We start from the raw sequence: 72,089 nt of genomic DNA on the forward strand, positions 1-72,089 counted from the left end.
TATGAAAGTTGGGCAAGACAAGCCAACAGAAAAATAAATGAGTTCCAAGAGAAGGCATGAGAATCAGAGACCTACGTGTTTACACATTCAGGAGTCCCAAGAAAGTACTAAAGATAAGGCTATACAGCTAGGTTCATACTAGAGAACTTCTGCAGTAAGCTGAGTTTGACACAGAAACTTCTTTCAGCAGAGATGATACAGCAATCAAATTTGTGTGAATTACTAAGACTAGACATCCTCTACCTATACAGAGAGCTTAAAAAAGAAATGAAACACTAAGGGTGGAAGAAACTACATTCATTCCAGCTAGATGTCATTTTTCTTATTTCACTTCATAATTTTATTATTTCTCTCTCTCTCTCTCTCTCTCTCTCTCTCTCTCTCTCTCTCTCTCTGTGTGTGTGTGTGTGTGTTGGTGTCTTTGTATATGCACATGACAAGTGCAGTGCTCAACACAGTATCTTGGTTCAGGGTCTCTCACTTGAAGTCAGAACTCGCTGACTTCAGCTAATTTCATTAGCCAGCTTGCTCTGGTGATCCCCTGTCTCTGCCTGCCAAGAGCTGGGATTAAAGGGATTCCACTATACCTGCCTGATGTTCCCATTGGGGCTGGGATACAAACTCTGATGTCAAACATTTTACCCACTGACCCATATCTAAGGCCCTAGTTTTTCAGATTTTTTTATTTATAATTTTTATTTCAACTGTTTGTCATGTTTAACTTTATCTTGCCTGAATAGCATTTGTATCATTAGGCTTCCTTTTTCTGCACTTGCAATATGTTTTCTCTGTTGTTTCTCATAACTTTACCTCATATGCTTCCACTCTCGTTCATATTTTACTCTATCTTTTCACCTTTCCTTATTCTCTCTTCTTTTTAGTTCTTCAATATTCATGTCATTAGTTTTCAAAACACACACACACACACACACACACACACACATACACACACACACACACACACCTATAAACTACGTTTCCTCCACCCCAAAGTACCTTTTTGCCTCTGTCTGTGTATGTGTGTGTATGTATGTTCGTGTGTGTGTGTGTGTGTGTGTGTGTGTGTGTGTGTGTGTGTATCAGTGTCTTTGTGTATGCATATGGCAAGTGGAGAGCTCAACATTGAGTGTCCTGGTTCAAGGTCTCTCACTGGAAACCATAGCTCTCTGATATCATCTAATTTCATTAGCCGGCTTTTACTGGTGAAATAAGGACACAAGTATCATTTTCTGTATGTTAATGCCAAGACTGCCATCAAACTGATCATTCTGTCAATGGAGTCACAGTCCCTCCTAAATAGTAGTCAGGACCATAAACTCAAGCAATGATAATGCAATAGGAAGACACATAAAACAAACAAAAAGAAGAGGAAGTAGACAAATAAGAACTGGAGGACATATCCATCCCAGCAGATGTGCAAGACACAAGAAAGAAACACACACATAAAATGAGAAAAGAAGGGGCTGTGAGGACCCCATAAGCTCACAGTGCCTCAGTACCAGAAACTAAAGAGATAGTTAAATATAAGAAGAAATTTCAGGATCCTATTTCTATTAATTTTTAAAAGTCATTTATTTTGTATTATATGTATGAGTGTTTTGTGTGCATGTGTATATGTGAATCACATGCATGCCTGCTGTCCATGAAGATCAGAAGAAGGAACCAGATCCCCTGTAGCTGGAATTACAGATGGTTGTATGCCACCATGGGGGTACTGGGAATTAAACCTGGGTCCTCTGTAAGAACAAGTGCTCTTATATATTTTTAGTCCTGTGGGACCTTGCTTTTAAAAAGGAGCACAGAATCCACAATAAAAATATATCAATCAAGTAAAGAAATTAATTCAGCACCTAGAAAATAAGCAACATATATGAAAAGTTTAGCAAAGTGGGAGAGCAAATTTAAAACATGGAAGATAAATTCAGCAAGGAAATTGAGACTCTGAAAAAGACCCAAACAGAAGTGCTGGAAATGAAAAAGTTAACCAACACACACACACACACACACACACACACACACACACACACAGTAGCGAGCACCCTCAACAAACAAGACCAAGCCAAGGAATGTCAGGAATGGGAAGCAAAGTTATGTTGTATACGACGAGGCTGTATAATGCATTCTGCCTTATATAAAGAAAAGAATAATAAAGTTCCATGTCCAAAATTTTTAAGAACTCTGACATGTATGCATTACCCCATGTGTCTAAGAACACATGGGGTAGAAGGAGCTAAGATAAAAATCAAAAACAATCTATTTTATGTCATTTTATCAGAAAATTTCCAACTCTACAAAAAGAAATGATGACCCAGAAGAAAGAAACTTAAGCCTCCGCATAAGTACAACTAGAGAAGTACCTCTCTGTGACAAATAATAGCGAAGCACAACTTAAGGCAATTCATAACAATGAATCCAGTGGTGCAAAAGCAGGATGCTCAATGATATGTTATAGAGAGGAAGAAGAAAGATAGCTTCAATCATGACAGCATTGGGGAGAATATTCTTCATGAGAGTTGTGAATAAACAAAGGAGAGATGGGAAGAAATCCATACTGCTCAACATGATAAGCCAACAAACTATTAATAGTGGAGGAAAGAAATAACAAGAAAAACAAGCAAACCCCTTCTAAGAAAATACTAAAATATAAACTCACATTTCTTCTTCATCCTTTCTCCCTCTAACCCCTCCCGTGCATACCCCCTTCACTCTCCAAATCATGACACCCTCTTAAAAATAACCTTAGTCTAAACTCACCAACGAAAAGATGCAGCCGATTAGATTAAAACCTGGAACCAGGGCCAACAAGATGGCTCAGAGTGTAAAAGTGCTTGTCATACAAGCCTGACCTTTTGAATTCAATCATCAGAACCCATGTTAAAAAGCCAGATGTAATGGCACATCTCTATAATTCTATCACTCCTATGGCAAGAGGAGAGGTTAAGACAAGAGAATCACCAGAAGCTCACTGGCCAGCTGCCATGGAGTATGGAGTGTGGCAGAAAGAACTAGAGAAGCCTGCCCCCAAAAATGAAAGAAGAGATCCAACTCCTGGGTTTTTTTATAATTATTCTTTATTATTGAGAATTACATGTGTATGTACAGTGAATATAATCATACCTCCCAATATACCCCTGACAAATCTCCCTCACAACTTGATGTTCTCTCTCTCTCTCTCTCTCTCTCTCTCTCTCTCTCTCTCTCTCTCTCTCTCCCCCCCCATTATGTCCTACAAGGGCATGGGTGTGAAGTCATCCACTGAATCATGAGAAGCCTCCATACATGTGACCGCCCCCAACACACATCATATATATACACACAACAATAATAAAATAAAGAAGAATTAAAAGAAAGGAAATATCTGTAAAAAAAAATCCTATTATTTTATTCAGATATCTTGCCTTTTGGTGAAGTGAAAATTTCCATTAATGCATTGTGATTATTTTGTGGTCATAAATTCTTGATCTCAGAACAGGATTTACTGTTATTTCAGATAACGTTAATGTAAGAGGGCAAAATGATTAAACAATTCCATGAATTAAAATGTCTTCTACACATGAAAGGAATTAATTTCATTGTCAACTACACCTCAAACAAATTAGCACCTAGAATATATAAAGAATGCAAAATATAAATATCAAAAACCAAATCATTCAATTAATGGCTATGACATAGAGTTAAATAGCTCAGTGAGAAATATAAGTGGTCAATATTTTTTATGAGTCTTCATCATCGTTAGGCATCAGGAAAATGCAGATGAAAATATGTTACTTTTCCACTTTACCCTAGTCCGAATGGCTATCACTAAGTAAACAAATGACAGCTGGTGTTACCAAGGGTGGGGGAAAGAGGAATCGTACACACTGCTGGTAGGAATGTAAACTCATTTATCTGCTATGGAAATTCTTAAAAAAAAAAAAAACCTACATGTCACTCCTGGGTATGTATGTGAAGGACATCCACATCCATGTCTATTTCTGTAATATTCATAGTACATAGGAAATGGAACCAGCCTCGATGTCCAACAATAGATAAATGAATTTTTAAAATGTGGTACACAATGAAATTTTATTTAGCAGTAAAAAAAAATGAAATTTTGCCACTGAGTGAAAATAGATGGAAGTGGAAATCATTATGAAAGCAGAACAAGCCAGGTTCATAAAAAAACAAGTGCAGCATATTCTCAATCAAATGTAGAATCTAGATTTAAATGCGTCTTAATACATTTTCTGAACGTATCGCTTGCCTTCAAAGAAACTGAACTTTTTCTAAACCTTGCAACCAAGTTAATAATATGCTTTGGAATCATTTAAGACTATGTACTTACTTACCCTGCTATTCTACTGTGTACTCAGCCTGTTTAAGTTTAACCTGTATTTAAAACTATGTAACAAACCTTAGGATGCTTGGATTTCCCATACAATCAGCTTATAAAACCTAAGCTAAATCTAAAACATTAATCTTAAATCATATAATGTACCATGCACTTGACCCAGAATAATATATTTGTGTATGCATGATGTTGTAGTAATAATTTGCTCAAAGCAGCCAACAGAATGAAAGCAACCTTAAACAAAACCCATTAATGTTGGAGGCAACATGTGGATATATAGGTTGATAACATCTATTTGCACTTCTGAGTGCTATTCTGGGTCAGTTGAGGGTCAGAAAATAATCTCTTCCCTTGTAAAACTCAGTTAAAGATTTCTAGTCTGTTTGTTTGTTTTTTAATCCTTCATTCCTTTCCTGAATCACGTTTTCTGTGCTGTTAAATAAAAACAAAGAAAAGCCTTTTGTTGGGGACAGGTCCAACACAAAGGTACTACAGACAAGCAATAGGGACAGATAAAACACAATGCAATAGACAGGCTGCAAACAGGCCAGTTACCACAAACTACAAACAAATGGCAGACAGGGAGAGAAGTGCAGAATTCAAACTTGGGGTCAAATTACCTTAAGACGAAGTTTCTGGTTTTATTCCTTAATGCAAAATGGACACATGTGTAAAGATAATGAAACTATGAAGGTGAAGAGCTGATTTTCAGGGAAGAGGAGGGGTAGGGGAATTCAAGAGGGTAAGGAAACACACGTGACGAGAAAACAGAAGCGGGGATTATTTGGGGAATGGAAGGAGTCTGCCAAGTGTAGGGCCATTAGGGATGGTAGAGAACAGTGGAGGGGTGGGACCAATAAAACAAATTATTGTGCAGTATTTGTATGAAAACGTTATCATAAAATCCATTACTTTGGTAATTTCAAAGACAAAACAGTTTGCTTCCAATATAGTCTTGCCTATGGAATGGAGCAGCTTGTAAATCAGTCTTCTTTTAATGGTATTTAAAACAGAGGAGTATATTCTTTCTAACACCCTTGAATTCCCTAGACTTCTTTGAATGGTGGATTAGGAAATCTTTTAATTTGAACCCTGAAATGTTTCTGCTAATAGTAGTGTTACATAGTCTTGAATACCATAAACTTTGACCCTGTTTTGGATTCTTGATAAAAGTAAATGCTCCAGCATATGATTCTATGTAAAATCATTTTATTCGCATATGAAAGTTATGATGCTTTTTGAAATATTGGAACAATCTTTGACTTTTTATAAATGTGTATTCATGTGAAGGCTAATCATCCCCACCCATTTTTAATATAACAAAAATCTTCCTTAACCTAAATAGTCAATAAGCAAGGAATATGGCTACTGTATCTGGTCTTCATTCCACTTGACAAGTAAATTTTCCATATCATGATACAACATGGCCCTCTTCTTTATCATGACAATGAACTGAACTGATGCTCACAATTTTACTGCATCCTGGATTTACTTTAATATGGATGGAATTCTTAATTGCGAAAGTCCTAATCCATGAGCAGTAGCCTTAACTAGGTCCAGTTCTAGTTTCTTTTCTGTTGCTGTGATCAAATATTTTGACCTCTTGTTCTTCTACCAGAGGAAAGACTTACATAGCTTACAAGTCCAGGTCAAAAGCCATCATTGAGACAAGTCAAGCCAGGAGCTAAAGGCGAGAACTTAAAGGCAGGCCTACTTGCTCTTCCACACAGCATATTCTCCAACGAAGGCACTCATTTCCCTGCTAAAGAAGTACAGCAGAAACCATGGAGAATGCTGTTTGTAGCTGGCTCACAGACCAACTTATACTCAGCTAGCTTTCCTACACAGTTCAGATGACCTTGGACCTGGACTATATACGAAAACAGGCTGAGCAAACTAATAAACAGCATTGGGGCCTTTGCTTCAGTTCCTGCCTCTAGGTTCCTGTCCCAATTTCTTTTCATGACGGACTGTAATGTGTAAGCCAAATAAACATTTCCCCTGCAAATTTCTTTGGGTCATGGTATTTATTACAGCAACAGAAAGCAAACTAAGATAGCTTTATTTGGAAGGAATATTGTATCTATATTATGTGAGCGTTGGTGACATTCACAGCAAATGTAAGAAATTGTTCTGGCATTCTTGTTTTGCAGCTGGTGAGAGGTTTCAACCAGACTCCTAGGTGAAGAGTTCCTTGTCTTCTTCATGTCCTCATATTTTTTTTCTTGTATTACTATCCTGCCTCAACTAAAGGAACTAGAGTACACCAGAAGGTGCTCATTGGTAATGCAAAACCTATAAAAATAGGACTTTAGAATTAAGAGAAGCAAAAAACATTAACATTGAGCACTTGTTTAAGTAGGGAAATGGAAATATTCCTCTCAAAACACTATAAGCAAACAAGCTAAAACATAGCCCAATTTCAAAATCCCACAGTCTTTAAAAAATTCCAAGTTCTTTTTTAAAAGTCCAAGATCGCTCTACTGTGGGCTCCTATAAAATTAAAAAAAAAGTTACATACTTCTTCAGGAAAGGATCATGGCACAATTACAATCAAATCAAAGCAAAACCAACATACAGAAATGTAAATCAAGTCTGTAGCTCAATCCTTGGGACCTGGGACTTATTTAGAGACTCCAGATGGCATGGGCAGCTTCACCTCTCCAGCTGTGCCTTCCACAGTACAAGTAGCTTGTTTTGTAGTGTCATACCTGTTCCACTCCACCTCTGCCACTGTCTCTGATGGTCATGCCACTGCCCTGACATCTGTAATATATTGGTGTCTTCACTGAAACTGAGGCTGCACCTTCACTAATGGTCTCTTCTAAACTCTTCATGGGCTCCACCCCTGCTTATGATGTCAAAACTCAGCTTTTCCCAATGACCCCTTCAATATTGAAGCTTCCACAATGTCAAGAGCAGAACCATATAGAATCTTACACATTTTGAAGTTCAGCTGCCCACTTGAGATATAGCTCTAGCCCCCTCTGGACCATATCTCCTTTGTGCTGACCCTGAAAAAATACTTTCCTGAATTTCAACTCAATGATGTTGGTCTCTTGTCAATCACAGGTGAGTTTTTTCAGCCCCAGCTGAAAAGAAACCAAAATTTCTTAATTAAATATAACAAATAAATGTCCCTGATAGAGTCTCTGCTTCCCTCTGAAACTTTGTAAACCAGGCCTCCTTATCTGTATTTCTCTCAATACTCTTTTTTTTTTTTTTTTTTTTTGTTTTTCGAGACAGGGTTTCTCTGTGTAGCTTTGTGCCTTTCCTGGAACTCACTGGTAGCCCAGGCTGGCCTCGAACTCACAGAGACTCGCCTGGCTCTGCCTCCCGAGTGCTGGGATTAAAGGCGTGTGCCACCACCACCCGGCCCTACTCTTATCTTATAAGCTCCCATAGAACAGCCCATTAAACTGTGAGTACTCAATAGCTTTCCAGCCCAAAGTTCCAAACACTTTTCCAATCTTCCACAAAACAACATGGTCAGGTCTGTCATAGCAATTCTCCATGTTCCTGGTACCAATTTCTGTATTAGTTTGCTTTCTCCTTGTGTGATAGAACACTGACCAAAAACAGTGTGTCAAAGAAAGGGTTATTTGTCTTGCACTTTCAGATCACACTCCATCATTGAGGAAAGTCAGGGCAGAAACTCGAGCAGGAACGTAGGCAGAAACCATGAAGGAATGCAGTTTGCTGGTTCGATCCCCATCACATGCTTATACAACTCAGGACCACCTTCCCAGGGATGGTAGTGCCCACAGTAGGCTAGATTCTCTTATATGAATCATTAACCAAGAGAAGGCCCATGGCCAGTCATGGTGACTCATGCCTTTGGTCCCAGCACTTGAGAGCCAGAGGCAGGTGGATTTCTGAGTTCAAGACAAGACTTGTATACAGAGCAAGTTCCAGGACAGCCAGAACTACACAGAGAGGCCCTCTCTCAAAAAGGAAAAGAAAAGAAAAAGAAAAAGAAAAAGAAAATGTCTGGCAGTCTTGCCTATAGGCAATCTAGTGGAGGCAATTCCTCTATCGGTGTTCTCTCTTCTCAGATTACTCTAACTTGTAAAAAAAATAATAATAATAACCAACACACATGTAGTAAATTTTGAAGAAAAAGTTTTGTGTGCTGCCAAGAAGAACATGTATTCTTCAGAGTGTGTGTCATTTAACAATGTTTCTTTACTTAGATTTTGTCCTAAGAACCTATTACTAAGATTACTAAGTAGGGTACTATCAGTGTGTTGTGATTAATCTGTGATTTAGATCTAGTAGTATGTGTTTTATGAAATTTGGTGTGACTTTGATGTGTTTACAAATTTAAAAGGGAAGGGTGGGTTCCATACTGCCAGTCTATGAAGCCAGTATTACCCTGATACCCAAACTAGATAAGGACACAACTAAAACAACAAAACTATAGGTCTCTTTTCTGAATGAATACACACACACACACACACACACACACACACACACACGTTATCCTCAATAAAATACTTGAAAGCTGAATTTGACAGCAGTAAAAAAGAATATATGTGATCAAGTTGTTTTCATTCAAGAAATGCCAAGATACTTCAACATACATAAATCAATAAACATAATAGCACATAAATGGGACCAAAGACAAATATCACAAATCATTTCAACGGTTACAGAAAAGGCCTTTGATAAATTTAGCATCCCTTCTAACACTAACTAAACAAGTGAAGGACCTTTTTGATAAGAACTTTAAATCTCTAAAGAAAGAAATTGAAGAAGATATCAGAAAATGGAAGGATCTCCCATGCTCATGGATAGGTAGGATTAACATAGTAAAAATGGCAATCTTACCAAAAGCAATCTACAGATTCAATGCAATCCCCATCAAAATCCCAACACAATTCTTCACAGACTTGGAAAGAAAAATACTCAACTTTATATGGAAAAACAAAAGACCCAGGATAGCTAAAAGAATCCTATATGATAAAGCAACCCTTGGAGGCATCACCATCCCTGACCTCAAACTCTACTATAGAGCTATAGTAATAAAAACAGCTTGGTACTGGTATAAAAACCGACATACGGACCAATGGAATCGAATTGAAGACCCTGACATTAATCCATGCACATATGAACACCTGGTTTTTGACAAAGGAGCCAAAACTATACAATGGAACAAAGAAAGTATCTTCAACAAATGGTGCTGGCATAACTGGATGTCGATATGTAAAAGATTACAAATAGATACATATCTGTCACCATGCACAAAACTCAAGTCCAAGTGGATCAAAGACCTAAACATAAATCCAGTTACACTAAACTTAATAGAAAAGAAAATAGGAAGCACTCTTGAACGCATTGGCACCGGAGACCAGTTCCTAAATAAAACACCAACAGCACAGACCCTGAGCAAAACAATTAATAAATGGGACCTCTCGAAACTGAGAAGCTTTTGCAGGGCAAAAAACACAGTCAATAAGACAAAAAGAAAGCCAACAGATTGGGAAAAGATCTTCACCAACTCCACATCTGACAGAGGATTGATCTCCACAATATATAAGGAACTCAAGAAACTAGACATCAAAGTACTGAACAGTCCAATTAAAAAATGGGCTAAAGAGCTAAACAGAGAATTCACAAAACAAGAATCACAAATGGCTGAAAGACATTTAAAGAAATGCTCAACATCCTTTATCATCAGAGAAATGCAAATCAAAACGACTCTGAGATACCACCTTACACCTGTTAGAATGGCTACGATCAAAAACACCAATGACAACCAATGTTGGAGAGGATGTGGAGCAAAGGGAACACTCCTCCACTGTTGGTGGGAATGTAAACTTGTACAACCACTGTGGAAATCAGTATGGCGGTTTCTCAGAAAATTAGGAATCGAACTACCTCAAGACCCAGCCATATCACTCTTGGGCATATACCCAAGGAATGCTGATTCATACCATAAAGATACATGCTCAGCTATGTTCATAGCAGCACTATTTGTAATAGCCAGAACCTGGAAACAACCTAGATGCCCATCAACGGAAGAATGGATGAAAAAAATGTGGTACATATACACAATGGAGTACTACTCAGCAGAGAAAAACAATGAAAGCATGAAATTTGCGGGCAAATGGATGGAACTAGAAAAAATCATCCTGAGTGAGGTAACCCAAACCCAGAAAGACAGTTATGGTATGTACTCACTCATAGGTGGATTCTAGATATAAAATAAAGAACAATCAGACTACAACCCATAGAACCATAGAGACTATATATATAGCATCGAGGTCCCTAGGACGACTGTGGCTTATAATAAATTTCAGTTTTACTCAATTATTGAAAAAAATAGTCAAATGAATGGAAACACATGAACTATGAACCAAAGGCTGAGGGGCCCCCAGCTGGATCAGGCCCTCTGAATAGGTGAGACAGTTGATTGGTTTGATCAGTTTGGGAGGCAACTAGGCAGTGGGACCAAGTCCTGTGCTCATTGCATGAGTTGGCTGTTTGAAACCTGGAGCTTATGTAGGGACACTTGGCTCAGTCTGGGAGGAGGGGACTGGACCTGCCTGGACTGAGTCTACCAGGTTGATCGCAGTCCTCGGGGGAGGACTTGTGCTGGAGGAGGTGGGAATGGGGGGTAGGCTGGGGGTAAGGGGAGAGGGTGGGAGGGGGGAGAATAGGGGAACCCGTGGCTGATATGTAGAACTGAATGGTATTATAAAATTATATATATATATATATATATATATATCACAAAAAAAATTTAGCATCCCTTCATGATAAAAGCCCTGAGGAAACCAGGAAGAGAATAATCATACTTCAATCTAGTAAATGTTATGCATAACAAAACCTATAGTTAATATTATACTGAGTAGAGAAAAACTAAAATAATTTCCTGTACTGTTAGAGTACTTCATGTAATGCTTGAAATCTTAGAGCAATAAGGCAAGAGAAAGAAATACAACCAAGACAGTAAGAAGTAAGATTATTGTATAAAAACCTTTAATAAACAATTTACAGAAATTTGATTTTTTAGTGTAATTTAGTGGAGTTTCTATTGATGCTGTTATGTTTTAATTCATCTTTAACTTTGTGGTCTTGAGCCAGGCGGTGGTGGTACACGCCTTTAATCCCAGCACTTGGGAGGCAGAGGCAGGCAGATCTTTGTGAGTTCAAGGCCAGCCTGGTCTACAGAGCGAGATCCAGGAAAGGCACCAAAGCTACACAGAGAAACCCTGTCTCAAAAAACCAAAAAAAAAAAAAAAAAAAAAAAAAAAAAAAAAAAAAACCTTTGTGGTCTTGATCTGGTAAATGTGTGTATTGTGTGTATTTAGAAGAATAAACACTTCTTCCATTTCTTACAAATATTTTTCCAGAGAGAGCTTTCTCTGGAAAAATGACTCCTTCCAGAACAGCAATTGGGTGATGCACGAACAACATCTTGTAGCTGCTGCAGTGTCAACGGTGGAATGGATTATTATTTGTGTGTATGCCTGTCCCTCCCAGGTCTTCTTTGAGGCTTCTGGCAGTCACTGACTAACTTTCTGTTTGTGCAGGACTAGATCTAAGACGTAGATGAGATCTGCATCAAAGACCCAGGGTGTCTTAATAATCTTGACTTTGATGGAAATCTGTGGACACACCTCCAAGTAAACTTACCTACACTTATTTCCTGTCTTTGGTTGGAAATAATAGGTTTGGGTTATCTTAAACCTCGACAAGATCAGTGGACTTCCTCCGGGTATGTGAACAGTCACATATCCTAGTAGACTCTTCGGCAGATAGGACTGCTCTAGAACAGCCTTGAGAAGAGTTGGAGTCAAGTTATCCTACTATTTCAGGATCTTCTGTATGTACAAGGTCTACAGGCCTGTTTCTCTGGGGCCTGGGTAAGCCTGACATACCATAGTACCTTGATTGAGTAGGACTGCTTAAAGAAGATAGCTGAGAGGATATAGAAATATTTTTACAACATTATAGATCACAGCCAAAATCATACAAGGCACGGGTGAATGTAGCTTCTTCAAGATCCCAGGGGAGATGTTTCATATGATAAGGCTGTGGGCATGGGAACTAGAGGGATTGGCTTAGGGGGTGGGTGGAGGGGGAGAATGCTGAGAGAGATGACTGGAAAGGGGGGCTTTTTGGGGTCAGGTAGAAGCCTGATGCAAGGGAAACTCCCAGGAGTCTACAAGGATGATCCCAGCTAAGACTTCAGCAATAGTGGATAGGTAGCCTGAACTGGCAGCCATACCCTGTGATAGGATTGGTGACTACCCTGGTGGTCATTGGAGAGCCTTCATGCTGTGTTTGATGGAGACAGATCCAGAGACCCAAGGCCAAACATTGGGCTGAGCTTGGGGACTCCTGCTGAGAAGAGGGAGGAGGGATTGTAGGAGCCAAGGGGAGCAGTCAGGGACATCGGAGGAAAATCCACAGAAACCAACAACCAAGGAGCCTACAAGGGATTGAGTTAGGCCCTCTACTTATATGTGACAGTCTGTAGCTTGCTCTACTTGTGGGACTCCTAACTGTGGGAGGGGGGCTGTCCCTAATGCTTTGGGTGGCTTTGGGGAACCTATTCCTCATCCTGGGTTATCTTTCTCAGCCTTAATTAATACAGGGAAGGTGCTTGGTCTCATGGCAGCTTGATATGCCATGCTTTGCTGATGCCCATGGGAGGCCTGCCCCTTTCTGAGTGAATATGGAGTTGGGGTAGATTGAGAGGGGAGGGAGTGAGAGGAGAGGAGGGAGGAGAGGCTGTGGTTGGGACATAAAACAAACAAACAAATGAATAAATAAATAAATAAATAAATAAATAAATAAATAAATAAATAAATAAATAAAACCAGAAAAATTTAAAGAAAAGAAATAAGTGTTAGGCACTCAATTTTTAGTAGTACAGAGAGGATAGATAATTCATTTCATGGTCTATCAAAAATATTTTGTGACTTCATATAAGACAGATTTGAATATTTTTGGAAAACTGAAGGATATAATGACATTGGTTGATAATGTCACTGGAAAAAGGGGGATGTAATAAAAGAACTATCTTAGGGATTCAAATTCCTGGTTTGGTTTAAGCACTTCATAGGTCATTTGTTTCTAGATATGTCTCATGGGAGCTACTTTCCTCCTAAAGCTACAGGCCTGAAATTGCTGAAGCACACGCCTTCATTTTGTAACTGAAGGAATTTGAAAGTAAGTTTTACTCTCAGCCTCAGAGAATGTCTAACATGGAAGTGAAGTCATTGACCAGGAAAGAAATAGATCCTGTAAACATATCTATGTATGTGTGGGAAGGCCTTAATGAAACTAAAGGCATTGGCCTCTTAAATTCTAGGGAGTCCTTGCCAATTAAAATGGCCTTATTACCCACAGTAGTATTGGCCATTCCACCTCTTTCTAAGGGAAGTGACCTTCCATCCTTTGAGAAAATTGTAATATTCCCTCTTGAGTCACTTCTCAAGCAAGAAAATGCTGTTTTTCCTCAAGACCTAGACCTATCACCCATCTTTGTTTCTAGACAGTTACCCATAGCCAAATCATAGGAAGGCTCTACAAGTGAGGTAGATGACAGATAAAGTATGAGTGGTGATGCAGTGTGATAGACTACAAAATAACTATTAGAGCTCTATAATTTCTTCAAGCAGAACTACCCAGAGAACTTGTGAAGAATGGATATTATAGTTGTAGGGTATAAAGGCGTAGGTGGAAAAGCAAACATAAAGTTGGGTGGGGAGACTCTGAATAGTTTAGTTGATTGGCTAAAATGTGTATCAGCAGATCAAATTTGGGATGAACATCAAGATACCTTTGCAGGAATGAATGAGATTTCATCTGGTTACTCTAAGAAACAAGAAAGAGGCACATGCCTCATGGTCTCATTTGGCTGTTGTAGGCAAAATGTTCTTCATCGAAATGTATAAATCTTTCTATTTTGTATAATCCAAGGAGTTGCTAGCTTTAAGTGGGTCTTACAAGAAAGGCTTTGAAACAGAGATTGCTTTGGAAGTTCTTCTGTTATGTGAATCATATTCATCGCAATGAACATGGCACTTAATGAAATTCTCTGTGATGGAAAAGGATGCTGTTTGAAGTCTTTGGCAAGTTTTTATATATGTCCCATAGTGGAGGCCCTTTGAAAGAAAGTAACCGTGCATCTCTCTAGATACAGCGTTTGGCCTACATTCATAGAAACTGAACATGGGCCACCAAGTTATGATGCGATGAGTTTCTTGTCATGAAATGAGTATAATATGTATGTACATGTAACAGTCTGTCATCAAATGGAAGTAAGCATATACATGACCAGGTTCATGCAGATTTAAAAGGCCCAGGCAAATAACACAAGGGACTCACCCAAATATTCATGGTTCCTAGACCTACCACACTATATTTTATCTCTCAGAATGAGTCTATTGCTTTGTGGAGCGTGCCCTACAGTGAACTGACATAGAAAGTTAAGACTCTGGACCCAGCTTATGGCTCATAATGAGATTAAATACCATGTTTACCATCTTGTAGCAGATGGTTGATAGGACAATGGAATATTTTTGAAGATTCAGTTACAGAGCCATCTATGTGACAGTAACATGCAGGACTGAAATGAGGTCCTCTAGGAGACCACATACATTCTGAATCTGTGGACGTCATATTATCCCTGAGTCAGAATCTGCAGGCCCAGAAATAAAGGGCTGGAAATGATAACAGTAGCACTTACTGTTACCTGTAATGATCCACTTAATAAAAGTTTTCCTTCCTAGTCCCATGATTTTTAAATCCTACTGGCCTAGAGATTTTTGTTTCTAGAGAAAGGACTAGAATGCCATCTGCCAGAGAAATTATAATCATCCAATTTGGGTTCCTCATGCCTCTGAACATGTGAAAAACAGTGAAAAAGTTATTATCCTGGCTAATGCCAATGATCCTCGGGGACTGAGGATTGCTAGGCTATAATTTGGGTAGGAAAGAATTTTTATGTAATATTGGAAGCTCCTTAAGGAAAATGATTTATAATTGAATTCAATGTAAAAGTACAAAAGGCCAATCTGAATAGGACTACTAATACCCCAGATGTTTAGAAATGGTATTTTAGGTTAACTTACTAGTTCAAGAACTCTGACCAGCTATTGTGCTTGATGAAGGCTAACAGTATAGATATTAGAAGGTGGTTACAAATGTCAGCTGCAACTTCATAAGTAGTTAGAGAGAGAAGTGTAAGTTATGAGTATTACCTCATATAGCAAATATACGTATATATTCATATAATGGAAATACCTTTGTTTTCTTTCTTCTCGTATTCTTTTACTATGAAAATTAAGATGTGCTGACTTTGTATATGCAGAGGATCTGGTGCAGACCCGTTTCAGCCCTGTGTTTGCTGCTTCCAAGAGGTTCTCAGATGTTCCAAAATGGACAAAACGTCTGCTTCGCCCTTGTGTGTGTGAACCTGCATCCAAGTCACAAGTTTCTTGGGGCCCACACACTCAGCTTAGACTCAGCCAGAGAGGAGAAGTTGTTGAGACTTGGAGACACATAAATGAAAGTACCTCTGATGCCTAGGTTTGGTGGTAAGACCTGTTTTTGTGATTCTGTGCCACTGTACCAGTGAGCAAGCTGAAACTCCAGAGAACTTCTCTAGAGCTTGATGTCTATGTAGGTCACAGGCCCACCTTACCTTTTTTTTTTTTTTTTTGGCTTTTCTGAGACAGGGTTTCTTGGTGTAGCCCTGGCTGTCCTCGATCTTGCTCTGTAGACCAGGCTGACCTTGAACTCGCAGAGATCCACCTGCCTCTGCCTCCCGAGTGCTGGGATTAAAGGTGTGCACCACCAGAACCCAGCAGTGGCCCATTCCTTCCAAGTGTATTTTTTGCAGAATGCAAGAACTATGGAGTTCACTGGGCCTCTTTTCTTTCAGCCCCATTGCCCCCACAGAAGGGCATTTTGCCTTTTTGCCTAGGTTGTTGCCAAACGCCAATGCAGGGTTGCCCTCCCTTCCCCCACTCCCCCGCACCCCGCTGTTTTGAGACAAGGTTTCTGGATGGTGGCAGCAGCATACATCTTTAATCCCAGCACTCAGGAGGCAGAGGCAAGCAGATCTCTGTGAGTTCGAGGCCAGCCTGGTCTACAGAGCTAGTTCCGGGACTGCCAAGGCTACACAGAGAAACCCTGTCTGGGATGGGGGAGGAGGCACCATCACCACACCTAGCCTCTACTGTTGTGTCTTTTATAAATCTAACGTCCAATATTTCTGGATTTCCTGGCCTCTATTGTTGCACTCAAGTACCTTTCCATTCCACCTCCTCTCCCTTTAGACATACCCCTACTTTATTTTAATACAGCAGAGGTATGGGAAAATGCTATAAGTCTCCAAACTACCACTTTCCTCCCCGATGGTGTTCTTTAAAATAATCCCTTTTTTAATAAAAATAACATATGTAATTATATTATAAAAATTACCCACATTTTTCGTTGTCACTTGTTCTTTTTGTATAACATCTAAAATAGATAATTCAAGCTTATAATTACTTACTCCTGTTTCGTCCCAAGAATTTTATAATGTAACCACTAGATGGATGTCTTTGATATATTGTAGGTTAAGTTTTGAATGCGTGTCAGCTGGGGATTTAGCTTCATTCTTTTGTACGTGGATGCCCACTAGTCATGGCACCATTCGGTCAGAACACCATACTTCTCAGCCTTGCTTGGCACCTTTTCAGAAGTCGTCTATAGATATGACAGCCTATGTATACACTGCTGATTTTATTTCATTAATGAATACGTCTATCCTCCACCATTCTGCTCAAAAATTCGCAGTAAATTTTCGTATCTGGAAAAATAAGATATCCTGGAAATGCGCTGGCTATTCTAGTTCCATTGCTTTTCTGTGATCTTCAGATCATTGTGGAAATCCCTCAGAAGGCAACTTGAACTCGGATACAGATTACACTGCATATTTCAGAGACTGGCGTCAGCTGCACAGTATTGAGCCTCGGGCCCATGACATGCTCAGCACCAGTTATCATTTGGTTCAACATTTGGTTCGTGATTTCTGTTTGTAATATTTGTGTTGCTTCAGTAGTTTAAAAGCTCTAAACGGCAATGAGAGATACAGCGTTTCTAATGTACTTGCTCAGAATGTATTAATTGCTCATGGTGTAACTATGGAATAGAAGTGATTATCACTGTATATTTATGATTTGTTTCCCAGATTCCTTGCTTCTGAGGCCAAGGACCAATTTCAGTGTTCAGAATCAAATACTACCATTTCACACCTTTTCAAAATTACTTGTCAGCTTTAACTATTACTTGAACAAATTATGTGATCATTTTATATACTAACCTATAGGCATGTTTATTATGTTGCTTTCAGATACACTGTGCACTCAGAAAAAAAGTACTTTTCCTGTGTTATAATTCAGAAGGTAGAATTCTCCTTCTTATAACTCTGGCTGACAGTTGTTATAGTGCATACACAATTTTCCTGTGAATCTTTAATCCCTCCCCCACAAACCATTTTGACCAAGAAAATAGTTAAGTTGTGGCATAAACAAATTGTCAGTTAAGTGTAGCTCACTGGCAACCTAAGTCTTTTAGAATTTCACCTGCCCATGCCTTTCCTGCCACAGTCACACTACAGTGATGATTACATGGCCATCTGTAGGGAAAAGGTCAGTTTGGCAAGTCATTTTAGTAATATATTATATTTAGAATTTTCATGGAATACTTACTTCAAACTCAAAATTTAGTAGAGAATAGTCATATATCTCTAACACAGCAACAAGACAAAATTTATTTGGACATTAATGGATTTATGCAATTTGAATGTAATACAGTAAAGACTGGGTATCAACAAAAGAAAGCAATGATTGGCTTCTGCAGGACCATCTCAAGGGCATTACTTGCTTTGGTGAGTTTACCATGATCCACACACACCATGGCCTTCAGTCCTAGAAGTCTACAACCCGATCTTGCCCACGTCCTAAATTCATCCAAATTCTGGAGGTGAAATCACAGTCATTACATCATAATACTGAAAGATATAAAAAGAGAAGGATATTCATTTACAATGAGAAATGCAATTATACAGATCAAATACACGTGTTCAGAAGGCAATACTTCAAATTCCCTTCTAAGCAGATTATGGGAGAAACAGATCATAGGATACTAATAATCTGCTAGTGGTTGGTACCTAATGCATCTGAATGCAAAGAGGGCTTTCATGTCAACTAGATCAGCTGTTCCTGCTCCCCTTAGTGTAATTTTCTCCCAGAATTCAGCGGCTCTTGCTTTTCTGTGGATCATCCTCCATCCCCTGGGCCCTTGTTGCTTCATTGCCCATGACTAACTCTTACATTCTTTAGATATCTAGTCAAACTTAACTTAAATAACATAGATAAAAGCCCTCTTGTCACCAGACCTTTGCCATTCCTCAGTCTTCCCTCTGCCTCTAGATGCAAACATCAGCATCAATTACTTCTTTAGCATTGTCTATGCCTTCGTATATATGTATACACAGATGGTGGTTACAATAAAATATTTTAGATTTGCAGTTTGGGATATGAATTAGATCTTCCATTTATATGGTTTTTTCTTTCTTTTTGTATCTCACTATCTCTGTACAGTCAGGGCTAGTCTCGGGCTAGTCTCAAACTCATAATTTCCCTCCTGCCTGTTTCCCAAGTTCAGGGATTATGGGTGTGTAGCACCATGCCCCACTCCTTGAATGAGATTTCTTTATAAAAATTGACTCACCTCATTATTTCAGTTGTCTCATAATACTATATTATATGATAATATTATCTATTAAATTATTCCTCTGCTGAACGGCATTGAGTGTGATTGCAACTTCTACTATGAAAAACAATTAAATTGATTTATTCATATGTAGGATCACTTTCATAAACTCCAGAAATGAAACAGGTCAAAATACATACCTGTAAAAATGTTGATGCTGCTAAAATACTCCAAATGCTTATGTCTTCATTGTATGACTCACATATTATGTATTTAGCACTATCATTTATAAAAGTGAGGATTATGGAGAATTGATCTTTTTGTGTGTTTATAGGGTGTGTGTGTGTGTGTGTGTGTGTGTGTGTGTGTGTGCATTCACGTGTGAGTGTACATGTTTCATGACATGCATGTGGATAATCTCGGGCGTTGGTTCTCACCTTCCACCTTGTCTGACCCAGGGTCTCTTTGCTGTTCTCAGGAGCGGATGCCAGGCTAGCTGGCCCGCAAGCTTCCAAGGAGTCTCCTGTTTGACCTCCCATCTTGCTGTAGGAGTGCTGGGATTACAGATGTGTGGTTCCACACCCAGTTTTAGCTGGTTTATGGGGATTTGAACTCAGGGCTTCACACTCATGCAGCAAGCGCATTACCCACTGAGCCATCTCCCAAGAATTTTGACTACTACAAATTGAAAGAACTAACAGTGAATTTGTAAAATTGGGGATTTCCCTCCTGTCTCTGTTTCCCAAGAACTGGGATTATGGGTGTATACCACCAGGCCCACCAAGCACACTTAATGAGCATTCTTTATGAAATTGACATACCTCAATATTTTATTGGTCTCACAAGATTGCTCTATATGACAATGTTAATTTCTTTAATCATTCCTTTGTTGAATGGTATTGATATAGTTAGTACAAACTAGAAGTTTCACAATAGTTGATTTATGACAGAACGGAGGTGGCTCATCTTTGTATCTTTAGTTTTCATTTCAACTGATTCAACTGTTGTTTGACTTCCAGTAAAGAATGCACAAAGTCATTCATTGTGGTTGGCCATATACATTTTGTCTTCCATGACCTGCCCATTCTTTGACTACTTTTTAAAATCATGTTTTTGTACTAAAAGGCAGGACTGTTTGATCTGTTATTAGAGGTAATTGATGAATTATCCATTATACACATTTATATGCGTGCACTAATGTAACTACAGCGTACATCAACCGTCTCCATGTTTGTCTATAATTTCTTTCTTTATATATAAGCTTGAAAGTTTGATAAAAATTATTTCAAGATAGGTGTAGTAGTAAGGGATAAAATATAAAATGTATAAAGACAAGAATAGAAGCTGGGTGTAGTGGTGCATACATGCCTGTAATCTCATCATTTGGGAAGTAGAGACAAGATAATTAGTAGTTCAAAGCCAGCCTGCGCTAAATGAGACCCTGTGTCTAAAAAAACAAGAGAAAGAAAAAGTTTAGTAATTTTTTCCAATAAGCCCCATTTCCAGCCTCTGTAGGTTGGCAGATGTAGTCCAGAGTACATGCTCCACTTTTTTAATAATCATCATAAACAGATATATTGACCAATATGTAGGTTTTCCATTTGCTACTCATTTTAGATGAGTTTATATAATATACATTATTATGCAATGTTTTCATTATTTAGCATTTCATATTTAATATACGTTATAGATTTAATATGCTCTTCTGAAAATGTGTGTAATAGTATGTCACAAGATTCTACAACTTAATCAATAGTTCTCCAAATGAAGGGCATTGAGTGTTCCAATTGTTTTCTTTTTTTGTTTGTTTTTTGAGACAGGGTTTCTCTGTACAGCCCTGGCTGTCCTGGAACTCACTCTGTAGACCAGGCTGGCCTCAAACTCAAGAGATCCGCCTGCCTCTGCCTCCTGACTGCTGGGATTAAAGGCATGCCCACCACTGCCAGGCTCCAATTGTTTTCATAAATATCCAAATATATTCTCAGCCTGTTGGATTATGAGGCAAACCAAATTTCAAGATTCCCCAAGTATCTGCCAGGAAATGGATCCCAAACTATGTTGATACTTAACTCTCTTATATAAAATGACATCATATTTCCATATAAATGGCATGTATGCTTACACTCTCATATATAAATATCATAGACTACTTGCAATGCCTAAAACAATATAAATGCTATGTAAATAGTTGTTATATTGTTTAAGTGGTCATATAAAGAAAAGTCTACCAGCAAAACAGTCATAGATTCACTAGTATGGTATAGGACAACCACAACGACAAAGGAACATTGTTGATCTGGAACTGGAGCTAAATGAATTCACCAACACAGAGCCTTTGATGGAGGGCCAACTGTGCTCTTTTAAAATAGGTATAATAATCCAGTCTCTACATGTTTTAGACAGACCTCAGACAGAACTAGTAGTTCTTATACTTTAGGTTTATGAAACATGAAATAAACGTATTTGATAGTTATGCATCAGCACAATTATGAGGTTATATAAACATTTTAAAAATAATTTACCTTTAGCTCTTTTAAATCTGGTATTTCATTTCCAAAAATGAATTATAAGCAGGGTGTGGTGGTGACACATGACTGGAATCCTAGCACTTGGGAGGTAAATATAATTGGATCAGGAGTCTGAAACCAACCCACTGTATCGAGTTCCAGACAAGCCTAGACTCCAAAGCAAGATGCTATCTAAAAGAAATTATACTTAAAATTCCATAGGAGGTCTTAGTAAAAGTAACACTAATCTGCCAGATTTAAATTTTCTATCCAAATATAACATTTTGCAATATTATACACTGGGTCTTATATTTATTTTTAGGAAGCTTTGTGGTGCTGTGAAGCAAATCCAGGGACTCATACAAGATAGGAATATTTTCTATCAATGAACTATATGCTTAATCTATGATGCAGTGTTTTATGCACTAATATTTTATTATTTGTTTTGTTTTTCAAAATGTCTATACATTTGCAAACCAATAATCCCTAGAAAAGCAATACAGAAAACAAGCAAAGACAAAGTGTTAAGAAACACATTGTGGCTGATATATGAGGGAAAAACTTTCACTCGTACCAAGTAAATGTCAACTTCTACAGGCAATATGGACAAACTAGAAAAAGTAATTCATTCCTCAAATAGAAAAAGTGTCAGTGCACACAAAATATAAGGAATGAAAGAAATAGAAAAGATGCACACTTTGGTATGCTTTGGAAAAGTGGGACAAAAGCCATAAAAAGATGCAGAGAGATCACAGTTAAAGAGAAGGTGTGACTTTGAAAGGGGGAATCCCACTCCTTGCTCGTCTAGATCTCTGCACTTCTTCCCCCTCCTCGTGTCTCTCACAGCTGAAGTGGTGGCCTTGCAGCTAACACAGCTTAGGAAAAGTTCCCCAGTAGTTGATGAATGACAGACATTGGCTCCTGTTGGTGAGTTTGGTTTTGGTCTCGGCGTGTTTAACTGTTGTTTTACCTCCACTAAAGAATCACAGAAAGCTTATTTCTCAACCCAGCCCACAGAAAAGTGCTGGAATGCATTGAGAGGACAACTTTCAAATTCATCAAGAAGCTCTGTGCATTTCCAGAGTGGCCTACGCTTCTAGGGAGGTACAAGTGAAAAGACAGTGTTGGTCATATTGAAGAGAATGCCAGCATTGTGTGGCATAGTATTCTATATGCACTTAGTGTTATAGAGACCCATTAACTCCAAAGGTACTGCCCTATAAATCTTACCTTAGCCTCCACCCAGAAGACTCAGATCAACTGAGACTAACAGAGGTGAATGTTCTTGTTGTGCATAAAGAAAGGGGTAACTGCCATTTGCCACCCAGTGGAAATGGTATCTAAAAGGCTCAGGCAGTGATACTTGCTTTCTGCCAAATACCAGACATCAGGCATGGGAGTGAACAAGGACAGCTAGGTTGAGTAGACTCAGGCCAAGTCAGATCTCTCATCGTGAGTCAGAGGCACCACCCAAAGAGAAGCCAGCACACCAGTGTGGCCCACGGGGACAGTAGGCACTCCAGAAGCCCTGGGGCAACACAGGTAGGAGCCTGGAGGCCAATGAAACTTAAAATGAAATCGTTTGGGGTATGGCCATTGGCCAGTGACGTAGGCACTGGAGCCATTGATACTGGTATCCTTTTTGAAGATCAGCAGTGTACCCAGTTCTGAGAGCTACGGGCATGTTAGACCAGGTAGCTCCTTTCCTCCCAGGAACACGGGAGAGGTTATAGTGGTGAGGCATTTGTACTTGGCACTTCCAGGCCTCTGCCAGTGGGAACCTATCAGCATGCCTGCCTCTTCCTTCTCAGAGTGCTCCTAAGCACCGGAAGCAAGGTGTCTTTCCTTCCTGTGACAAGCGCAGTTAAGGTGCCAGCCAGGAGACATGTGCTGGCACTTACTCTTCACTTGCCACTCATGGGTTTCCACCAGCTTGTGTACTTGATTCGCCCCACTTACCCTTCCCTCTGGATGGCCACAGATCACAGCTAGAACTCTTTCCCTGTCCATCTATTGATGTGGTCCTGGAAAGACCAAGAAAGTATTTGAGCAAGGGGCTGAGAAACTAGGGCCTAGAGGAATCCTGTTCAGGCAGCAGCTTGACTCCCCCCCCCCCCCCCCCCCCCCCGCCCACCTCTGGCTTTCTCAATTTTCCTTGGCTCCTGCTCTTAGAAGAAGAAAATAGTTCAAAGATTTAAAAGACACACTGTGACCCCATAGGAAGACTCAAGTCGTAGTTCAGCTGTCTACAACATGAAGTGCTGGTCACAGTACTGGCTTGATCATAATCTTGCTGCAGCATTGTTTCCTTCTAGGCCTGTGAAGTCAGCTGTAGGTCATACCACCTTGGGCTGAGCCAACCAAACAGCCAGGCATCCACAGGGTGGAAGGCAGGAGTGTCTCTTATATGAGCACCAGGCAGCTCACTCATGTCTAACTCTGCAAAGGGTGGACTGACCTTCACTAGAGCCCAGAGGTCCCTACCTCAAAGACCCAAGATCTCTCTTTAGAACATTTTCTCTGCCCTGTTCTGTTCTCTGACCAATTAAGGGTCCCTAATCGTAGCAGGAAAGGCAGAGATAAGTATGGGCCAGAAAGGGAAAGAACGGGATAAGAGAGGTGAACAGGGGGAAGACTTGGTCAACTCATGCTGAGTGGATGTTTCCTGGATCCAGTCCCAGAGCTTTTTAATGGGTGGTAACTCACAGATGTAGTGAAAAGACAATCGAAACACCCTCCTCCCTGGTAAGGGGCATAATACCAAAAGGCCTCTTGTTGATGCGATGTCCCTCTAATAAGTACAAGGGCGTTGATCCAGCTGTAGGCCTGAAATACCTAAAGACAGGGAAAGATGAATCTGCATTTCACCCTTGTTCTCTCATGAGCATGGTGCAATGGGACAGAGATTGCTATGGCCCCAAGGCCAACTGTGCATTTCAGTGTAATTAGAAAAAAGTTGTATTTGCTTTGACCCTAGGTCTCTAGGCTATCTAGTTCAGGTTCTTGGTCACCCATGAAGTATTGTATATGGGTTCCATCTCATGGAGTGGGCCTTAAGTCAAAGCAGACATTGGTTGGTTAATCCCACAAGCTCTATGACACGAATGTTTGCCCTAGCGTATCTTGAAGCCAGGACAGATTGTAGATCAAGGTTTTGTGGCTGGGATGGTGTTTATGTTTCTCTTTTGGTGGCCTGTGGAGCACCTTCCTGCACCAAAGACACTAGAATATAGGGGTGAAGGTTCTGTGTAGGTACCAGCTAGACCTCTCTGTGTTCAATGAGTTGTGTGGGTGCTGCCTTCAGCAACGGGCCCCACTGTCTGTTTGTGGAGAGCAATTTATTGTCTTTGCAACAGCCTGGATTGTTTAGGGATTTCCATGGGACCTCTTCTACTGCTCTTATGCTATCTTGCTATACTCATAGATCAGTGCCTTACTCAGCCATCATCAGAGAAGCTTCCTCCTGCAGCAGATGGGAACAAATACAGAGACCCACAGCGAGACATTACAGAGAGACAGACAGACAGACATAGAGAAAAGCCTTTGAACACACAGCTCTAAATAGGATGTCTCCATCAAATCCCTCCCTCACAGCTCAGGGAACCCCATGAAAAGAGGATGCAGAAAGACACCAGGAGAACATGGCCCTCTAAATCAACTAAGCAAAGCTCATATGAACTCACTGAAGCAGCATGCACAGGGCATGCATGGGTCTATCCAGGTCCTCTGCATGTACCATACAGCTTTCAGTTTAATGTTTTTGTGGGACTCCTGAGTGTGTGAACTTGTGGGTCTCAGATTCTTGTGCCTTCTCTTGGGCTCTTTTCCTTCTGCTGGTTTCTCTTGTCCAACTCTGATGTGACAGCTTTGTTTTACCTTATTGTATTTTATTTTGTCATGTTTGGTTGTTATCTCTTACACGCCTGTTCTTTTCTAATGAGAGACAGAAAGGGGGTGGATCTGGCTGAGATGGCAGGTGGGGAGGCACTGAGAGGAGTAGAGGGCGGGGAAACTGTAATCAGGAGATACTGTGTGAGTCTATTTTCAATACAAGGGGTGGGGGACAAGCAGAACCAGCACAATTCTGTTGTCCACACCACTGGTCTTTCACAATCCACAGATGGAATTGAGTGACACTGAGATTTCAGTGTGTCTACTCTTTTGATATCTGATGTGTGCAAACAAATACAAACCCTGGGATCAGAAATAACAATAATTACAACGATGCAATAAATAAATAATTGGTTCTTGAAGCAGAGTTCAGGGAATTAGGGTAAAATCTCCTGAGGCCATGACAGATAAGCAAGTCTGTAAGGCAGACCGCAGAGATGTCAGAGTTCCAAAGGTAATATGAAATGAGCCTGAAGTAACAGTAAATTCAAGAGAATCATAGTGGGATAAGAAATTCAATGAAGCCGGGCAGCTGAAGGCCAACCTAGTCTACAAAGCCAGTTCCAGGCAGGATAGCCAATGCCATAAAGAGAATCCCTGTCTTGAACAACCAAAAAAGAAAAAAAAAGAAAGAAAGAAAAAAGAAATCCAACGAAAAGCTGGAGAGATGGTTTAGTGGTTAAGAGCACTGGCTGCTTTTCCAGAGGTTCTGAATTCAATTCCCAACATCCCCATGGTGGCTCACAACTGTTCATAATGAGATCTGGTGCCCTCTCATGGCCTGCAGGCATACATGCACGCAGAACAATGTATACACAACAAATAAATCTTTTTTTTAAAAAAATCCACCGGGTGGTGGCAGCAGCACACCTTTAATCCCAGCACTTGGGAGGCAGAGGCAGGCGGATCTCTGTGAGTTCGAGGCCAGCCTGGTCTACAAAGTGAGTTCCAGGAAAGGCACAAAGCTACACAGAGAAACCCTGTCTCGAAAAACCAAAAAAAAAAAAAAAAAACAAAAAAAACTACACAGAGAAACCCTGTCTCAGGGAAAAAAAAAATTCAACGAAAGGCTTTTGTTCAGTTGGTATAAGACAGAGAGGTTAATGGTAATATATCAGGCTTAAGCGATATGCCATATGTTATCTTACAAGCCATTTAATAATATTTTATTGTAGATATAAGGAAATCATTAAAGATTTTCTTTGAGAGATACCATTCTCGAGGCTGTGTCAAAAATGAAAGGCAACAGTAATAATTTTTCAATATTAAACCATTTGTCACATCTGACAGTTGCTTTCTGAATTTCCTTTAAAATCTGACAGCAAACTCTGCCAGGATCTCTCCTCTACTTCCCCTTTGTTCATCTTTCTCTAGGACTCTTGAAATGTCGGTGGTCCTAGAGTTGTATTCAGTTTTCTATATGCATTTGTGTTTTAGAGTGTCTCATTCGCTCCCTTGACTTGAATTGTCACTCTTGATAGCAGTTTTTAACCTAGCTATCAAAACTTCTCTTGTCATCTCAGATCTTTATCAGCTTGCCAGGAATCTCCACCTAGCTAGCTTACTCAAAAGAGTGAAAACTATCCCATGAATTGCATTCTGTCTCTCAGACAGTGACTTCACATAATACTAAATCCAGAAACTTGAGAATTGCCTTCCTTTATCTAGAACTCTTATCTGTCATGAACGTTTGTCAACTTAGCTTGGCTAGGTTAGAATCCGCAGTTATGGGCAGGCGGTGGTGGTGCACGCCTTAATCCCAGCACTCGGAAGGCAGAGCCAGGTGAATCTCTGTGAGTTCGAGGCCAGCCTGGTCTACAGAGCAAGATCCAGGACAGGCACCAAAACTACACAGAGAAACCCTGTCTGGAAAAACAAAAAACAAAACAAAACAAAAATCCAGTTATTCAAACAATGATCCCCATTTCTTATTACATATTTCCTACTAATTATGTTTCACAGGCTAATCGTTGATTAATATAACATCTGATCAATATTGCATAAATCTTTCTTAATCCATTTCTCTAACTTCGTCCAACTATCAGTGACTATTTTTTACTTGAAGGATTTTCACATTATTAACTATCTTTCAATCCAATATCTTCCTATGCTATCTTCCACATGAAGATTTGTATGATGTATATAAAATATAAATATGAGCATAACACTTTCCTTAAAAGTTTTTTCAGAGCAGGCTCTGACTGTGTGGCCCTTGCTAGCCTGGACTTTGCTATGTAGACCAGTTTCATCTTGAACTCACAGGGATCCATCTGCCTCTACCTTCCAAGTGCTGAGATTAAAGGAGTGTGCCACCACATTTGGCTTTCTTAAAAGTTTTGAATGACTTTATGTTTCTTATTGATTTACCTGGAAACGTTTTAGTAAAGAACACAAAGTCTTCATATTCATGCTCCACATTACTCGACAGGTTAACTCTATATCTCAGGAAGTTACATGACTTGCAGATCTAGCTACTACTATCTGTACCCTCTAAAAATGTAGGCTGTCTTGTGCTCTGTACTTTTGGTCATTCAAGTCTCGCTCCTTGAAATATCCTCTACTTGCCCTTATGACGTTTTGAATGAGAAATGTCGCCTGTGTTTGACACTCGATTCCCAGCTGGTTGATGCTGTTAGGAAATGTTATGGATGTGACAGCACATGCCTGTAATCCCAGCAACTCGGGGAGGCTGGGGCTGGACTGGGGCTTGAGAGTTTGGGTTTCAGGAAATGCCATGGAGCCTTTATGAGGTGGAGCCTTTCTGGAGGAAGCAAGTAACTGGGGGTGACCATTGGGGGCTTATAGCCTTGCCCCACTTCCTGCGAGCTCTCTCTCTGCTTCCTGTGTCTGGATAAAACGTGATCAGCCAGCCTCCTGCTCCAGTTGCCTGCTGACGTGCCTTCCTCACCATTACGGGCTGTCTTTCCAGAACCTTAAAGCAAAACAAACCCTTTCTTCCTCAGGTTGTTGTTGGTCATGGCGTTTTATCACAGCAACAGAAAACTAACAGATTTCCCCGCTGTAATACCCAAGAGTACTTTTCAAGACCCAGCACAGACATCGATCCACACAAAAACCCATCTTGGTACTTCTAATCTAGGTAGTACAGCCTCTTGCATTCTCTTACACAGCTTAATGTGCTAATTCCTACAGAACTTACCAAACTGGTTTATGCCTTTAGTGGGTGACTTAGACATCTTATTTTTGCAGTATGGGCACCTGGTACAATGTCTGTAATACAACAGATGTTCGCTTTAATATACGTTTTTAAAAATATTTCTGCTAGTTGAATGAAAGAATGGATTATCAAACACTGAGTTATGGTTATGGTTAGCGACTATAATGGAATGTGTGAAAAGCTGAATAATAGGTATGTAAAGGAGTTCACATCATAATTCCCAGGACTGACGACTATATCACTTTACAAGGTAAAAGAACTCTGCTGATATAATTTCAAATATAGATTTCAAGACAGAAGAATTTCCTCTGGATTAACTGGGTGGCATACTTTGACTGAATGTATATTTAAACATAGAAATCCTTTTTCTACCTGAGTCAGAGAGAGGATAGATGAGAATAGGAAATGGAGAAGTTTTAAGTGTGAGAGGAATTCAACTTATAGTTGGTTTTGAAGACAATGAAAGAGGATCACAAATGAAGGGCTTTTAAAAGCTGGAATCACCCATCAGCCACCATCCATCAAGAAAATGGGAGTCTCACTCTTACCTTTGTGAGGAATGCAATCCTACCAACAACCTAAGGAGCAGAGAACAAATTCTCTGGAGTCTCTGGGAAAAATGCAGCTGGCCAGCACTTCATTTAACCAGGTGAAAACTATACCAGACTTCTAATCTACAGCAATGTAATATAATAAAGTTGTTATTGTGAGCCCTAAATTCACAGTAAACTAAAGAATGCAAGAAAACACAATATATAGCAAAAACTGGAGGGGAGCAGGGTGTGGTGGCGCACGCCTTTAATCCCAGCACTCAGAAGGCAAGAGGCAGGTGGATCTCTGTGAGTTCCAGGCCACCCAGGGCTACATGGAGAGACCCTATCTCAACAGAAAGATGGCGAGATTGAAGAACTGACAAAGAAACACCATCGCCACAATGGAACCTTGCTGTAATGTATTAATAGCAAACAAAATAGATTTTAAGGAAAGTTTTAAGAAAAGGGTCACAAAAATGATAAAAGATGTATCCTAGACTTTACTAGGGATATAGAAGATTTATACATGATAACACATTTATCAGATATGTATAGACCTCTATATATAAAAGGTGGAATATACAATCCCTTTACCAACACCCAAGAATTAGCAATTGTTATGTTTTCTAAGACATAAGGCAAATTTGAACAAATATGAAACAATGTTTGTACTCTGAAATTAAATGTGAAATAATAAAAGATAAAAAGATCTATAGATCCACACCTCAGTTTGCAAATACGATCTCCCAGTAGCACAGTCAAATAGTGAAATGGTCAATGGGGTAGAAAATATAAGATGAGCCTGAAAGTAAGGAAGAAAAGAAATGTTAAAATAAGTCTAAACATATGTCAGAGAATGGTGAACATGCCCAAGGGTGGAGAAGACAAACTGAATAAAATAATTATGGTAGCAACAGGCTATTTATGAAATAACTCCAAAATTTAGGTGTCTAAATATAATAAATAAGTAAATGGAGAAAAAGCTTTCTCTTCAAGTAGAACATAAACTAGTGAATGCAGTAAAAATGATGGAGCTTGAAATGTATTATTCTGTAGTCACCATAGTAAAAACATTTAGTCAAGAATAATCAACAGATGCAAAAACTACTAGAAGATAGTTTGATGAGAAACAGAAAAGTTGTACAATCTCCAAGTATTCACAGCAAAATTATTGACTGTAAAGAGAAAACAATGGGTTAATCTAACAAAATCCCAGCAACTTAAGCAAGAAGCCAATGTTGATTAGCATCTGCCTCATGAGCAAGCTACAATGATGCCCAGAGAAAAATTTACTATGAATTCTGTGGTCTTCCTGCCAACATACATCATCAAAATATAAAAAGAAGGAAATGATACACACACCTCAATTGAGGAGCCTTCTACAAAATAATTGTCTTATATTTTGAAAAATTGTCAATGTCAGCAAAGACAAAGAAGACTGAAGAATTGAAGAAACTTCCTGATCAAAGACTAGACAGACAAACACACACAAACTATGTCTCATACAATATCCTGGATTGCAACTTCCAACAAGAAAAAGTAAAAAACAGGTAACACATGAAAACGTATTTATTCCAAGTAAACACAGGGAAGTATTAAGAAGGAAAGCAGAAATACAGCTGCAAATTCCTTTTGATGGCAAAATGAAAGTGAATGGTAGGGCAAATGTGGCAAAATACTAGTTGATAAATGTGGATAAGGGGTATGGGAAGTTTTGTTTTTATAATATCCTTATAGTTTAAACATGAACTTAAATATTAATAAGCATCCTAACTATGATCTTTGTATTTATGAAAAAAAAGCTTTCAGTTTTGTTTTGTTTGTTGATAAGATGTCACTATGTAGCCCAGGCTGGCCTGACTCACTATGTAGACTAGACTGGCCTCAAACTCATAGAGATCCACCTGTCTCTGCCTCCTGGGTACTGGAATTAAAGGTATGTGCCACCATACCTGGCAAAAAAAGTTTTATATTAGCAAATTCTATTGAGGTGTATAGCACGTATATAAATTTATTTTTTGCTGTTGTTGCAAGAAGGATTAAAAAATACTTTAAAGTGGGAGAAAATAAATTTTAATTTGTAGCTTAGTTAATGGTTTCAAAATACAATTTTTAAAAGAATGCATAAATAACTGAAAGTTTAAAAAGCAAAACTAAAATGTCATAGGCTGGGGCTGGAGAGATGGCTCAGCGGTTAACAGCACCTGTTGCTCTTCCAGTGGATGGGATACAGTTCCCAGGGTCCATGTGGCAGCTCACAGCCATCTGTAATTCCAGCTCCAGGGGATCTGATACTGTCTTCTGACATCCCAAGGCACCAGGCATACACATGGCAAAGACATATATGCAGGCAAAACACCCATACATATACAATGGCCAAATTAAAAAATCATTCAAGACATTATAAAGCGATAATTGTTTAGTATAATAACAAAATAATATACATAAACCTGTGACATTCTTACAAACTGGTAGAGAATAATAATTTGTAGTTTTCACCTTTTATTTTAGAAAAGAAATATTAATGAGCTAGCATTCAACTCACTAAATTAGAAAATGAATGAATGAAAGGGAACTAGAAGAAAGAGAAATATAGATAAAAATAATTAAAAGAGAAAGCAGAACTGGAGCAAAGGCCCAGTAAGCAAACTGGCTATTCAAGCACACAGACCTAAATCCTATGTCTGGCACCTAAATAAAAGTTGGGCGTGCTGGCCAGGCCTGTAACCCCAGTGCTGGGGAGGTGGGGACACTGGTCACCTGGGCTCATGGACCAGCCAGCCTATCCTCATCAGGTCTCAAAAAACAAAACAAAACACAAAAAGACCAAAAAAGTGAATGATTCCTGAAGACCAATACAGGAAGCTAATCTCTGCCCTACCCTCAATCCCCCAAATGAAGAAGCCTTGTTAAAACCAAAATAAGGAGATTCGTTAAAGTTATTGTAACTTATCACATTCTTGTGATGTCATATGACTAGGCAAAATATGCTTATGCAAGTAGATACAGATAAAATATTTGGTGTAAAAAAAAAAACCTTCATACACATTCACATCCTCTCAGCAAACTACAAATACTAACTAATTTTTGGCTGGGTGGTGGTGGCCCATGCCCTTAATCTCAGCACTCAGGAGGCAGAGGCAGGAAGATCTCTGTGAGTTCAGGGCCACCCTGGTCTACAGAGTGAGTCCGCGGACAGCCAGGGCTGCTACACAGAGAAAACCTGACTTGAAACACCAAAAATTTTTTTTTCGTGGACAAACTAAAATATATATGTTGGTAAAGAAGATAGTGCCAATACAATATAATTAAAAAATAGCCCAAGATAATCCATAAATCACTAGAAAAAATAATTCAGAAAGGATGCATGTTATAAAATTGATACAAAAGTACAAGTCATTTTCCCCTTTACTAGAAAATGGGGTTTAAAAAGACTCATTTCGCAGTAATGACAGAAACTATAATCTGCAGTAAATTTACTAAAGTGCCTTGCAGATTTATGTGGCTATTTTTTGGTGCATATGGTTTCGTATAATATAGAAAATATTTCAATTTTATCATTAATGCTAGCTTTTTGGGTTTTGTCTGGTTGTTTTGAACTTGCCATTATCAATTTCTTTCTACTTCCTTTACATGTGTTTTTAGGAAAGAAAACAAAACAAAAAAGATTACCTTTAGCATCACAACTTCCAGGTGCAGGTCACCAGCAAAAGCAGGGTAGCATTGGAAAGAGTCATGGTCTTCAGTGGGTGAAGTATTTTACAAATGCACCAAGGAAATGACGTCATACTGCAACCTGTCAAAGACTGAAAAACAGTACAGCAAGGTGATGTCATCCCTTCTTCTAGCACACTCAGGCTGACTCATTTGCCTTGGCCTTTCCAGTTCCTTGTGTTCCTCTCAGTTCCCAAGGCAATGGCACCTTCCTTTTAAACAGTTGGGTACACAGTGTAAGGAGGTATGTTCTGCACAGCCCCGTAGAACATCGAGTTTCTAGAACCAAGCATTTTCTTTGTAATCAAATCTCAACATGGACACTTAGTGTCTCACAACTTGTAGTAACTTGGGAACTTATTGGCCTATACAAACATCCTTTGGTGGATTTGTGATTCAATTCAAATATGCCAAAACCCTTTAGAAAAAATATGGCACACAACAAAATTTCACTAAGTATTCACCATTGCAGTTTTCCATGATTGAAATCACTGGGGAGAAATGACGGAGCTCTAGAGGAGCACTTCTGGCCCTGAATGGCTTCCTTTGTTTTCTAGGTGAGCATTTGTCTCCCAGCAGCCAGCATTACCACATTTTGCCTTTGAATCGAGGTAAAAAGCGAGGGGAGAAAGGGCCTATGGAATAACAATCACTTGCTTTGAGGTGAAATGGAGCTCCTTCCTGTTCTATGCTTTAGATACCCAGAAGATCCACGGTTGCCAATGTTATTCATGACTTGCTCAAATGCCAATTTCACTCCTGCTGCGCAACAGCCACTGTGCCTTAGTCATGTGTCTCCACACCTCCCTGCGCAAGGCCTAACCACAGCAAGGCCTCCATAAACGTAGGAGATGAAGAAGGCATTATGAGACTTGAGTCAAACTTGGTGGTTTTTTTTTTTTTCCTTTTACATTCTCTAAGGCTCATTAACAGGCTTTTGATTTCCTGAAAGTATGGGAGTCTTAAAACACAAACAGTGCCTGTTTGGAAATCACCTATGGTATTCATGCTTCGAGAATAAGCTGCGTACTCCCTTAGCAAACAGTCAAGGCCTACGGCCCTGAATCTCCTCTCTTTCACAGATTCAGAATTACAGGCAAGCTGCCTCAGAGCAAGCCTGCCCTCGGGCTTTCATTACTAGGCCTAAAAAACATTCCATCTCATATGGCAGATGTCACTCACCCTTTAAGGCCGACCCAAAGTTCTCCCTTCCTCTTTGATGGCTCTCTGCTACTAACAAGCAGTGCCTTGGTCCATCCATGATTCCTGAACACCTTGAACAAGCACTTGGGTTTGACCATCATTTTGTAAATTTTGTTTTCCCTTATGAAATCCCATTTTACATAGAAAAAAAACCCTAGTTCTCAAAGCTCACCTTATAATTGCCCCTGGGCACAGGCCTTAGGCCTTAGGCACATCTTTGCCCTTGGTCTTGAACTAAGCATTTTCAAATGGAAAAAATCTCCAATATACACAAAAGTAGAGAGAGTAGTATGGTAAGTCCCCATCCAATTTCAGTTTATTAACCAGTGAACATTTTGTTAGTATCTCCCTACACTATGGCCTATCACCAACATCCAAATACTGCAGTTTATTTTAAAAATTACAGTTATCTCATGTAAAACATCTTAATTACTCAATGTAATCAAATACCCATTTCATCCAAGCATACTTTGAAAAAGAGCCATTCAACGCCTATCCGTTCTCTCTCTCTCTCTCTCTCTCTCTCTCTCTCTCTCTCTCTCTCTCTCTCTCTCTCTCTCTCTCTCTCTCTCTCTCTTTCTCTCTCTCTCTCTTTCTGTCTCTCTTTTGAATCTGTGGAAAGAGCAGGAAAGGGGGGAAGAGCTTGGGGAAAGCATAATTAAGTTTCAGAGAGCCTGGATGTCCCAGATGAGAAAGAATGTATCTGACCTGATTTAGGCTGGGAAAAATCTATTTCACTACTTCTCCGGAGGAGGAGGGTGCGACTTCAGTCCAGCAGATGCAGGAGGAGGCGCCGAGGGGAGAGTGGTACCACCTCCACTGGGAGTCCCTTCTGGATAATCCCACCGCGGAGCCAGGACACAGCGCTTTTTTGGAGGCTTGGGTTCCCGTGTATTGCCTGGTGGGAGCGTGGATCTCCCGGAGGCACAAGGTTGGTCCCCCATAGGTATGACCGGACCAGAGCTTCAGTTTTCTCTGGTGGGCCCTGGCAAGGCCGAGAGATCTGAGATGGCGGATCCCCTCCAGGCACAGGGCTGGCTTCCTCCTGGTTTCGCTGTTACCGTATTTCCTGTATCCTGAGACGTATATCCCTTCTCCGCCTCCACAGCGCTCCGTTCCCCATCCCATTTTAACCTTTCTACGAGAATGGAATGCAAAAAAAAAAAAAAAAAAAAAAAAAAAAAAAAAAAAAAGGTGCACATTTAATGAAACGCTTTTCCTTAGCACATCTCCCCCTCAGTTTAATTAACTATATGGAGAGTTTTACACGGTTTAATTTTAAAAATGTCAATTTGCCTGTAACTTGCCAACAGGGCATGTCTTAATGAATGAGTGTGTGGGAGGGTCGCGGGGGTGCTGTAACCAAAGAAATTAAACGTTTTACAATGCAGTTGCATTGGCACATCACAGAGCCATGAAAGCGGGTACAACCATCTAAAAGACTGTATATAAAACGTGTTGACTGATTGACTACAGTGTTAAATTGCAAGCTGCTTTTGAAAATGGATACACAATAAATCATCATGTGCCATACAACCCAGGACCATTGTGTTTCCTTCAAATTTTTACATTTTTGTCATCTTTGAAAACTCACTATATTTTTTCTCATTCCAACATCTGAGATTTCTCTGAAAACAGACAACTGGTGGCATTCCACGTTTAATCGGCAACATTTTATTCCTTTTTAGGGCTATGGAAAACAATGACTCATCTTGCTATTGTGCTGTTATTATATTCTATGTTATATGGTAAGCAGCCAGAAACAGTAAGCAGAAGGTGCGAGAAAACTGAGAAAAGGCTTCTGAGTTGCTTTGATCTGCATCACTAAAGAACCTTAGGATCTGTGCCACTTTGCCTGTTCACAAACTAAACCACACTTTCCACTACTGCCCTCACTGTCGGCTAATGGAGAAATTTCAATCCATGTCACAAGCACCCCCTTTTAACAAACTGTATTGCTTACAAGCTCTGTAGAATTTAATTAATTAAATTATTGGAATGCGTTTTCCAGTTATGATCATTTCTGTGCAAAATGATACCATATTAAGGATAGTCCATTAAAAACACTTATTTGCCATGTCTAGCTCACACCTCCAAGATGGCTACCTTCCTCAAAGTCCTCTGCACAGCCTATTACATAAACTAGGTACAAATAGACATTTGGTAAAATTCAATGGCCCTATGGGTTTTTTTTCCAATTAAAAAACTGAAATTAAAATCTAATGACATCATTTCCCTTTTCACATTTCCTACCCCCAGTATGGCCCCCAACTCTACCCTATAAACAATTGCTACTAATAAAAACAGAAAATCTTTTTTGCTTTATATTTTATTTATTTAAATTTTTTTCATTTTACATACCAACCACAGTTGCCCCCCATCTCTCCTGTTCCCTCCCCCTCACATCCATGTCCACCCTCCCCATTCCCCCTCTCCCATCCCCCCTCTCCCATCCCCCCTCCCCCCATCCCCCATCCCCCTCATCCCATCCCCCATCCCCTTCACCCCAGTCAACTCCTCCAAAAGGGTAAGGCCTCCTATGCTGAGTCAGCAAAGCCTGGTCCATTCAGTTGAGGCAGGCCCAAGTCCCTCCCCACTGCATCAAGGCTGAGCAAGGTGTCCCACCATAAGGAATGGGCTCCTTCTAGAAGACCTCTCATGCACCAGGGATAGATCCTGATCCCACTGCCAGGGGCCCCTCTAACAGACCCAGCTACACAACTGTCTCCCACATGCAGAGGGCCTAGTTCACTCCCATGTAGGTTCCACAGCTGTCAGTCTAGAGTTTGTGAGTTCCCACCGGTTTGGTTCAACTGTCTCTGTAGGTTTCCCCATCATGATCTTGACCATCTTTGCTCATATAATCCCTCCTCCCTCTCTTCAACTGGACTCCCAGAGCTCGGCCTGGTGCTTGGCTGTGGATCTCTTCATCTGCTTCCATCAGTTACTGGATGAAGGCTCTATGATGACAGTTAGGGTAGTCACCAATCTGATTACAAGAGAAGACCAGTTCAGGGACTCTCTCCACTATTGCTAGGAGTCTTAGCTGGGGTCATCCTTGTTTCTCCCTAACCCCATAATGTCTCCCCCTCTATGAAGACTTCGCTTCCATTGCTCTCCCTCTGCCTCCCTCCTCTAGCTCATATCCTGTTCCCTCGTGTTCTCATCCTCCATCCTCTCCCCTCTACCATCCCCTGCTCCCAGTTTACCCAGGAGATCTCATCTATTTCCCCTCCCAGGGCAATCCATGAGTCCCTCCTTCTTACCTAGCTTCCTTGGAGAAAAGAGAACTGGCTAAAAATTGGGAATATAATGGCAGATGGAAAAGTGAGCAAAATCGGAAGACTCTGGCCTAGGATTTCTGAAACTTGATGCTGATGACCTTTGCAGGTAGATTATTTTTGTGACAGCAACCCGTCAGTAGGATATTTAGTAATATTCTACACTATGGCTACGTGGGGTAGCATTTCCTACACTTCAGTTATGATAAGCAAAAATACCACAAGACATTGCCAAATGTATTCTGGGTAGCTGGTACTCCTCAGTAAAAATAATTAATCTAGGGGGCTGGAAAGATGGCATAGTGGTTAAGAGCACCAGCTGCTCTTCCAGGGGACCCAGGTTCAATTCTCAGCACCCACATGGCAGCTCATACTCCAGTTCTAGGGGATCTGACACCCTCACACAGACATATGTGCAGGAAAAATACCAACTCACATAAATAATAATAAAAATGAAAATAATTAACCTATACCTTATTCTCTACATTTGCATTTCAGTGAAGGTTAGTCCTCCATACAGCTGTACAGTGCAGCTGTTGTTATATTGTCCAAATTAAAGATCATATCATTTGTCAAAATAATCAACATTTTCATAATCTTTTTACACATATTTCTATTACAAATGAGCAAGACCAAATATCAGTGTAAAATTTGAGATTAAATTGTTTCTTAGCTATATTTCAGCAAGTTTAGAGTAATAGGTGTTAGTTTGGGTAAAAAGACAGGAATTAAAATTTCTAGTAAATTCAGGAAGACTTCATTTATGATAAATTTGACTTGAGGTGATAGAGTCTCAGCTTAGACTGCTCCCATTACTCTGGACTATTTATACTACAACTATATTTGTTTTGAGTTTTGCCCCATTTTTGAGACAGGATCTCAGTACAGCTTAGAGGATGACTTTGAGCTCTTAGCCTTTGCCTCCATCTCCCAAGTGCTGATATTATAGGCATTTGCTACCACTCCTGATTTGTGTGTTGCTTGGGATGGAACCCTGGGCCAATTGAACTACATTCCCAGCCCATTTGTTTGTTGCTGATTGTGGTAAAATGCACACTCCATAATTTTTATTATCTTAGCCACTTCTAAATATACGGTAGGTCAGTAGTGTTAAGTATATTCACCTAGTTCTTCAGCCAATCTCCCAGCGTTTTCATTCTTCTTAAACACATATTTCCATCTTCGCTTTTCCCTAGCAACCACCATTACACTCACAACCATTTTTTATTATTCATTGTTTGTTGTTGTTAGGGAGCAAAGCCCTTTTTCCTTACAGGTTTCAAAATGAATTGTTCCTTCAATCTTCAGGTTAATCTTTGTTCCTGCTCATAGAACCAACGTAGTATGAACCACAGAACCAGTAGAGGGCGCTGTTGGGTTGATGGCCTGTTAAGCCAGTTGTTAAAAAACTGCCATGGGTCCAAATTGCTTTCACACTCAACAGTGCTCAGCTGGTAAGAACAGAGAGCAAAGCGAGCTCCCCTTTGAGTGATATTTGCTTGTTTTAATTTATTATTTTTATTAAGAAATTGGTTAATTAATTGGATTCCTTTAGCAATTTATTTTTCATTTCAGGCTTAAGAATTGTTCTTACTTGCATATATAAGGGATGTCTGTTTCTGTTCATTGCTTTAAAGTACAAACTTAAGGACAAACAACATGAACAAATCTAACTAGGAATGTCCTTTAAAACTAAGAGATAAAAGAGAGAAAACAATTCATGAGGTTGAACAACCTCTAAAACCTTTTTCTTTTCTTCTTCTTCTTCTTCTTCTTCTTCTTCTTCTTCTTCTTCTTCTTCTTCTTCTTCTTCTTCTTCTTCTTCTTCTTCTTCTTCTTCTTCTTCTTCTTCTTCTTCTTCTTTCAAGACAGGGTTTCTCCATTTAGTTCTGGCTGTCCTGGAACTCGTCCTGTAGATCAGGCTGGCCTCAAACTCCCAGAGATCCGCCTCATTCTGCCTCTTTTTTTTTTCTTTATTAAGAAATTTTCTACTCACTCCACATACCACCCACAGATCCCTCCTCCCTCCTCCTACCCTCCAGCCCTCCCTCCCAAGCTACCCCACATTCCCACACCCCCCAAATCAAGATCTCCCATGGGGAGTCAGCAGAACCCAGCACACTGAATCTAGGCAGGTCCAAGCCCCTCCCCACTGCACCAAGGCTGCACAAGGTGTCACACCACAGGCACTGGGCTCCCAAAAGCCTGCCCGTACACCAGGGATGGATCCCCATCCCCGTGCCTGGGTGTCCCCCAAACAGTTCGAGTCAAACAACTGTCTTCCATATCCAGAGGGCCTAGTCCAGTCCCATGAGGGCTCCACAGCCACCAGTCCACAGTTCATGGGCTTCCACTAGTGTGGCCGGTCATCTCTGCATGTCCTCCCATCATAATCTCAATGTACCCCTCCCGCAGAATCCCTCCTCTCTCTCATCAATTGGATTCCCGGAGCTCAGCCTGGCACCTGGCCATGGATCTCTGTATCTGCCTCCATCTATCACTGGACAAAGGCTCTATGATGACGGTTAGGGTATTCACTAGACCGGTCACTAGAGTAGACCAATCCAGGCACCCTCTGGACCACTGCCAGCACTCCAAGGTGGGGTCATCCTTGTGGATTCCTGAGAACCTCCCTTGCACCCTGCCTCTTTCTATTCCCATGATGTCCTCATCTATCATGGTATCTTCCTCCCTGCCCTCCCACTCAGTCCCTGTTCCAGCTCGTCACTTCCATTTCCCTATGTTCTCATGCCCCACTCCTCGCCCTCTGCCACGTCCCCGCCCCTCACTCCCAGTCCACTCATGTAGATCTCCTCCACTTCTCTTTCGATGGGCCATCCATGTGTCCCTACTAGAGTCTTTCCCGGCTAGCTAGCCTCTCTGGAGCTGTGGGTTGCAGTCTGGCCATCCCTCCCCTCACATCTAGTATCATCTTTGTCCTTCTGAGCCTGGGTTACCTCACTCAGGATGATATTTTCTACTTCCATCCATTTGCCTGCAAATTTCATGATGTCATTGCTTTTTACTGCTGAGTAGTACTCCATTGTATATATGTGCCACATTTTCTTTATCCATTCTTCAGTTGAGGAGCATCTAGTTGTTTCCAGGTTCTTGTTATTACGAATAATGCTGATATGAACATAGTTGAGCATGTGTTCTTGTGGTATGATTGAGTATTCCTTGGGTATATGCCCAAGAGTGGTATAGCTGGGTCTTGAGAAAGACTTATTCTCAATTTTCTGAGAAACCGCCATACTGATTTCCAGAGTGGCTGTACAAGTTTGCATTCCCACCAACAGTGGAAGAGTGTTCTTCTTGCTCCACATCCTCTCCAACATAAGCTGTCTTCAGTGTTTTTGATCTTAGCCATTCTGACAGGTGTAAGATGGTATCTCAGAGTTGTTTTGATTTGCATTTCCCTGATTTTGATTTGCATTTCCTTAAATGCCTTTCAGCCATTTGAGATTCTTCTATTGAGAATTCTCTGTTAAGCTCTATAGCCCATTTTTTATTTTTTTCCATAGCTGAGGACTGAACCCAGGACCTTGCACTTGCTAGGCAAAGTGCTCTAACACTGAGCTAAATCCCCAACCCCCTTCATTTTTTAAAATTGGATTGTTCAGTAATTTGAAGTCTAGCTTTTTGATTTCTTTATATATTTTGGAGATCAGCCCTTTGTCAGATTTGGGGTTGGTGAAGATCTTTTCCCATTCTGTAGGCTGTCATTTTGTCTTATTGACCTTGGCCTTTGCTCTGCAAAAGCTTCTCAGTTTCAGGAGGTCCCATTTATTAATTGTTGCTCTCAGTGTCTGTGCTACTGCTGTTATATTTAGGAGGTGGTCGCCTGTGCTGATCAGTTCAAGACTACTTCCTACTTTCTCTTCTATCAAGTTCAGTGTAACTGGATTTATGTTGAGGTCTTTGATCCCCTTGGACTTGAGTTTTGTGCAAGGTGACAGATATGGATCTATTTGCAATCTTCTGCATATTGACATCCAGTTATGCCAGCACCATTTGTTGAAGATGTTTTCTTTTTTCCATGGTACTGTTTTGGCTTCTTTGTCGAAAATCATATGTTCATAGGTATGTGGATTAATGTCAGGGTCTTCAATTCGATTCCATTGGTCCACGTGTTGGTTTTTATGCCAGTACCAAGCTGTTTTTATTACTATAGCTCTAAAGTAGAGCTTGAGGTCAGGGATAGTGATGCCTCCAGTGGTTGCTTTATTATACAGGATTCTTTTAGCTATCCTGGGTTTTTTGTTTTGCCACATAAAGTTTATTGTTCTTTTCAAGTCTGTGAAGAATTGTGTTGGTATTTTGATGGGGATTGCATTGAATCTGTAGATTGCTTTTGGTAAGATTGCCATTTTTACTATGTTAATTCTACCTATCCATGAGCATGGGAGATCTTTCCACTTTCTGATATCTTCTTTGATTTCTTTCTTCAGAGATTTAAAGTTCTTATCATACAGGTCTTTCACTTGCTTAGTTAGAGTCACTCCAAGGTATTTTGTATTATTTGTGGCTATTGTAAAGGGTGATGTTTCTCTGACTTCTTTCTCAGCCCTTTTATCATTTGTATATAGGAGGACTACTGATTTTTTTGAGTTAATCTTGTATCCTGCCATTTTACTGAAGGAGTTTATCAGCTGCAGGAGTTCTCTGGTAGAATTTTTGGGGTCACTTATGTATACTATCATATCGTCTGCATATAGTGAAAGTTTGACTTCTTCCTTTCCAATTTGTATCCCTTTGATCTCCTTTTGTTGTCTTATTTTGATTTCTTCTGTTTCTTCTGTGTTGGGATGTTCAGGTCTTGCTGATGTAGGTTCTGATGGAGCCATATTGATTTTTATGTTGTTGACCGTATTTTTGCACTGGCGTCTACCCATCTCTTTCTCCACTAGGTACAAGTGGTGTCTGTGTCTGAGGGAGCCTCTCTTGGTCTGATTGATACTCTTGGTCCAGTGGGAGCTCTTGGTCTAATTGGTGCTGATGGACTCTTTGTCTCAGGGAGCAGCTCTTACTCCAACCTGGTGCTGGCAGGCTCTGTCTCAGGGAACACTTGCAGTCTCAGAGGGTGGGTGGGATTTGGGGGAGGTGGGGCTTTTGGGTTACAGGGTCTGGCGGGGGATGGTGGTAGTCTGACCTGTCTGCAGGAGGCCTGCCTGCCGACTGGCCTGTAACTGGGACTACTACGGGTGGTGGTGTGGCGGTACAGGGCTGTGCCCCTGGGCCCCACCTAGACAAAGACTCACCTCTTAGTCCAATCGGGCACTGGCAGGCTCTGTCTCAGGGAACAGTTGCAGTCTCAGAGGGTGGGTGGGATTTTTGGGGAGGTGGGGCTTGTGGGTTGCAGGGTCTGATGGGGGTTGGTGGTTATCGGACCTGTCTGCAGGAGGTCTGGCCTGTAACTGGGACTACTACGGGTGGTGGTGTGGGGGTGCAGGGTTGTGCCCCTGGGCCCAAAGCCTAGGGGCTGGGGTGTTCGGGTATGAGGATAAAGACTCACCTCTTAGTCCAGTTGGGTGCTGGGGGGCTCTTCATTCTGCCTCTTGAGTGCTGTGATTAAAGACATGTGCCACTATGGCAGGCTTCTAAACCACTTTTTATTTTATTTTATTTTATTTATTTTACTGTTTGTTTTTGAGACAGGGCCTGACTATGTAGCCCAGGATGACCTGGAACTCATTGTGTGGATCAAGATGGCCTCAGAGTCCTGCCTGCCTCTGCCTCCGAAGTGCTGCGATTAATGTCGTGCACTATTGTGACCTATATCTAAAACCTTTTAGAAGTCTAAATGAATTATATATAAATATTATAAGACTAGGAAAATATTTTATGTATATGGGTATTTTGCCTGAATGTATGTGTGTATGTCTGTGCACCATGTCCATGCATTGACCACAGAGGCCAGAAGAGGGCACTGGATCCCCTAGAATTGGAGTTACTGACTATTGTTAGCCACCATGTTGGACCCTGGAACTGAACCTAAGTCTTCTGTAAGAGCAGTACATGTTGTTAACAGCTGATCTCTCTGGCGCCGAAAAACATAATATAGCAAAAATATATGAAATAAAAAGTCTACGATTAGTCATTATGATGACTTTTGAAAGTTTTTGCTTTATTTTTAGAGAATAGGGATATATATGTGTGTGCACTCATACACAGATACCTGTGTCAGAAATTCTTTTCCAGCATTTGTATTGCTTTTTATTCTCAAATCATAGCAAGTGTTTGTTTTTTTTTTAACAATAAAATAACTTTGCAATTTTTCACATGGCATGTCCTGTCTCATCACTGTTTAATAGTTCTTTAGTGGCTACATATATTCCCATTTTATAGACCTACCATAATTTTTCACTTAACTAATTTTTATGAAAGGGTATTTATAAGCAAGTAAATTGTTTCTAGGATTTTAAATTGAAAATTAATTTACTAACAATTTATTTTAATAGTGCACATTGAGATTTTTTAAAGTATATTCAGCTAGCTATATGTATGCATTATTTAATCTAAGAATATTTTTACAACTTCAAAATATAGTACGCACTCATATAAGCAATCATTTATAATACTCCATGACCCCTAGATTCTGGGAAACTAGTGTTTTCAGTCTGCATGGGCTTGCCTATTCTGATCACTTCATATCTATATCATATGTATGTACATATATGTATCATACACTATATGGTCTGATGTTTTTATCTTTTTACACAAAACATAGTCAAAATTTCATGATATTATCCTATATAGTAGTAATACATTTTTTATTTGTACTGTGGTAACATGCACATAAGAAAATGTATCATATTAATATTTTTGCTTAAAGCATTTCTTACTTAAAATTTTTGTACAATATATTTTGATACTATTCCCCTTACCCACCTATTCACTGATCCTCCCCAGCTCCCTACCCACCCAATTTCATGCTTTATCTCTCTCTCTCAAAAAAAAAAAAAAAAACAAAAAGAAAAAAATGAAAATCAAACCAAACAAAAATCCAGTAAGACAAAAAGTACCAACAAAACATGCCCCTACACACACACATAGAGTCTGTATTGTGTTGACTTTCCCTGGAGTGTGGCTGACACTCCATCAGAGAAAACTGATTTTTCCCTTCCCAGCAGGCATCAGTTGTAAAGTTTCTTGGCTAGGGGTGTTGTGTTGGCTAGGAGTGTGGCTTGGTGCCCACTTCCCCTTCTCAGTGCCAGGACTTGGTCTGGTGTGAACCTGTGCAGGTCCTGTGTCTGCTCCCACAGTCTCTGTGAGTTCATATGCGCAGCATCCCTGCTGTGTCTGGAAGATTCTGTTTCCTTGGAGTTGTTCACCACCTCTGACTCTTACAAGGGAAGAGTTTTCTGAAGACATTTCATTTAGGATTGAGTGCTCCAGAGGCTCTTACTCTCCTCGCATTGTCCGGTTGTGGACCTCTATGTTAATTCCCATCAACTAAAAGAGGAAGCTTTTTTGATGAGAGCTGAGCAATGCTCTGCATTACGAGTATAGCCATATACCATTAGGAGTTATTTTATAATTCTGTTTCTTCAGCAGAATTATAGTAGTAGGTTTTTCCCCTAGGCCCATGCATGACCTATCTAGTCCTGGGTTCTTGGCCACTTCAGCAGGGTCAGATGGGGTGGGTTCCATCTCGTGGAATAGGCCTTAAATCCAATAAAAAATGGTTACCTACTCCAAAAATATTTGTACCACCACTACACCAGTTTATCTTGTAGGCAGGTTTCTATCATAGGTCACAGGGTTTGTAACTGGGTGGTATTGATGATTACCTTTTTTATCTGGTGGTATACAAAGTACCTTCCAGCTACATGAAACCTAAAGAGTGCGGGTGAAGCCTCTAGTTGGGTACCAGCTCAATTTTTGTATATTCAAAACATAAGTTATGTCTTCAGAAATAGGGCCTTACCATCAGGCTGTGCAGAGTAACACTGGCAGTAGCCTGTGATGTTTGGTGGTGGTGGTGGTGGTGGTGGTGGGGTCTATGGGATCCCTTTGGCCAACCACCTAACAAGATGTAGCCCACTTTTGGCACTGGAGGTTTTACTTAAGATGTCTAATTGGGACATTGTCTCCCCCATTATGTGGCGACTCCATTTAAATTCCTTTCATGTATGTGTATATTTTAGGAAGCTTCTACAGTAGAAGGGTTCCATGTGGCTTTTCAACAGGCCTTTAGTGTTAGCTGTCCCTCCCCGTATTCCCTCCTTTACCCTGCTCTCCCATAACCCTCCCCATTATCCCTCTCTATTCTAGTCCTCGCCCCTTTGTCCTTTTATAAACTATACTCTATTTCTCCTTCTTTAAAAGGTCCCCTCTTCCCCTGTGGTCCCTTACTGTCCAGCTAACATCTGTGGTTACTCAGATTGAGACACATTGAAAGCTTAAAAGCTAGCATCCACATAAAAGAGGAAACACTCAGTATTTGTCTAGATTGATTGTTTCTAGTTCCATTCCACAAATTTCATTCTTCTTAACAGCTGTTTCAATTCTTTCTGTTTCACAGACACTACATACTCATCAAAGGAAAAATCCACCAAGAGGACACTGCAATCCTCAACATTTAAGCACCAAACACAAGGGCACCCAAGTTCATAAAAAAATTTACCCCAGCTAAAATCCCATATGCTCACACACAGTGCTTCAATACCCCATTATCACCAATGGGCAAGTCATTCAGACAAGAAGTAAACAAACTGCAGCCCCAAGTCTGAATATTTCTCCCCATCTACTCTTTTTAGGTATTATTGCTTCTTGTTTTTCTAAAGCTTTCCAAGTGTGTCATCACGTTGTTAATATAAAATCTCTCCAGGTTTTTGATGGAGGCTCTTAGTGCTAAGATCTTGTCCTTCCTTATCTCTTGTGATTTGTTTTGGTTTGAAGTCTATTTTGTCAGCTATTGAGGTGGTGACACCTGCTTTGTTTTTTGGGTCCATTTGCTTGGAATATCCTTTTCCAACCCTTCACCCTGAGGTAATGTTTATCTTGACGGTAAAGTGTGTTTCATGGATGCACTAGGATAAGGATCCTGTTTTTGCATCCATTCTGGTAGTCTGTGTCTTTTACTGGGGGAATTGAGACCACTGATATGGAGAGATATCAATGACCAATGATTGCTGCTTCCTGTTATTTTGTTGTGCTGTGGGTTTTTGTTTTGTTCTTTTTAACTAACTCCTGGGATTATATGTTTATTTGTCCTCTTGAGGGTAGTTAACCTTACCTTCAGACTGAAGTTTTCCTTCTAGAGCCTTCTGTAAGACTGGATTTGTAAATATTGTAGCTATTGCTTAAATTTGGTTTTCGTTGTGAAATTCCTTATTTCCCGCATCTATTATGACTGAAAGTTGTGCTGAGTATAGTAATGTGGCCTGGCATCTGTGGTCTCATAGCATTTGTAAAACACCTGCCAGGCCTTCTGTTGTTCAGAGTCTCCATGGAGACGGGTGTCATTGTCATGGATGTGCCTTTATATGCAACTTGATCTTTTTTCCTTGCATCTTTTAATATTCTTTCTTTGTTCTGTACATTTATTGTTTTTATTATTATGCAGTGAGGGAAACTTATTTTCTGATCAGTTTATTTGGTGTCTGTATGCCTCTTGTACCTTGGGTAAGTTTTCTTTTATATATATATTCATGTATTCTGTACCTTTGACATTAGTTTCTTCTCCTTCATCTATTCCAATTATTTATAGGTTTAGTCTTTTCTATATTAGTTTTTCTATATTATTTATCTATAGTATATAATTGTCTGTATTATTTTTATATTAGTTTTCTATATTTTTTCTATATTAATTTTAGTGGTCCAGATTTTCTACATGTTTTATGCTTGGATTTTTTTTTTAGATTTAACATTGTCATTGACTGAGCTATCCATTTGTTCTACCTTGCCTGCAAGACCTGAAATTCTCCTTTCCGTGTTGTCCGGCTTGTAGGTAAGGCTTACCTACAAGCTTCTTATTTAACTTGCTGAATCTTTTCTTTCCAGTTTAATTTAGGTTTGGCTTTTCTTTGGTGATTTTATTGCTTTGTTAAATTCTTCTTGAATTGATTTCATTATTTCATTTCATTGCTTCTTTGTGTTTTCCTGTTCTTCTTTAAGGCATGTCTTCTTTAGGGTCCTTGAACGTCTTTATAATGACTGTTTTCAAGTCCTTGCCTTGTGCTTCAGCAGCTGTACTGCACTTCTCAGAACCTATTGCAACAGAGTGATTGGCTTCTGGAGGAGGCACACTGTTCTTAGCTCTTCCTGTTTGGGGTTTTGCTCTGGGATCTAGGCATCTGGAGTCATGCCTTTTGAAATGTTTCTTAGTCTGGATATCTCATCTCAGCTTTGTTGGGTGTCTGTTCTGTTCTTTGTTTACTATTTCCCACTTTGGTTTCTAGTCAAGTATGATGGCTATGGGGTCCTTGATAGGGAGTGGTGTGGGCTGGCAGGAGCCATAAAAGAATGGACAAATCTACAAGAAAAGGATGAAATGGGCAGTCTGAAAGAACTGCCAGGAACCTGGGTCTGTACCAGAAGACTGAGTCCCTAGGGATGGAGGTAAGCTGGGAGAAAAGGGTCCTGCGGACAGATTTTAGCAGGAGTAAGTCTGAAGAGACCATAATGGAGGACAGGAAGGATGATAAAGATCACCTATCTCATCTTAACATTTCTTTTATTTCTAAAATTTTATTGCATTGATTTATTTGTATGTATGTGCATGCGTGTGTGTGTGCATATGTGTGTGTATGTGTGTGTGTAAGCACATGCTACTGCATAAGCATGGAGGTCAGAGAACAACTTGTAGAACTCAATTGGCTGTTTCTTTCTATAGTTCTAGGGCTCAAACTCATGTCTTCAGACATGGCACCAAGTACTTTTACAACTGAGCCACCTTGATTGTCTTTATCTTAATGAAATTTTAGTATATATTCATAGTATTGTGTATCGTACTCCTGAAATGATAACACCCCTCATTATCCTCTCCACTCATGTTCTTTTGTAACAGACCCCCAGACCTTACCACAACTGACTCCATGATGGAAGTGCCATTTAGTTCACAAAACTCAGCACAAAGACAGCACCACCTGCCAAAATGAAAACAAAGACCTAACTCATCAAAGTCCATAGTTCTGGGAAAGTCTCTGAATGTACTAACCTGACTTTTAGGCTTCTGTAGTTCTGCTTCTGGCTAGCTGTTCTTATTAACTGAAGTATGTTGACATGGGACATACTTTTCATGCTTAAAAGCTCACCCTGAGAAAGGTTTGGGGGCTACACTGGGATCCTGAACACTCAGTGTAGTCACTGGCCAGATAGTAAAGACTTTCTATTGGCTTAAACCCATGTCTGAGCAATCTTCTCTGCTGAAAACTCCACATTTCTGGGGGTTCCATCAAGATCTCAGAGACCAGACTTTGAGACACTGGGAGTCTTGGAGCCCCTTGGAATGAAGAAGAGTGTGGTGGTCAGAGGACTCCTAAGGAATGAACAACCTGAGATGTTCCAGGTCCCCAGAGCTCCCTTTGATCAATCACTGCCTAATGCTTCAGAGGGGTCTGATGCCTCCATCCTAAAAGGAAACAAATTGGAAAGTCACCTGGTCTGTCACTTCCGGAGGTGAGTCTGCTTAAGGCACCTTCTGTTTTGACACATAAGAGAGAGATGCTGCAAGCTGCAAAAATATACAAAGTAGGATTTCAGCTGATTATGACAAAGCTAATACCTGGGAGAAGCCAAGGGCCTTCCAGAGGTCAAGCTGAGGCTCAAGGAGTCTTGCTGATATTTGGCTTTTGATTATCAGCCGTTTCCTGCTATGAGTTTCTTGTGTGCTATTGTAGCTTTTCCATCGTTTATTGGGCACCATTTCCTCTCTACTAAAGGAATATTTAGATAACCTTGTGCACTGACAGCTATGCTCAGCCAGAACCCCAGTTCAAGCCTCCCTGTAATTATCGTCATTGGCAGCATCCGGCCAGGTCCATCCCCAGAGGGAGGAAAGTACCTTATCAGAGATAACCTCTGTACTCTCTAAGAACAGACTACCCATTTGAGAAGGCCTGGCGGATGTGCCAATTAAGCTTAACTTCCTCCTTTGCCAAATCTTACCTCTAGTTCCAGATCTCCCTTTAACTATCACCAGAGGCATCTACTGTACATAGGTCACCTAATGATGGAGCACACTTTCCCCCACCCTGCAGAAAAACTGCAGATAGCTTGGACAGATAAGAGCCACAGGAAAAAAGAAGGCAATTTTATTTTCTCCCATTGGCCTAGCAACTTATAGATTCTTATCGTTTTCTACCAATCACATTTAAGACTATAGTGGAGCACATAAGATCCCTCTTCTTAGCTATTACCCGAATTTAGCCTTTAGTTAATTCATTTCCCCATTAGTCACTTCCCTTTTGGGTTGCAAATGATAACAATTACTGCCCTTCAATGTGATTCTTATCACCCCTCCGTTTGACCCTGGAAGCCTGGTGGTCACTGCCAGAGGAAAATTCTTACCTACCTTTATGACCCTGGTGACCTTACTTGACCAGGGGATTGCTATTGCTTGGGTTTATAACTGGACTCCTGAGAGACTTGTAGAGGACAGAGAGACGGAGAACAGAGAGGGATAAAAAGGATTTTGACCAGAGAGTACGTGTGGACAAGATGGAAGATGAGGAAGAGTCAAATGGGAAAGTCCTAGTTGGGTAAGAACAAGATGAAAAGGACCTAGATGAGGCAGAGTTAAGACAAGAGAATTAAGACAGAACTTGGAGCAGTAGATAGAGAGAAATCAGGCAAGAAAGAAGCTAGGCACGAGAACAGAACTGAAGCTGTGTAAATGGGATGTTATGCCAGAGGAATTAAAGCAAGTGGACTATAGAGCTCGGTGTGCTGAGATTCGATTTCCCAAAAATAGTCCTCACCGTTAGTAGTTTCTCTCCTGAGCCCCTGGGAGGTATAATGTTAAGGCTGGTCCCTCTAATATTAGACAAGAAGGACAGACATGGCTGCTAATCCCGTGTCATGGATCCATGTGAGATGTCACTGGATCCCTCTGTGTGTTCAGGAGTATGTGTGTGTGTGATGATCACCCCCTGGTTGTCATTACTGGGTCTCTCTGTGTGTATCTGTGTCTCCTTGTGTCTCTCTATGTGTTTCTGTTAATTGTTTTCCTGCTTTGGCCAGTGGCTTTCTCTGGTGTGAGAACTCCCTGGCTTGAAATCTGTGTCCTCTCCTGTGGGAAACCCAAATCCTTTGGGTTCTGCCAGGTTTCAGAGAGGGAAAAAAAACCCTCCCACCTATTCGACTTCAAGAGCTGGAGCACTTGCTTGTTGCTCCCTGTCAGGGTTGGAGCCTGTGTGGAGGGGGAGGGGCCGGGCCTCTCATCGGGGCCCCTGCCACCTGAGCAGAGTGCACACAGGGAGGGGAAACAGTTCCCCCAGGTGAGCATTCCCTCTGTGCCTGCTCTGAGGAACCTCAGGGAAGGGGGAAAGGTCCCCTGGGGTGAGCAAGAAGGAAAAGAGGAAGTTCCACAGTTCTCTCTTTCATGATTTACTTCTTCTTATTAGCCAATGATCTGTATAATTGAAAAACTCAAAACTTGGGAGAGGCGAGGAGGGCGTAGGACTGGGTGGAGTGGAGGGACTCCCCAACACCAAGTTCCTACCAGTTCAGCTACCCCGTCCAGATTACACAATACCCAATGGCCCTGGACACAAGAGGGAAATTGCAGTCCATGTTGCCTGGCTTGAAGAGACAGGCATCCTGGGGCCCTGTCAGTCACCCTGGAATACAGCTCTCCCACCTGTGAAGAAACCTGGGACCTCTGATTCTCATGAGTCTGATTCTTCCAGAGAAATAGGTGTACACTGTCTTGGACCTGAAAGATGCATTCTTCAGCCTCCCATTGGCAGAGGTGAGTCAATCCATCTTTGACTTTAAATGGACAGACCCAGAGGTCTTATATTGGCAATTTACCTGGACCAGTTGCCCCAAGGACTTAAAAAATTCTCCAATCCTGTTTGATGAGACACTAAATGCTGATCTTCTGACCTTCAGTCAGAGGTTTCTGGGAAAATAGATTCTAAAAGGGCCGCTGAGGGACTGTTGCAAGAGTTACAGACCTTGGGTTACAGAATGTCAGCTAAAAAACCAAAACTTCGGGCTGGAGAGGTCCAAAACTTCTGGCTGCTCCAGAGGTCCTGAGTTCAATTCTCTCAGCAACCACATGGTGGCTCACTACCATCTATAGGGGATTCTGATGTGCTCTTCTGGCATAAAGTTGTACATGGAGATAGAGCTCTCACATACATAAAATAAATATTTTAGAAAAGAAAGAAAGCCCAACTTTGCACATCAGAGGCTACCTATCTTGGCCATCACCTGGAGGGGGATAAAAGGAGCCTGTCTCAGAGTAGGGTTGCTGCCATCCTCAGATCCCAACTCCAAAGACTAAGAGACAGGTTCCAGAGTTTCTAGGTGCAGCTGGATATTGCTGCCTCTGGGTACCAGAGTTTGTGGAAATAGCAAGGCCTCTATATGCCAGCACAAAGCAAGAAGGTACTGAGCCCCTAATCCGAGCTGGCATTTGAGGCATTTGAGGCTTTAAAAACAGCTCTGACTTTGGCTCTAGCCCTACTACTGGCCTCTGATTTAGCCTCCCTCTAGCAATGGGGTCTGACAACGGCCTAGCTTTCATAGCCCAAACCTCTCAATTACCAGTTAAAGCTTTAGACATAGATTGAAAACTTAGTTGTGCATACAGACTTCAGAGTTCTGGACAGATCAAAAGAATAAACAGGGCATTAAAAGAAACTATAACAAAATTCTCATTAGTGTCCAGATGGGTGGATAGGCCTCCTTCCTTTGCTTTGGTCAGCCTGCTGTACCCCATATAGGGAGAGATTTACCCCCCCCATGAGGTTATGTTTGGAAGCCCTCCCCCACTGCTTCCCAGGCTCAGAGACCAGCAGCGGGCAGAACTCTCTAATCATTCCTTTCTCTAGTCACTGCACATCCTCCAGGTCTCCACACAGGCTCTTCAGTGGACTACCTGAGAGACCCGGCTGATCTCTGAGTTCACCACCAGTTTCCCCTTGTTCGAGTCCAGTGATGTGATCTGGGTCAAGTGGGTAGACAAAGGGGCACTGGAACTAACCTGGAAAGGACCCTACCAGGTGATTCTCTCCACTCCTATGGCTGTGAAGGTAGCTGGCATCACACCATGGATCCACACACTCAGGTCAAGAGAACAGAAGCCACAGACACTACTGTCAATGGACTGACTGTCTCTGGACTACAGTCCCATTGAAATTAAGGTTTCACTGGGCCTGGGTTCTTCCACCCCCTGCCCCTCCACCTCCTCCTGAGTCTTGTGTTCTATACTGTGGATATGAATATAGGGTTATGAACCAACCCCCACTGCACTCAGGCCTGGACTGGAAACTGAGGAAGACAGACACAAAGAAAGTATTGCTAGTGTGACTACAGACCAGCCACCCATTTTCCACCTTGACCTTTACTTGCTGAGGTCCACTATAAATGTCTGGTTATGTTGAAGAAAAGAAAGATATGGAAGTTTGTCTTTTGAGATAGGAATATAGAGTTTACAATTCTATGCATGTCCTGTGGCTGGGTCCCCTAGTTGCCAGAAACAAAGGAGTTTCCTTTACAAAAATTGGGGTTGTAAAACTGGGGCTTCCTGAAAATTTCCTTTAAAAGATTCTGCCCTTTGGGAAACAGGAAAAACCTGGGGAATCAGACTCCATGCCACAGGAAGGGACCCTGGGGACAGAGTTTATCACTCACAGCCAGAAATCATCCAGGAATGCTGGTTATTCTTTGATACCCAGCCTCTGTAGTGTCAGCTCATTGACTGACAAAACTCATCATGACTGGGGCAGCCCAGATTAAAGTCAGAGGACTTATAAGGGGCTGAAACTTGTCTAATATCCAAAACCTTTAACCTAGTCACTTGCCCTTATTCTGATGCCTGCTGTTCTGACTTATAAGTTAATTCATCTGGACAACAGCAATATCACCGAGCCCCTGAGACTACTTGGTCGGCATGTACCAATGGTTTGACTAAATGTGCCTGTTCTGATGCTTTCCAAACTAAGTAAACAGGTTGATCTGACCTGGAGGTACTAAAACAACAGTTAGATTCCCTTGCAGAAATGATCCTACAAAATTGAAGAGTCTTAGACTTCTCATGAGATAAAGGAAACTATGCCTGGCTTTGGGAGAAACTTGTTGTTTCTATGCTAATTGATCAGGAGTAATTAAAAAAAATCTGGCTATCTCTTTCCTTTCTGCTCCTTCCTTCCTTCCTTCCTTCCTTCCTTCCTTCCTTCCTTCCTTCCTTCCTTCCTTCCTTCCTTCCTTCCTTCCGTCTGTCCTCTCTCTCTCTCTCCCCCTCCCTCCCTCCCTCCCTCCCTCCCTCCCTCCCTCCCTCCCTCTCTCTAACTCTCTCTCTCCTTCCCTCCCTCTCTCTCCCTCTCTCTCCCTGCTTCTTTCCCAATAAAGCTATAAAAAGGTAAAAAAAAAAAAATCTGGCCATGGTGGGGCCATCTCTGTTCTCTTGGTCCTCTGGTTAACTACTCTGCCAGACATACTGACTGGGTTAATTCTCATTCTGATTGGATTAACAGTGGGGCGCTATATCTTAAACTAAAATAGGATGAGCCCATGGTTTGATTCATTCACTAAGACCAGTGGGGAATGTAACAGGGCCCCAGACTTAGAAAGTTCCCAGACCTTAGCACAACTGACTCCATGATTGAAGTGAGTGTCATTTAGGCCATAGATCTCAGTATTTAAACAGTGGCACCTACCAAAATGAAAGCAGAAGCCTAGTCCATCAAAGTCCATAGTTCTAGAAAAGTCTCTGAATGTACTAACCTTACTTTTGGGCTTCTATAGTTCCACTTCTGGCTAACTGTTCTTGTTAACTGAAGTATATCAACCCAGGACATGGTTTTTGTGCTTAAAAGCTCACCCCGAGAAAGGCTCTGGGCTACACTGGGATCCCAAACACTCAGTGTAGTCACCAGCTGGCAAATAAAGACTTTCTGTTGGCTTAAAGCCATGTCTGAGCAGTCTTCTCTGGTGGATACCCCACAATACTGTAGGCCTTAACAATCGCCATTCCACTTTCTGTATTTATTGAGAGATGGCTCAGTGCTTACTGTTCTTCCAGAGGACCCAAGTTCAGTTCCCAGCACCCATGTCTGCTGGCACACAACTGCCTGTAACTCTGGCTCCATGGGATGGAGACGCTCTTCTATCTTCCTCCATCACCCGCACATATGTGCCATACATTCACATAAACACAGTTATACACATTTGAAAATGAAAAAAAAAATCCTTAAAGAAATTTGACTGCTGTGGATACTTTGTACTGGTGGAATTGAAGCAGTATATGTCTTTTCGTGAATCAATTTTTTTGTTCATTTAATATCCTCAGAACTTGTCCACTGTTGAAGCATATCTCAGAATCTCCTTCTTCTGAAAAACTAAATATGGGCCACAGAGATGGCTCCGCAGGTAAAAGTACTTGTTATGTCAATCTCCGTGGCCTGAGCTGCATCCCAGGGACCAACATGGTGGAAGGAAAGAACCAGTTCCTGCAAAGTTGTCCTCTTATTTCCATATATAAACCATGGCATGCCCTCTCTATCTCTCCCTCCCTCCCTCCCTCCCTCCCTCCCTCCCTCCCTCCCTCCCTCCCTCCCTCTCTCTCTCTCTCTCTCTCTCTCTCTCTCTCTCACACACACACACACACACAAAATGAATAGATGTAATTACAATTTAATAACTAAATATTCTGTGTGAACATATATCATGCACACATCACGTTTTGTTTCTCCATTCATCCACTAAGAGACACTTGTGTTGATTCTACCTTTTAGCCATTGTGAATAATGATGCAATAAACAATGGTCTATAAACATTGCAAGACCTTGTTTTCAAATCTTTCAGATGCATACTAAAAAACAGAATTTCTGAGTCATTTGGTAACTTGTGTTTTGATTTTACAATTTTTTTCCTGTCCTGTTCGATTTTACAATTTTTTTCCTGTCCTGTTAAATTTTACAATTTTTTCCTGTCCTGTCCTGGTCCTGTTCCACCTACTCTTCCTACTATTCTTTTTTCCTTACATTGATTGACTGATTGTATATGCACATGCACATGTCTATTTGTGGAAGTCACAGGACAACTTCGTAAAGTTGGTTCTTTCTGCCATGTGTGTTTTAATGACCCAACTTGGGTCGAGGCTTGACAGCCAACACCTTTGCCAGCTGAGCCACCCCACTGGGTTATTGTTTCTTTTGAAAGCAGCCATTCCAGTGAGTATGAAGTAATATGTCATCATGGTGTCCATTTGTATTTCCCTAATGATTGGTGGTGTTGAGTGCTTATTGACCATTTGCACATCGCTCTTAGAGAAAGATCTATTTTAAAGTCTTTGGCCCAGTATAAAATTTGTATTGTTGTTGTCTTGTGTTGTAGTAAGATGGATAGACAAGGAAAATTAAGAGAGTATGAGATGGGAAAAAGCCTTTCACACTGGAGTATGTTTAAAGTTCCTCACTAGATTAAAGAATTTCATCACAATTAGCGTGTGCTATGAAGGTTGCTGACACAGAGACAGTATTCCTTCCATATAGCCTTTCTATGGAGATATTTCAAATGCAAATGCTACAGCAGTGGTGAATTATGCTTGGTTAAGTTGTAAGGGTAAATGGCCTTTTCCATTTCTTCTCTGCAAACCTGTTATTTTCCAGGAATCAGGAAATATAATTACAGAAGAGGATAGGTCCTAACCCCTTGTAAAACCTTTGTGGCCCATGGTTTAGTATATCAGATTACAATCCTACCCAAGATACCCTCAAAGCCACTTTATAATCTCCTTTATCAAAATATAGGGGGAAAAATAAAAACTGAAAAAAGTTTCTTAGCTACGCTTTAAGATCTAACTTGGGAGCTACCAAAATTGGACGTAAGGCCTCTGCCAAGACAGCTAAATTTGATTTTTCTTTTAAGAAACTACACATTGGGCAGTGGTGGCACACACCTTTAATCCCAGCACTTGGGAGGTAGAGGCAGGTGGATCTCTGTGAGTTTGAGGCCAGCCTGTGAATTCCAGGACAGCCAGGGCTGTTACACAGAGAAATCCTGTCTCAGAAAAACAAAAACAGCTCCACTTGTACTTGGGTGTGTCTTTTTATGTCCCTGCATGCTTCTCCCATCAACTCTGTGCCTAAGTCTGTGGTAATAGATCTTCTTAATAGTCTCCACCTCCGCTCCATGGCTCAGTCTGAAGCCAAGAGTGCAGGCTTTGTCTGGGAAGAGGTCTCTGAAAAGAACTGCATGCTGCTGCAGGGGGCAGTATGGAGCTGTCTGGGACTCCTGATCCCCTGCCACTGCCAGGAAGAATTCTTGACTTCCTATGTTACCACCATCACACATAGCACTTCCTTCTGTAGGTTTTTTTTTTTTTTTTTTTTTTTTTTTTTTTTTTTTTTTGTATTTCATAGCTTGCCTTCACACTCTGTTAATTGTGTCCTGTGATGACTTTAAGATTTTAATTTAATGTAATTAAATTCACCTCTTATTATTTTTGTTAACTGTCATGTTGATGTTGTATCCGTGAAATTATTCCCAATTCTTCCTTCCTCCTTGGCCTCCATATTTCCATCACAATATTCTGTAAGTTTTAGCTCATATATTTTGGTCTTCGATCCATTGTGTGTTAATTTTTGCATGTGATTTCAGGTAAGGGACTTACTTCCATTTTTCTTTTTCTTTTGTTCTTTCCTTCTGTCTTCCTTCCTTTCTTTCTGTCTTTCTTTCTTTTCCTTTTTCAGATAGATAACTTGTTTCCCTAATATGGTTAATTGGAAATACTGTCCTTTTCGTATTGAATCCTCATAGCACACTTGTCAGAATAATTTTGTTGCTAGAGTTATTAAGGGTCACAGAGCCTTGGACTTGGATAGCCCAATAAACCAGTTTTAGCCATTCATCCTTAATAAGCCAATTAAATAAGCAAGTAAGAGCAAAAAAAATGAGATTTAGCCAATGTGTCTATGTTGAGAAGAGGAACAAAAATCCAGTGACATCGTGCACCCCAAGTCTATCCTTGGGGTTCTAACATTGGGGTTAGGGAAAAGTTATGCATAATTAAACAGTCTTGGTGAAGGTATGGTCCTGCCCATCATTGCTTCTTCTTCAATCTCTCCAGCAAGTGTTCTGACTAATTGTGTATGGAACCACCTTCCTAGAGGTAAGTTCCCCTCTGCCTGACACTAGGCTTCAGCCTTTTTCTTCTCCTGGGGAAAGTTCTGATTCCCTTGCATGCCTTGTTTCAGTAGTCCACATAGGCAAAGTAAGGGACACAAGGGTCTCTTTAGGACATCCTCGTTCTTTCCAGGCACGTGGTTCCTATTTGACCGTATGCAAAGACTTGACTGGGAAATTCCTGATAGATGAATAAATGTGTGTCGCCAGCATTGCAATTCGAGTGCTGTAGCTCTGTAACAAGCTGGTTTTGTTCTTTCGCACAGTTGTGCCTATATAGATTTCTCTATTTCTGCAAAACAAAACCAAAATAAATGCCACTCAGAATTTAATAAGAAATATATTCTTTAGTATGTTGATCGCATTCACTAGCATTGATATCTTAACAATCTTAAGACATGAACATAAGATTTGTGACTTGACTGAAGTTTTTTTTCTTCAGCAACATTTTATATTTTCTAATGTGTAGGCTTTTTAACACCTAAATATTTTGTGTGTGACACTATGAGATTTTTTTTGGCTAATTTTCTTTTTGGATAACTCATAGTTAATGTGTACTCTGAACTGAAGTTCCCAGAAAAAATGTCATACTTATGCTTATACAACCTGACTGATAAAACTTCTGTGATTGTAAAAGGCTGCAATTTTACAAGTGAGGAGCCTAATTGTCTTAGACTATAGTTAGTCTCCTAAATAATCAGTATTGCTCACCTCTGTTTTATGACTGTCAGGTGAAATCCTTTTTGGAATGGACAAGAGCACCTCGTAGTGTTCTCCATCCTAAAGGCTAAGAAAGTCATGGTATCTTTGGCCTCTAACAGAGATGGGCCTGCTCTGCCATAACCAGCCCATACAGCATTTCCACCGAAGGATTTTGAAAGTGCGTTGATTTATGACTCTTTGTTGTATTGCTATAAAATCTTCATGACTCCCTTACTGTGTTGGAACATGTTCTTTGAGGTAACTTAAGTTTGTTCCCAGGTCATCGTCACTCACATTTGGCTCCTAAATTAACTGTCAAGTTCCCTTTGAGGGAAGAGCTATGTTTTCGTGATGACACTAGCAATCCAACTGATTCTTGTATCTTGTAACTTTGATGATTTTATTTCTTCTAACAGAGTTTTATTTGTTTAGTTTTAGTAGACTCTTTAGGATGTTTTACGTATAATCATGCCTGTGAACAAAGATAAATTTTATTTCTTCCTTCATGACATATTCCCTATTTCAATAGTCATCCTTGCTATTTTTAAAAATAGGCATTCTGGGCAGTCCTCTTTTGAATCTGGTAATCTTGCCAGCTGTGAGGAAACAGAAACAGATCCACACTACTCCCTCAGCAGATTGAGAATGTCTTCTAGACTTTTACGGATCTTGACTCAGTCTAAACCAGGATCTATGACTTCAACACTGAAAAGAGTTTCAGCACTAGCCTGTACGTGATGATGCAGAGTTGGATATTTTCTTAAAGATTTGAGTTAAGAAAAGCTCTTAGAAAGACACACCAGAAAACATGGATGTGAACTTCTCCAAAAAAGTCACAGAAAGTAAGACATGCTCAAGTTGGGTACAGGCTCCCAAGGGAAAGACGCAGTTATTTGTCTTAGCAAGAGCCATTTTTCTGGGTCTCAAGTGAAATCACATCAAGTTGCTATGAAACCTTTTTTGTTTTTTTTTTCTCTTTTGATAACTGAGAGAAGTGAGGTGGCTCTGAAGATAGAATTATAATCCTATCAAAGGAAACCAGGAGCCGCAGGAGTTGCACAAGGAGGTTAGTTTGTGTCCTTTAACCTTTTTTAATTAAGAAAAAAAATTATTCATTTTACATACCAATCAAAGGTACTTCTCTTCCCTCCTCCCGCCCTCCAGCCCTTCCCAACCCAGCCCCCTCTCCCTCCTACAAAAAGGTAAGGCCTCCCATGGGGAGGTACATTTAGTTGAGGCAGGTCCAAGCCCTTCCCCCTGCCTCAAGGTTGTGCAAGGTGTTCCATCATAGAAGTGGGCTCCAAAAGGCCTGCTCCTGCACCAGGGATGGATCCTGATCCTACTGCATAGCGGACAGTTGTGTAGCTTGATCTACTTAAGGGGCCCCCCGGCAGTAGTGTCTTTTTACCTTTACATGGGGTTTCTGGGGAGATTCCTAGAAAATTGTAGGTTTTCAGCTGAGAGGAAGGAAGACTAACCAGTTGGTGGTTATATTGGAATTCTTGCTAGTCTTGCTTTTCTACTGGCAGGAGGCCAGGGTGATTCCAGAGTGAAGGCTTTTTTACCTTCTTTTGTCCCCTCAATTTTTCCTGCCTTTTAATCCTGCCTTAATCTTACTTACTCTGCTTCTCTCATTTGATTTGAAGATCATCAGGAAATAGGTATTTAATTTTCCCTTTCACTTGACTTTTTCCCAGTCTTAACTGGAACTCATATCTCCTGGTATTGCACATGCTGTCACCATTTACTCTCATGTCACACAATCATAGTGCAATTTTTAAAGTAAGAATAAGAGAAAGGAGCCGGGCAGTGGTGGCACACACCTCTAATCCCAGCACTCGGGATGCAGAAGCAGGCGGATCTCTATGAGTTCGAGGCCAGCCTGGGCTACCAAGTGAGTTCCAGTAAAGGCTCCAAAGCTACACAGAGAAACCCTGTTTTGAAAAACAAGCAAACAAACAAACAAACAGAAAAAGAGAAAGAAATAGATAGTTTCTAGGTAGGGGACTAGAAAATAAATAGTTCTGCTTCTTCCCATTGACAACCAGTTCTGTCTTGGGTGGAAGCTGGAAACATCTTTGCTTCCACAGAGGCCAGGAACTCTTGGAGGCACTGATTCCTCTTCTGGTTTCCTACTTATGTCTCTCTTCCCCTTCACATATCAGTAGCTGCCTGGAGCCCTGGGTTTAGATACTTCACTGTCCCTTTAAGGTGTGACCAAAACTCCAGTTTAGCCACCAGGATGTAGAAGATCGTGAACACTTCATAGGTAAGAAAACTGGACTGAGTAGTCACCCTCCAGTTTTCAATCCAATAAAGCCTTATTGACCTTAGCAGGACCTTCAGCGGCAGCCCTTTCTTGGGATTCACTCTTGCTATACAGGACTTCTGCTTACTTCCCTTCTCTCAATCTCTCACCTATAATAAAACTGCATTCTCCTACACACCTTTTTTTTTTAGAAGATTTGTTTATTTATTATGTATACAGGAGAGGATGCCAGATCTCATTACAGATGGGTGTGAGTCACCATGTGGGTGCTGGGAATTGAACTCAGGACCTCTGGAAGAGCAGTCGGTGCTCTTAACCTCTGAGCCATCTCTCCAGTCCCATCCTACACACCTTTCCATTGTCCATGAAATAGATTCCTTGAGTTCCAGAGACAAAGGATCTGGAAGCCACTGGCCCACCTAATTCAGTGGCCTGTTGGATGTCTAATACTTTATAGCTCCTTGAGTGATTGCTCACCTGAGTTGAGACAACCTCCATTACAGTCAAGCACCCCAGTTTTTCTCCCATATTGTAATAGAGATAATGTACCCTCCTATTGAGAAATCACTCTGCACAGCTCAAGGTTAGTAAAGAAAGGAAAGGCTCTTTGTAGAAAATGTGCATGGCTGGCTGTCGGTACTGCCTAAGGAAGAGCTGGCCTCAAAAAGATTTCATTAGCTTAGATACTCCGTAGGCTATTATCCACATACACTATTATCCTTAAGTCTCTTTCAGGTCCTGGCTCCTGGTTACACTTTGAGCAATTTAAACATGCAGCAGACTCAAGTCTGGCAACCTGAGCAGATGGGAGAGTTACACAGCAGAGAAATCGCCAGAATTTTTTCTTAAGTACACCTGTGTTGTTCTTTTCACGTAGTTGTTACCTGGGTTCATTTTGCCCACCTGGCAGAATTATGCTTTTACTGAGAAGAGCAAGGGGAAGCTGGTGGCAGACCAGGACTTAAAGGCGCTTGTGACCCCGCACTGCCCCCTAGCGTTTGCTCTTGGAGGCATGCTCTTTGAGGATGGCTCTAATGGCTGGTCAATCCTGGTGAACAAGCTTACATCCTAGCATCAGAAGTTCTGCTTCTCTAACAGTCCTGGTTAGCACACTATTTATCTTTGGGGGATTTTTGAGGCAGTGCTCCTTTAGATAAGTTCTACTTGTGTGATTTATTGCCTCCTAAGTTAATCTATTAGCAAATCCTTTATAACCGCAATTGTATTACTTTGAGTGTCTTTTACATCCCTATCACGTTTTCTCAACTCCCACAAAAATTCCTCTTTCACCAGACATTGTTTGGTTCATGTTTTCTTTATCAAACATTTCCAAGAAACAAGGAGTATCTCAATTAGCTCTTTGTGCTCGGTCTCTCAGTTTCTCTTTCTCGTCCTTCTTCACCCTCCCCTTTCTCTTAGCTTCTCAGCTTCCTCCTCCCCCATCCACCCATGGTTCAGAACCCCTCTACCTTCATTATGCACATTAATAAACACACCACCCTTTCTAGGAAGTCTGGACACTACATATAGACACTGAGAGATTTCCCTGACAAAGAGTTGTCTCCCAACAGTATTCTCTTTCTAGTTGTTAATAAAATTATTTTAGACATCTAAAAGTCTCCCATGAGCAACAATGAGATAAATAATCAATCCTAATCTCAATGTTACTTTCAATGCATTCGAGAACTTATTTCCTATGACCCTGCAATTTGATACTTCATAATAGCAAAAATCTCAGAAACCTGGAACATTCAGAAGTAGAGAGACTTCGGCATAAACGTGGGGGCTGATCACACACATCTTACTTTTCTTCAGAATCTTACTTAATTTTACTTAAACAACCAATGTAATATAAAAATGGGGAAGATTAGTCAAAGTATAACATTTAGAAAACTCAGAGCACAATTGGTCAAAGTATAACATTTAGAAAATTTAAAGCACATGACTTTTCCATATAGACTAAACACAAGTCTCAAATTTATCCAAGTTACTAATGAGGGAACAGGCAGAATAACTAATTATTTCAATGTCATTTGATCAGCTAGATAATTTCACACATCAAATGCAAAATGTTAAAAAAAAGTATGCAATGCTAGACACAATACTGTTTAACATCATAGATATCATACATTTAAATAAACCATAATCATTGGGGTTATAATTTTTCATCAGAAAGAAATCATTCCTAACTCTCTAAGACAAAAATACACAAGTTAACACACAACTTTGAAGTCTGGGCTTTAATTAACATCAAAAAGGCAAAATCAAATACATGCACATTTTCTGAGAGAAGTGACTACTTATTGGGTGGGCCTATTCAATATTGTTCCATTGAAATGTGAAGTACCCTGAAGAAGTCACGTTTGTGTCGAAGCTCCTACAGACTGATGGACTAACTCAAGCTGTGCGATTGTGATGAGAGAGGATGCTGCATATGGAGAGTGAAACTTCTCTTGGGCTATCTTTGGTCTCCTTAACTTTGTGATAGGTCTTGCTGGTCTCCTTAACTCTGTGGTGGGTCTTGCTGGTTTCCTTAACTTTGTGGTGGGTCTTGAGGAGGTTCTTGATTCTTGTTTCCTTGAAGGAAGGAATTCAGTGAAGAGACACAGGCATTTTGTTTCTTCTCTTCTGTTTTCTTCTTTCAGATGCCAGTCAGCGCCTAAGTATGTTTTTTTCTGGTCAGGCTTTTTCACCCTTTTTATAAAGCTCTTCTCTCTTGTCATGTGGCTGCTTGTCTGCCACATGGCTGACCTCCATGCCTAAATCAAATGGCGTGGCTTTCTCTCTCCCTCTGAACCTCCCACCTATGAATCTATAATAAAATTCTCGCTAAAATTTGCCTTCTGTAGTTGGAGAATTTCACTTTTGAAATTCATGAGACAGGAACCCCAAAGGTACTCACTAGCTCAGAGCAGCTTTGATGGATGTGGAGTTTTCTAGGACCCCAGTAAAGGCTCCATCATTCTCGAAGCTAGTCTAATATTCCCATATAATTTTGAGCAGACAGTTATTTAGCAAAGCAATAGAAACAAAGTTAAACAAAGCAAACATTCCAAGGAGAAACTGGGGAGCATCCTAGAAAGCAAAGCTGGTGCTTGAAAGAGGGGGTGGAGTAGACTTCTTCAAGGTCAGGAGCAGGATAGTAGGTTCTGCACTGTAGATGGTAAAGACACAATGAATATTTATGAGGTAATTTGCATATCCATGTAGTAAGGTGAATATGCCAAATCATGGCCAACCGGATCATACTCTTAAGGTATTTCCACAAAAGGAGAGGGTGTGAAAACCATAATGCAAAGGATAATATCACAGCCATATCTGATGGGAATGACAAAAGCCATAAAGCCAGCACAGCTGACAAAGATCCAGCAAAGCTAAGTCACATGATGGCCGTCATGCCACCTTTGGTTTCATCCCCACCTGTTGCATACTTGAGGGACTTGTTATACTTGTACAATTTGGGGATGTTGGATTGATGGAAAACTTCTTATGAATCATTTATGCCTTCTCCCAGGAATGCTGCTTCTAAGCTTCCCCAGGACAGTCCTGAGCATACTATTCTCCACTTGAAGGTCTTCCTTACGCCTAGGAGGTTGTGATACACATAAAGAAGCCAGAGGTCTCTTCGTGAAGCTATGAGACATTCTGGAAACATCTGTTCCTGTACTTGTGCAGGAATAAGATATTCAAAACCAAGTAAACTTAAAAAGGTCAACAAGATTCAGTGGGCTAGAGGAGTTGGCCACAGTTCAGATTACAAGTCTTTTCCTACTGTGCACTTAGACAATTATGTGGCATACAACTCTGCCCTACACAGAGACATATTGATGAGCAAAGTGTAGAGTGGAAAGATGATAAAAGTGTGAGGTGTCAGGACCTCTCTTTCTTAGGACAGTTAGCACATGCAGAGCTACTCTGGTGTCATATGACCAAGGAACAACAGAATGCCAGGATTAAATATATAGACAAATTCTATAAAGATATAAAATACATACATTGTATTATGCTAGAATTTGAATAATAACTGCAGCAGCTTTGGCCTGAGGATTTTTTCTGGGCACTCTGACCATTAATAGTTAATAATATGGGGGCTGGAGAGATGGCTCAGAGGTTAAGAGCTCTTCCAGAGGTCCTGAGTTCAATTCCCAGAAACCACATGGTGTCTCACAACCATCTATTATGAGATCTGGTGCCCTCTTTTTTTTTTACCTGCAGGCAGAACACTGTATACAGTTTTTTAAAAAAGTGTTAATAATACACTGCTTGGGACATGGCAACATGCCCAGGCTGGCTTGGAAATTTTGTTTTGGTCTTGCATCCTTGAAGCAACCAAAGCTACTGGCCTGAGAACAAGCTGTCATTTACCTCTAGATACTTAAAAATTGGGTTATGGGGTCAATGAGTAAGAATGATAACTCTGGTTATTAGTGATGTCAAAACTTGAGGGAAAATGATTGGAAATGATAACTCTGTTCTGTCATAGTTTATTAATGTTGACTAAAAGATGAGCAAAAGGAAGTGAAACACATGTCCACAAACAAAAATGATATAATCTATGTTTTGGAACATCATGAATGTATCCCTACTTACTAAATCCTGTATAAATAAAGAAGCACCCTGGCTGCTAGTCAGGCTGCAAGATTCTCCTGAACACCATGGCCTGGCTCACCTCCTTCCCTCACCAACTCCTTACATCCTCCCTGGGACCTGTCCTGCAGGAGATGGTTCCTGTCAGAGTAGGACAAGCCATACCAAGATGTGCTTCCTCTCTGTCCATCTCTCCTAAAATGAAACTAAGAAGTGTCCTGCATCTGATTCTTCCAATCACTGCTCTTGCATCCACCCATCTTCAGACCCTGCCGTCATCCAGAGCTGGACTCCGGCAATATAACAACATTGGGTATTTTGAGGATGTTAGGGTACATGTTCAATTGTCTGGCCTGGCTCCTTAGTTTCTGACATAGTGGAAACAATCTAATAACAACATTAGCAGTCTTAACTGCCAAAGGGCAGTTTAATCATCCAGAGGCACAGCTATCAAGATTCAACTAGTTTTTATTTGTTATTTCATATCTAACTTTTTGTCCATGAGGAGGTCTGGGGTGGTATGCTTCATGGAATAGGCAGAGGCCTCTTTTAGAAGCCATCTTTATCCACAGCTTTCCTCTGTTCTGATTAGATGCATTAGAAACGTATGTGAAATGGCAGGAGTGCCTTGCCTGTGTTCCTCAGAGCGGGTGGGGTGTGTCTGTGAATGCCACTCAGAGCCTGCCAAGAAAGACCTAGACTAACTTAGCTGGTTTTTCCTTCAGCCCTGTTCTCCCTCTTATCTGGTCAGCTTGGCAAGCTCACTTATTTACCTTCCTCAGCGTTCATGACCTTGCCATTTTTGCCCTAACATTTTAACATTCGTTTTAACCCTAACATTTTTTCTACCATAACAATACCATTCATTGCCAACCTCTCTATATTTGACATGACATCCTTATGATTATTGGGCATAGCTTGTGGAATGTATTACTTAGCAGACCACTAGCTTCCACCAATTCTAAAGCTAAAAATGTCATAAGAAAGCATCAGAAACATATAGAAGAAAATTTCCAGTCTACTGTAATCCCTGGCCTGATGTCCCAATCAATGCCTTTGATAAAAAGCATATTTAGTCTCTGGCTAGCATCTGTATATTCCTGGTCCATGATCATTCATACCTGGCCCAGAATAAACTATTTTATACTTCCTTTTAATAAGAGCTGGGTTCTGCCTAAACAGAGGCATGGTATGTTCCTTTTTACCATATATATGCTTTTGAAAACTGCATTGATTTATGACTTTCTTTTGTTATGGGACTACAGAAGTTAATGTTATCTTATTGACATCATTTGGGGGAACTTGAGAGTTCCTGGTTTATATATATATATATATATATATATATATATATATATATATATATATATATATAATCATTATATATTGATTATATATATAATCAATTCTGTTTCTCTAGAGAACCTTGACTAATACACTAGCCTTTAAAAAAGTCTCTTTGCCCATGCACAACCATATCTTTCCACAGTCACTGTTACAATCTCTTTTAGAGTCCTCCTTTATGTATTTATTACTTCAACACTGGTATTACCAACTTTCCATTCCTGGGACTATGTTCTCTAAACATGCCATATATTCTGTATGTCCATGTTTTGTATATGATGTGTGACTTAACAAACATTTATGGAGCATTGTACTAGAATCTTTTAATATAACTCTTTAAAGAGGCTCTAAGACTGGTTGCAGAGATACATGTACACAAAATAAATATCACTATATTATGGCAAGAATAGTGGCAGAGATATGCACAGAAAGATGGGGGAAATTTATGAAGAAGGAAATTTAATGTAACCAGAGGTAACAAGAAGCTCCCTGGAGGAGGTAAGACAAGAGGTAAATTTGAAACAATGAGTAGGATTTAGCCAGGTTCACACAAGAAAGTATGACAACTGTAGGTAATTACAATAATATAACATTTCTAGAATATCAAGTATAAATTATAATGGAGATCAATGTTGTCACCATGATATAGAGAATCTTAGGGACCACGCTACTTTATCTGTCACAGTTACTCTTCTATTGCTGTGTAAAATACTGTGACCAAGGCAACTTATAAAAGGAAGAGTTTATTGTGGGCTTACAGTTTCAATGATACTGTAGTGAAGGAACAGCTTTGAGCTCATGTCTTGATCCAAAATCATGAGACAGACTGAGAGAGGGCACTAGGAGTCTCATGAATCTTTTGAAACTTCAAAGTCCACTCTACCCCACCCAGTGATGCATCTACTCCAACAAGGCTATAACCTCCCAATGCTTCCCAAACAGTTCCACCAACTGAGGACCAAGTATTCAAATATATACACCTATGTGGGCCATTTTTATTCAAACCACATCTGCTACAGAAATACATAAAAAGTCTTAAGAGAATCGTATTTTAGATATGAAGCACAGATCATTGTGGCAGGTGAATGAGAGATGAATGATGGGATTAGTGAAAGGCAGGATAATACCTAGGACTAAATATTATGAAGGACACATGGAGTGGAGTGAACCTTCAGATGAGAAGAAGAATAGCTGCTGATGAAGGGGAAACACATGAAAGGGTATAATGTCATAGCCATCAAAAGAAGAGAGTACTTCAACAAGAAAAACTGTCAAGTAAGTACTGAATTTTTTGTCCCTTGGGCTTACATGTATATATATATATATATATATATATATATATATATATATATATATGTACATATATATATATGTATCTGAAGACTTTGCAAAAATCTTTTTTATGGAATTGTGGAGGCAGAATTCAGTTAGGTAGAATGTAAGCGAACTGAAGACTGCTAGCTTAATAATTTTGGTGTACCACTCTTGGCTGCCCAACAGAACAAGATGGTAGGATTCTATAGCTAAAGACATCAGACACTTTTGTTGCAACAAACTGAGAAATCAATCTTGAACTGACCAGGAAACTCTGCCTGCTGGCTAGCTTTAGCAGTTCTGGAAGGTGTTATGCAAGAGACTGAGGGAGAAAAGTTACCAATGGTCTTACCCAATTCGGGACTCTGTATGTTACAATATCAGCTACTAGGCAAGATATGTTCACTGTTGCAATAGTGGCATATCTGTGCAGAGGGAATCTTAATTGGGTAAGTGCCTCCATAAGATTGGCCAGTGGTGCATTATTTTAAATTAATGATTGATTTGAGTGGGCTGAGCCTATGGAGAGTGGCACCACCCCTGAGCAACGGACTGTTACGTAGAAGTGTAAAATGAAATAAACTTTTGCTTCACAGGTTGCATTTGATCATACTGTTTATCACAATAGAATCCCTAACTAAGACAGAAATTTGATTGCTTCTCCACAATGGAGGTAAGACGGATTATGTCTTGAATGCAGGAGATCCTTTAGGGCATCTGTTGGTGCTACCATATCCTGTTATTTAAAGTCAATGGGAAACTGCAACAGCCTAATCCAGGCAGAATGACAAAGGGCACAGACTGTTCAGGAATGAAGGTACGGGTCACTGCTCCAGAAAAAGAACCAAGAGTTGTTGAGGTGTTTTCTGAGGGTGAATATACACCATAGGCAGTGTTTCTCTATTCCACCAGTCAGCTCTGTCCTACCAGCCAGCTCCCAAATAACCACACAGAGATTTAATATTAATTATAAATGATCAGCCAAAAGCTAAGGCTTGTTACTAACTAGGTCTTACATCTTAAATTGACCCATATTTCTTAACTATGACTCATATTTCTACCATGTGGCAGTACCTTTTTTCAGCACAGTGTGTTTGTCTCCTACTTCCTCTGCATTCTTTCAGTTTGGCTATTCCCCCTAACCTCTTCCTGTCTAGCTTTTGGCCATTTAGCCTTTTATAAAACTAATCACAAGGCACACTGGCAAAAACATATCTTCACAGTGTACACAAAGATTATTCTATAGCACTACATAACCAGTAGTAGAGGGAGACATTATAAATACCAGCCAAGGCTGTGTGACCAGTTAAAGATACAAGAATTGTAACTGACATGAGGATTTCTGACCTATGTTTGTCCTATGAACATGTTTGTGCATATATACACATGTGTTTAGCAGATATGTGTGTTTTATTTTTTTTTTTTTTCGAGACAGGGACTCTCTGTGTAGCTTTGGAGCCTGTCCTGGAATTCACTCTGTTGCCCAGACTGGCCTCGAACTCACAGAGATCCGCCTGGCTCTGCCTCCCAAGTGCTGGGATTAAAGGCATGAGCCACCACCACCCTGCTATTTTTATCATGAAATATAATATAGAATGAGACATTATCAGTGGTTTTTATAATGTGTATCTTATGAGATACTAAAAAACTAAGTACTCTTAAGGGACATTTATACCTATTCTAAAATATATAAGGCATTTTCAGTTGTTTGTGGAATAGTTATATCATGTTAGATGAGATTATGACTTGATTCTTATTTTCATTTAGAAACTAAACATGGCACAAAGAAATGTGCTTGTATGTCGAATTGACAAGGGATGTACTTGTAATTGGCTGTCAACTTGACTATACCTAGAATCAATTAAAACCCAAGCAGTTAAGTATGCTTGTGAGGGATTTTCTTGACTGGATTATTTGAAGTGGGAAGACCTACCTTAAATCTGGGCCACAATAAAAGGACCTGGAAGAAGGCAGCTTCTGCTTTTTACCTGCTTGCCCTCATTCTTTCTGGCAAGTTCATCTATCTTGTTCCTGAAGTATTCCTTTGCAGGTATTAGAATCAATCTAGTTCTTGGGTATCTCGGTGTAGACTGAAGACCCAGGGCTTGCTAAGAATCCTCTAGGATGCCAGTACCAGATTGAGACTGTAATACCTGTTATTTTGTTGTTATCATTTCTGTTGTTGTTGTTGTTGTTGTTGTTGTTGTTGTTGTTGTTGTTGTGGTGGTGGTGGTGGTGGTGGTGGTGGTGGTGGTGGTGGTGTGTTGCCCTTCTTTTGATTTGCTGGATTATTTATTCCTTCTGTTTTCCTCTTTAAGTTGGAGCTTTCATTCCAGCCCCTTCTGTAAGACTGGATTTATAGATAAATGTTCCTTAAATTTGTTTTTTATCATGGAATGTCTTATTTTCTCCATCTATGATGATTGAAAGTTTTGCTTGCTATAGTAGTCTGGACTGGCATCTGTGGCCTCTTAGAATCTATAGCACATCTGTCCAGGCCATTCTGGCTTTTAGAGTCTCCATTGAGAAGTTGGGTGTAATTTCTAATAGGTCTGTCTTTATATGTTACTTGGTCTTTTTCACTTAGTAGCTTTTAATATTCTTTCTTTGTTCTGTATATTTAATGTTTTGATTAACGGGTACCAAGGGGACTTTCTTTTCTGGTCCACTGTGTTTGTTGTTCTGTATGCTTTTGTGCCTTGATAGCCATCTCCTCCTTTAGGTTAGAGAAGTTTTCTTCTATGATTCTGTTGAAAGTATTGTCTGTGCCTTTAACTTCATTTTTTTCTCCTTCCTCTATTCCTATTATTCTTAGATTTGGTCTTTTCATGGTGTCCCAGATTTCCTGGGTGGTTTGTGCCAGGAGTTTATTTGATTTAACATTTTCTTTGACCAGGCTGTCCATTTCTTCTATTGTGTCTTTAGTGCCTGAGTTTATCTTTTCTATCTCTTATATTCTGTTGGTGAGGCTTGCCTCTGAGTTTCATGTTCAAGTTCCTAAATGTTTCACTTCCAGATTTCCCTCAGTTTTTTTTTAATCTATTTCTGCTTTCAGGTCTTGATGTTTTTATTCATTTCTGCCACTGTTTGTGTTTTCATAGATTTATTGTTTGGTTTTTTGGAGACAGGGTTTCTCTGTGTAGTTTTGGTACCTGTCCTGGATCTCACTCTGTAGACCAGACTGGCCTCTAACTTACAGAGATCCACCTGTCTCTGCCTCCTGAGTGCTAGGATTAAAGGCATGTGCCACCACTGCCCGTCTCATAGATTTCTTTGAGGGATTTATTCATTTCCTCTTTAAGGACCTCTATCTTATTCCTAATGGCTATTTTAAGGTCTTTGTCTTGTATTTCAGCTATGTTACAAATTTCCTTGGTTTTTGTTGCCCCCTCTGGTTCTTAGAGGATGTGGTGGCTGTGTGTTGCTTAGTAGGGAAATCTTCTGGAGTCCTGGCAAGTGTGGACACTGGTAGTTCATGGTAAACTGTGTTTTTCTCTATTGGAAACTGACACTTAGTAATGGGGATGGGCTCAGGGAGTGGGGAGGCTGAGAGGGTTCACAGGATGGAGGAAAGCAGGACCTGCCTAGTTTCCTGGGAATGGGAGCAGTCTCTCTCTCTCTCTCTCTCTCTCTCTCTCTCTCTCTCTCTCTCTCTCTCTCTCTCTCTCTCTCTCTCTCTCTCTGAAAGAGATAGAGATAGAGAGACAGAGAGAGAAGAGGCTACAACAGGTAGTTTGTTACAAAGCTAGGGATGAGTCTGGGGGATTGGGTTTGGAGGAGAGACAGGAGAGTGAAGTCTGAACTTGCCTACCTGCTTTGCTAGCCTACTTGCTTCTCTGGTAGGCGTGGCTTGTGGGTTCCCAGAGAATGCCTGCTGGAGTTCGGGGCTGGGATAACAGGATGAGTATGAGGAGGTTGGAGGAGATCTGTGTGGTCCACCATGAGGAACAGGATGTAGCAAGTTGTCTGTTACAGAGATGGAGGTAAAGTGGGGAATGGGATAGGATTTAAAGGAGAGGAGGCAGACAGAAAGATGTACAGTTAGCCTGCCTGCCTTCCTGGAACAAGCGTTCTGCAAGTTCCCAGGGAATGCCTGCTGGAGTTTGGAGCTGAGATAAAGTGATGAGTGGTGGTGGTCATGAGGGAGGGGGTTAAAGGGAAGATCTGTAAGATCCACTGGAGATGGGGGCAGGGAGGGAGGTAAGGGAAGCCAC

The 72,089-nt window shown here is 40.5% G+C and overlaps 1 protein-coding gene across 7 annotated transcripts; it reads right to left on the minus strand.

Annotated features, from left to right (window-relative positions):
- Nucleotides 1-18,082: 18,082 nt before the first annotated feature.
- LOC121825666 (negative regulator of P-body association) lies at nt 18,083-35,181 on the minus strand. Of its 7 annotated transcripts, XR_013048238.1 has the most exons (7): nt 34,786-35,181; nt 32,833-32,966; nt 29,885-29,962; nt 29,176-29,205; nt 28,610-28,680; nt 23,518-23,582; nt 18,083-18,347 (listed from the first exon to the last, which is right to left on the minus strand). XR_013048238.1 is itself a non-coding variant. In XM_042268972.2 (6 exons), the coding sequence occupies exon 1, from the start codon at nt 35,019-35,021 to the stop codon at nt 34,815-34,817; it is 207 nt and encodes a 68-aa protein (XP_042124906.1). In that variant the 5' UTR covers nt 35,022-35,160; the 3' UTR covers nt 18,083-18,347; nt 28,610-28,680; nt 29,176-29,205; nt 29,885-29,962; nt 32,833-32,966; nt 34,786-34,814. The 7 variants fall into 7 exon arrangements, 3 of the variants coding, with proteins under 3 accessions (XP_042124906.1, XP_042124902.1, XP_076418702.1); XR_013048236.1 differs by lacking the exon at nt 29,176-29,205 and having other exon boundaries at nt 34,786-35,178; XM_042268972.2 differs by lacking the exon at nt 23,518-23,582 and having other exon boundaries at nt 34,786-35,160.
- Nucleotides 35,182-72,089: the final 36,908 nt, after the last annotated feature.

Source organism: Peromyscus maniculatus, chromosome X (assembly GCF_049852395.1).
Source record: "Peromyscus maniculatus bairdii isolate BWxNUB_F1_BW_parent chromosome X, HU_Pman_BW_mat_3.1, whole genome shotgun sequence".
In the NCBI taxonomy this organism is placed as follows: domain Eukaryota; kingdom Metazoa; phylum Chordata; class Mammalia; order Rodentia; family Cricetidae; genus Peromyscus; species Peromyscus maniculatus.

Coding starts and splice junctions, on each gene's coding strand:
- LOC121825666 (XM_076562587.1), bottom strand. CDS start 35,021: ATGGGGGACCAACCTTGTGCCTCCGGGAGATCCACGCTCCCACCAGGC.